The sequence below is a fragment of the Elaeis guineensis genome, chromosome 5 (genome assembly GCF_000442705.2).
Source record: "Elaeis guineensis isolate ETL-2024a chromosome 5, EG11, whole genome shotgun sequence".
NCBI lineage: Eukaryota > Viridiplantae > Streptophyta > Magnoliopsida > Arecales > Arecaceae > Elaeis > Elaeis guineensis.
Genome location: NC_025997.2, coordinates 539,822 through 604,328, shown reverse-complemented (window position 1 = coordinate 604,328; position 64,507 = coordinate 539,822). Strand labels below are relative to the sequence as shown.

General features: G+C 34.1%; 2 protein-coding genes across 2 annotated transcripts; both read left to right on the top strand.

The window, feature by feature from the left end:
- The first annotated feature begins 17,250 nt into the window (after positions 1-17,250).
- Positions 17,251-19,402, top strand: LOC105032584 (transcription factor DIVARICATA). Its single transcript, XM_010907060.3, has 2 exons — positions 17,251-18,224; positions 18,561-19,402. The coding sequence occupies exons 1-2, from the start codon at positions 17,788-17,790 to the stop codon at positions 19,003-19,005; spliced, it is 882 nt and encodes a 293-aa protein (XP_010905362.1). The 5' UTR covers positions 17,251-17,787; the 3' UTR covers positions 19,006-19,402.
- A 1,915-nt stretch (positions 19,403-21,317) lies between these two features.
- On the top strand, positions 21,318-60,742 carry LOC140857787 (uncharacterized). Its single transcript, XM_073256978.1, has 8 exons — positions 21,318-21,498; positions 21,627-21,710; positions 33,346-33,604; positions 33,782-34,244; positions 34,692-34,951; positions 35,522-35,575; positions 35,951-36,588; positions 60,570-60,742. Exons 1-8 carry the CDS (start codon positions 21,318-21,320, stop codon positions 60,740-60,742), a joined length of 2,112 nt encoding a protein of 703 aa, XP_073113079.1.
- The last annotated feature ends 3,765 nt before the right edge of the window (positions 60,743-64,507 follow it).

The window sequence follows — 64,507 nt, the reverse complement described above, 5'->3', positions numbered from 1 at the left end:
TCATAAATAATTAATAATTTTTGAATTTTTAAAATTTTTTATTTTTTTAAAATATTAGCTATAAAAAATTTTTATCTTAAATAATTGAATATTTATGATAAAAATACTTTTCATCATAAATACTTAGTTATTTATGATGCAATATTTTTATCATAAATAATTTATAATTTTTAAAGTTTTAAATTTTTTATTTTTTTTAAAATATTAGCAATAAAAATTTTTCATCATAAATAATTAAGTATTTATGATGAAAAATTTTTTTCAGCATAAATACTAATTTATTTATGATATAATATTTTTATCATAAATAATCTATAAATTTTAAATTTTTAAAAGTTTTTATTTTTTTAAATATTAGTCACAAAAATTTTTCATCATAAATAATTGAGTATTTATGATGGAAAAGGCTTTTCATCATAAATACTAAATTATTTATGATGAAATATTTTTATCATAAATAATTTATAATTTTTTATATTTTTAAAATTTTTAATTTTTTTATATATTAGCGATAAAAATTTTTCATCATAAATAATTGAGTATTTGTGATAGAAAAAATATATATTATCATTTTAAACTTTCATACATGTCAACTCAAGCATTTAAGCATATACTCAACACACCATCTCTCTCTCTTTTTGACAGTATCAAAAAGCATAAGAAAAAAATTTAAAATAAATCATCGAAATTAATTCAAATTAAATATACATGTATTCAATTTTTCAAATTTGATTTTAGTTCTCTTCTTTTCAAAACTTGGATTCAACTTTCAAATTCAAATTTTAATATTTTTTCTTAAAAATATAGATATAAAAATATTTTTGAATTTTAGTTAGAAAAATATCTTGAGCTTTAAAAATTTAATAGAAATAAAATTTTTCAAACAATATAGTCTTAGGAATACTTGTTTTGATACTAAAGTAGAGTACTCAGAAATATATTACAAAAATTTATCTCAAATGATGTAATAGCAAGAATATAATCATAAAAATTTAGATTTGATACATAGTATACTTTTCTTTTGTCAAAAAATAAAGGGATAAAATTTAAGGCAAGAATAAATTATTTGATATCAATTATGAGAATTTGATACCAATTATGATAATATTCTTGAGAAATTCTACTTGATACCAATTGAAAGAAGTTTGAGTTTATTTCTTTGAAAAATGATCAATAGAAAATAATCAATTTAATTTTTCTTGATACTAAATATTTTGAGATTCAATCTAAATAGCAACTATCTAAAAATAATTATCTTTTTTTTAATCAATATAGATTTGAAAACATGTCTCCCTCTTCAAATATTTTAATCAATATTTTTATCATAAATAATTTATAATTTTTAAATTTTTTTTAAAATATTAGTGATAAAATTTTTTTATCATAAATAATTTAGTATTTATGATGAAAAAAGCTTTTTATTACAAATACTCAGTTATTTATGATATAATATTTTCATCATAAATAATCTATAATTTTTAAATTTTTAAAATTTTTTATTTTTTAAAAATATAAGTAATAAATTTTTTTTATCATAAATAATTTAGTATTTATGATGAAAAAAATTTTTCATCATAAATACTCAGTTATTTATGATGTAATATTTTTATCACAAATAATCTATAATTTTTAAAATTTTTTTATTTTTTTATTTTTTTAAAATATTAATGATGAAAATTTTTCATCATAAATAATTTAGTATTTGTAAAAAAAACTATTTATTATAAATACTCATTTATTTATGATATAATATTTTTATCATAAATAATCTATAATTTTTAAATTTTTAAAATTTTTTTATTTTTTTAAAATATTAATGATAAAAAATTTTTATCATAAATAATTGACTATTTATGATGAAAAAAATTTTCATCATAAATACTAAATTATTTATGATGTAATATTTTTATCACAAATAATCTATAATTTTTAAATTTTTTTAATTTTTTTTCAAATATTAGTGATGGAATATTTTCATTGAAAATAATGTTATTTTTGATGAAAAAATATTTTTTTATCATAAATACTTAAATTATTTATGATCAAAATATTTTTATCATAAATATTTAAAAATTTAAAATTAAAATAAATATTTTATTATTTATGATGAAAATAATCATAATAAATAATAAGTATTTTTGATAATTTTTTTTTCTATCGCTAATATAAAACTATTTGCGATGAAAAATTATTTTCATCATGAATATTTTATTATTTATGATGAATTTAATTTTTTATCGTAAATACTCTTATTGCTGATGAAAATATTTTCATCGTAAATAATTTCATTATAAAAACTCTCTTTTCTTATAGTGAAAGGAGCTTGTTTCTTGAATGCAAGATTGTCCTTCAAGTCAGTAGGAGGGGATGATCAGGCATTGGAGGATCCAGGACTTCTAAGTTTAATTTATAACTTGTAAATTTTTTATTATACTGATAATTATATTTAGTTTTAACTTATATAATTTAAATACTTTTTAGGCTATATCTTATTAGAATCAAGAGAACCAGATTACTTAGGAGCATATGCACACTCTCGATCGTAAGTTTATGGCCAATTGTGTGCATAAAGAGGTAATGAATTCTAACCCTTTAGTTTATAAGTTATTGAGTTATTATTTTTTACATGTTTCTGACAAGCTGATTGATTGTTATAGCTGATGAGAGAGGGGGTGATGCCCGCCCGTAGCACTATCTTTCGATCGAGTCGTACGGATAAGAAGGACAGACCGATGAACGCCACAATCGAGAAGATTTTTATAAGTAATAACTGGAGTATGATTAGTATTATAGCATTTCTTATGATATTTTATTTAAATTTATAATTACATGAGCAATTAGACATGCTTGCGAGCGAGGGCCCAGACACGTCTGGCCTCCATGACCATCTTTCTCAAATCTTGAGACCTGAGCACTCTGGGAGGATTCATTGCAGGCCCGAACATATGTCGATGAGCTACTTGTCTGAGGTGAGCATCTCGTCACACACTTTCGAGGTCGTTAATCGAGAGTAGCTTGACGAGATCTTGGTGCAGGCAGCTCAGGCTCAAGAGTGTGCCGCTCAGGCTCAGAAGCATGCATGTCAGACCGAGAAGCCTAAATTTTAGCTGCAAAGCATCATGTCTGCTATGGTGAGTCAGCTCTTCACTCATTTTAGAGCTAATTTATCAAGCATTCAAGACATATTGACTAACATTTTAGCTCCAGCTCCAGCTTCTGCTCCAGACCCTCCCGATCTTGCTTCAGGCCCTCCTGATAATGATGAGACATTTGGAGAGGAGAATTTTGATTTAGAAGATTTTTACTATATTTTATTATTTTTTTTAAAATATTATAATATAATTTGATCAGTAATATAGTTTGAGTATTTGAGATATATTTCTGTATTATTATTGAGTTTTATGTAAAATTTTTTATTTTTGTAAGTTTTAGTTTAAATAATTATATATTGAATTATGTCTATCAGATAAAAAATAATAAATTTAAGTGGTTGGAAAGTTACTACCACAAGAAAAAAAGCTACGACAGTGGTTGTGAACTATTGCTGTAAGCTAAAAAATCACTGCCATAGCCTATGATAGTGGTTGCATAATCGCTGCTATACCTATACCAACCACTGCTATTGGTCTGTGTCAACCGCTACTATAGATCTATGGCAGCAATTAGACAATCGTTGTCGTAATCCATGGCAGTGATTCCATAACCGCTGCTATAGAATTTAATGTAGTGGTTATACAATCGCTGCTATCCACTCTATAGCAACGGTTAAATAACCGCCATAACAATCGCTGTTATAGATCTACGATGACGGTGATAGTGACAGCGGTTGTGGAACCACTATCGTAGATTATGGCAGTAATTTTTTTGGCTATAGCAATGATTGTCGATGCTGCCATAATTTTTTTTCTGTAATAGTGGTGGCTGTCTACGATCAACCTCATCAATCTTGATTTCAGAAGCCCGACACCACCACCAGCTGGATGGGATAGCATTATGAGACTTGCGGAGGTCACGGCTTGTTTTGGTGCCTTTTCCCTCGTGGATCCTAGTTGGAGAGAGATGGCGGACACCGTTCCATTGGGTAGGATGAAGCGGCGGTTCAGTCCTCAAGGCAAAAGATTGTCCTTCATTTGCGCCGCTAGCGGTGGTGAAGTGGCGATTGTAAGTGGTGGAGGAAAGGTTACAGTGGTACGCTGTGGCGGCTTCGCGGATGCTTAATGTTGAGATCCGCTCCATGAGGTGTACGAGGCCGGCATCGATTCTTCAAGCCAACTTTCGTCGGTAGCAGGATGAGGGGGTCGGACATACTTTCGTGGGTTGGTTGCAGAATCAAGCCTTTGATGGTGTTTGGCAGTTTCTAATGGCGCTACCCCAGAATACCATCCTTGTTTCCAAGGTATACCCTTTGTCCAAGGGGTGTGGCGTTAGCACCCGTCAGTGGGTTGTTTTGGTTCCTTGAGGATTAGAGTTTGGGAAGATCGGGAGGGTGGATTATGTGGTGCTGGATAGGGGAGGGATGAGTAAAAGGGTTGAAGGTGAAGTGAAGGTGTTTTCTGCCGCTTGAAGGGCCAGAGCTTCTCTCGCTAGAAATCTTCATCTCACTAGAATACGTCAATAGCAAAACATAACAAATTAAACACACACAAAGTCATAATGGAAGCTCTTGGATTCCATTATGATTTTATGCATGTTTTGGAGTTGGATTCCATTATCATTCCAACACAACAAAACACAAAGTCATCATGAAAGATCTTGGAGTTGGATTCCTGGAGTCCTAGTCATTTTTGTTAGTGATGTAGGTCAACATAACAACACACACGAAATCATAATGGAAGCTCTAGATGTTAGATGTATGTTCTGGAAGTCAATCTTGGCTGACGCATATCATATTTTTAAGACATAATTTTGTACCTAATCGACAGTTATATTACCATTCATATTTTATATGTTCATGAATCATCTAAGAAATTAACCAGATGATGATACATATTCTCAAAGAGTTGAGGATTTGAGGTATGAGTCATTGATGGTTAATTTCTAAATTGCTCCTAGTCAGAGGATCATCACAGAGAAGATGATTAATCCAGATAGATCGGTGCACAGATCGCTTTCTTTGGACAGATGAGTCTCAAGTCTGTAGTGTAGCGACACTATAACGAGAGTATAGGTGGTTGTTAGAGAACAACTAATACTGAATGTGATCAATACGAGAAGTCATATTGATGTCTGCTCACTCATTAGTAATTTTTTCATTGCTGCAGTAGTGTGACTAATCTTTTAACCTGCGGTGCCACAACTACTTGCTGTGAAGCTGCTGAAATTTGACTACACATAAATATTGACTTAATGAGTCATTATAGTGGATGTTGACGATAGTAGATCCATTGTAAAAGTAGAGTACGCACCTAGATAGAATCTATCGATTTTAGCAGAGGAGAGTAGTCCTATGAAATTTAAGAAGCTGAGTCCTTAAATCTATGACCATAGCAGTGTGATTGATAGAAAAGAGTTTTCATGAGAATCACACATGGACCCAAGCTAATTGAATCTATCATATAACCGATGTTGAGATTTGATGATTTATCCATGTCCTACCATCTGATCGGGACTCACAATAGAGGGACTATATCATACGTTAACTGCACCTAGATGTTCATCACCTTTTATTCTACTGGATTGTCACTACATACTGTTAGATGTCACTGATGGATTGTGAGACCCATGAGCATCATCTCGATGATCGATGATTTTTGATGGATAGAGTTGGAATGGTTTCAATCCATTGAAAGGAGTTTTAATGATATTGTGATAGAAATCACAATATATCTCACTATTAGATAGAATAAAATTTATGGGGTCACACACAAAGAGATTTTTAACTGATCAGATAGTTGAATTATGATTATGAATCATGATAGAATTTAATTATCAATATGATTGATGATTAATCTAATATAAAAGTTACAATTAAGAACTCGTTAAAGAGTTAGTGAGTTATAGGAAGATTAATTAGCAATTACATTGCTAATTGGCTCAATTTGATTGAGCAATGGAGCTTGGATCAAATTTAATTTAATTAGATTCAATTTGACTTGACATGGATTTGATTTGATCAAGTCTAATTGGGTTATGAGATAACTCAATTGCATGGGAGAATAATTCCTAATTTGATTAGAATTTCGGTGATATCTAATTTCTAATTGGATTAAATTTTAATCTAGATAGTTTAGACTCCTAATTAGATTAGAATTTTAATTTATTTGGATCTAATCAATTTTTAATTCGATTATGATTGATTAAAATTTTATTTGATTTAAATCAGCTACATAAATAGGAGTCCCAGGTGACTAGGACTCCATCTCTTCTTGCGCCATAAGGAGGCCCCACGCCCACTTATTTTTTTGCACCTATTTTCCTCCATGACTGAGAGGAAGATTAGCGTGAAAGGAGTACATGCTAATCCTTTCTTTCCATGAGATATATTGGCACAAAAATATAAGGATTGGGGGGCATAACTTAAGAGTCCAAAGATATGTGGACTCTTATCTTAAAACCCTAACTATCCTATTTAAATAGTGGATAATAGTGTGGTAGTATGGAACCTGATAGAAATCAATTTTGGATGCCAAACTAAAAGGGGGCGTGCATGAAAAATATTGGAGAAGAGAGGGCACGGCATCAAGGGCTAGGCATGAGGTTAGTTGGCCCTTATCCCTTCTTTCTTACAAATAACTAAAGGTTGGTTGTTAAGGTTTTCTTTCTCCCTCTTTTGTCCCAATTTTGGATATAGATTTTTCTCTCCCCTTCGTCTAAGAGTTGGACATATTTTCTTAGATCTCTAGCATAGAGATTTTGTGCATGAATTTTAGGAAGAAAGAGAAGAAAGTATTTTTCTCATGATCTCTAGCATAGAGATCTTCATCCTTCGATTTTTTTCTTTTTCTCTAAGAGGATCTTGAGAGAAATAAAAAATTTTCAACTATCAAAAAATGATCTCTGCAAGAAAGCTAGTATTCTGATAAGATCAAAAAGTTTCTGATCAGATCGAGACCTTATGTGGATAACCGTAGACGTCGGACATTTGTGCAGTTTTAAAAGACTTATGAAAGACATCCACGATCATCGATTTACGGTGTAGATCGACCCACACCAAGGTATGAAGATTAAATCTTCTATAAAGATTAGATGTTCTCTATTTATTCTTCTCTATTTGACTTCTGTATCTCAATTCTATCTCACATATGTAGATTTCATTTTATAATTTTAAGATTTGATCTTATGCTTGTTTAGATTAAATTAGATTTAATCTAAATTTTTAATTTTTGTTACATACTTGTTTTAAAATTTTTTTGCATATATGAAATCGTAAAATCTCAATAGTGATATTAGAGCCACATCATATGTATGAGATTAGGATTTAGATCTGAAATCTATAAAAAAAAATTTCAAATCTAAAAATTTTTGGTATCATTTTGATATAAGATTGCTCTGGCATAACTTATTATGCTGTATGGTTATCTTAGAACGATATTAAAAATTTTTAATTAAAATAAAATTTTAGATCTAATTTTTCATCATATATGTGGTATATGTTTTATTGTTTAGATTTAAAAAGAGTTTCAAAATCTATTTTGATTCGTATATATGATATATGAAAATATGTTTACGTTTGAAATCAGTTTCTATGATCTGAATTTTATTCATGTATATGATATATGATTGTATGTATGATCTAAAAAATTATTTTGAGATGAAAACTTATTTTTCATATAAAAAATTTAGATCTGAAAATTTAGATTTAAGATATGAAATTAATGTTTATGTATGAGAGATTGGTCATGGATAGATCAAATCAGGTCATGTAATTAGATTACATCTAAGATTTCTGATTTGATCATAATAGATCAAAGTTGATTTAGCAATTGATCAAATCAAGTCAAATATTGATTAGGATTAGATCAATAAAGTTTAAGATCATATAATTATTGTTGATCGAATCGATTGACATCCATATATATAATCGATTAATCTAAATACCTAATTCGGCTTTATGGCTCGAGCCTTATTTGCCTAAGCTAATCTATTTGGATCAATTGACTAATTAGTGTCTAAGATAAGTAATTAAAAGATAATTATTTAATTAGTTTCATTCACTGATCTAGCTAATTTATTAGTATCTAAAGAAAGCAATGGGAGGATCCCCATTGATCTCAATATATCTGATCAATTTGAAAGATTAAGTCTCAAATATGGTTGCTTGATGGTTTGGTTTAGCTCATATTAGTTAGATCAATCATGTGATGACTGATTAGATGAGACGTAAATCCAAATCTTCCCATAAATATTAAGTCCAATAGTCTTCCACCATTGTAGATGTACGAACGTGCTACCGATATTGATTGTTCACGATTGGTCACAGTGGTTCAGTTACATCGAAAGCACGCAACCACTCTATTAGCAAAAAATTACTCCAAGATAAAGATGAAATTATGCCTAATAACTATTAGGTGAGGGATCCAATGACAACTTTGCACTTACTTGTTAATTGTAGATCTGACTTAATTAAGGAGTGTAGACAATAACTATTAGGTGAGCCCACATAACTTAGAGATCAAATCACTGTAACATGCTTAGAGAAGCATCTGGACAAAGAGTTATCCATGCATCGATGTACGTATTATCAATAACTGTTAGGTGAGGTGCATGACATTAGTGAGACCATAGCACCTATTAGAAATCTAATTGTTGTATGTGTTAGAATTTTTGTTTCTCCATCTGGGGAGTGTGAAAGATATGAAAAAATAGTGAGAGCCTTTTTGTATCTAAAAATTTCTAAAGTAAATTATAAAATAAGTATAAACATCTAACTAAAATTTTTACTCTCTGTTATTTATTGTGTCAGCTTCTAACCCTCTAGCTCGAATCCTAGATATTAATCGTTTAACCAAAACTAATTATATAGACTGGTTAAGAAACCTAAGAATCGTTCGTAATTTTAAAAAATTAAGTCATATTTTTTATCAAGTAATTCTAAGGTTGACAGCCTATCCAACCCAAAGTCAACGAGCTATACTTGATAAGTGGATAAACAATGACAATAAAAGTAAGTGCTATATGTTGGCATGCATGTCAAATGAACTCCAACATATACATGAGCACATGTATACTGCCAACAACATGTTGATTTATCTACAAATATTGTGAGGTGATCAAAATCGCACAATGCATGAGATGCGTAATGGACGTTGTGCGATGGACAATCAATCAATGATCACTATTTGATAATGATCAAAGATACTAAGGAGCTTAAAAAGCTCGACATGACCATGCATAAGGAATTATTTGTGGATTTGATCTTACGATTTCTTTTTAGTTTGTACAGATAGTTTATGGTAAACTATCATATGAATGACCATCATGGCATCTTATTTGAATTGGTTAAAATATTGGTAACTAAGAAATCTTGAAAGGTTCAGAGGTACATACCTAGAGAGCCTAAAGAAATAAGGACACACCTTGAGTAGGCATATCGAAATTGCACGATACTATCCTTACAATTTTTTCTTCTCCCAGTTGAGTGTTAGACGTTAGTGCTTTTATGCACTTTAGTATAGAGTCTATGGGAAGAAAGAGGGCTGAGGGAGTAACTCTTAAAGTCGGCAATAGGGCAACAGTTGCTACTGTGGTTGTGGGCATCTATTCTTTGCGATTATCGTTTGAATTTAGTTCTTAGAGATAGTCTCTATCATTTGCATGGTGATACATCTATGAACTTAATTGAGCAAGCAGTGAATGCCATTGGATTTGAGAGATCCAGAGTTGAGATAAATTTGAAGTATATGTGGCATCTTAAGTTAGGTCGTATAAGAGAAAAAATGATTAACAGACTGAAGAGACATGGGCTTTTGGGCTCACTGACTGCTGAGTCATATCTAGTTTGTACATCATCTTTTTGAGAAAAAATGATCAAGCTACTCTTGTGGGATAAAAGAAAAAAAATCACTGAGATACTTATTTTGATACACATTTGATGTGTGCAGCCCATTTGATGTGCTAACCAAAAAAAAATATCTCTACTTCATTATTTTTATCGATGATCGGTTATGATATGGATAAGTATAAGAGATATAAATCTGAAACTTTTGAAAGATTCAAAAAATTCAAATGTAAAGTAGAGAAGCAAATAGAAAAAAAATTTAAAAGTACTTCGATCAGATCGAGGATGTAATAACAAAGTAAAAATTTTTTCGATTGTCTCATAAAATGATATAGTTTCATATTGGACCCCTCTTAGTATATCTCAGCTTAACGAAATAATTAAAAAGAGTCATAGGACTGTATGAGATTTGATCCGATCCATGATGGACTTCACTGATTTATTTTTATTTTTTTAGAGATATACTTTATTTTTAAAATTTACCTATAAAATTAGATTTTTTCTAAATATATTTCTACTATACCGTATGAGATATGGCATGGTTAGAATTGAATCTTGATTATTTTAAGATTCAAGGATGTCCAGCCTGTGTCAAAGACAGCAGACGGATATATTAGAGATTAGGTCTATAAAACTCATTTCAAAGAATACCTTAAAAGAGTTTGGGATACTACTTTTTCTTCTGAAAGGATCATACTGTGATTGTGACCCATCATGCTATCTTTTTGAAAAATAGTTTATCTAAGATGAAGTAGTGAGAGAAAAGTTAAGCTCGAAGAGAGCGTCTTTGAAGAGCAATAAGTTATAAGACCTAAAGAACCTATTAATGATAAGCCAGTACATGTATGTCCTCCTCCACCTCGCAGATATAGTAGGATCTTCCATTCTTTTGAAAGGTACTTAGGTTTGCTTAACAAAGAATATAGAGAAAAATTATTTCTCATGGAAGATAGAGAACATAGAGATAATCTCAAAATCTACAACGAGATGATGTTAGACATTGACTCCAAAAAAAAGATGTTAAATAGCTTTCCTAACTGGATATCTTTGGAAGATATCTGGATGGAGTAGCCTATGGATTTCACTCCTTGTGATAAAGATCACAAAATCTGCAAGAATCTTGAAGTTGGAATATTCATTTCGATGATATGATCAAATTGTTTGATCAAAATGAGAAATTATGTATTTTCAAAAAGGTCAGTGAGAATGCTGTTACGTTCTTCGAAATGTACGTGAATGATATCCTCCTAATTGGGAGTGTCTTATACTAACATCGGTTAAAATATGATTGTATATAGAATTCTCCATAAAAGATCAGGGCAAGCATCCTATATTCTGAGAATATAAGGATCTATAGGGATAGATCCAACTGGATGTTTGTGTTTTTACAGAAAATTACAGAGAATAGATACTGAAAGGGTTCAGCATAGAAATCTTGGAGAGGGATCTGCTACCCTCTTGGGCATAGAAGTATGTTATGCTATATACTCAAACTGATATAGTCATTACTGTGAATGTCACGAGCAAATATCAGTCATATCCAGACTAGGAGCGTTGGATTGATGTGAAGTATTCTTAAGTACTTGAGAAGAACTAAAGATTTGTTCTTAAATTTTAGAGAAAGATTAAAGTTAGGAGTGGGAGGATACACCAATTCAGACTTTATGTCTGATGTTAATGGTAGAATGTCTACATCAAGAGATGTTTTCTTGTGTAATCATGATTCGATATCTTGGAAGGGTTCCAAGCAATCGATCGAAGGAAGCTGAGTATGCTGTAGATGTGTAGGATGCATTCTGATCCTAATATTAGTTGAAGAACTGGATGTTATACCATCAGATACCATGACACTATACTACAAAAATAATGACACCATAGCCCTCGCTAAGGAGCCAAATTCTCACCAGATTTTCAAGCATATAGAGCAACAGTATACGCGACTACCTCAAGTAGAAATATATAGAGGTGCAGAAAATAAACTCTACATGAGATGTGATAAACCCAATGATAAGTTACTTAGCTAGCCAAAAATTTAAGCCTGTCTTGAGAAGATGGGACTTGGTATATGGCAAATTGGCTTTAGTGTAAGTGGAAGATTGTTGGATGTATGCCTTGAAAGTCAATCTTGGCTGATGCATATCATATTTCTAGAACATGATTTTGTACTTAATAGATAGTTATATTATCATTCATATTTTATATGTCTATGAATCGTCCAAGGGATTAACAAGATGATGATATATATTCTCAAAGAGTTAAAAATTTAAGACATGAGTCATTGATAGTTAATTTCTAAATTATTTCTGATCATAAGATCATCATGGAGATAGTGATTAATTCAGATAGACCAATGCATGAATTACTTTCTTCAGATAGATGAGTCTCGAGTCTTCGGTGTAGTGTCACTGGAGCGAAAGTGTAGGTGATTGTTAGAGAATAACTAGTACTAAGTGTGATCAATACGAGAAGTCACATGGATGTCTGCTTATTCATTAGTAACTTTTCGTTGCTGCAGTAGTATGACTGATCTTTTGATCTGCGGTGCCACAGCTACTCACAGTGAGGCTGCTGGAGTTTGACTATATATAATATTGACTCAATGAGTCATTGTAATGGATGTTAGCGATAGTTGATCCACTGTAGGAGTAAGGTACATACCTGAATACAATCTATCGACCTTAACAGAGGAGAATAGTTTTGTGAGATTTAAGAAACTGAGTCCTTAAGTCTGTGGCCATAGTAGTGTGATTAATGAAAAATTTTTTTTATGAAAATCATATATGGACTCAAACTAATTGAATCTATCATATGATCGATATTGAGATTTGACGATTTATCCAAGACCTGTCATCTGATCGGAACTCACGATAGAAGAACTGTATCATACATTAACTACACCTAGAGATTTATCATCTTTTATTCTGCTGGATTGTTATTACATACTACTAGGTGTCACTAATGGATTGTGAGATCCACAAATATTATCTCGATGATCGATGATTTTTGATGGGTAGAGTTGGAATGGTTCTAACTCATTGAAAAGAGTTTTAATGATATTATCATAAGGATCACAATATATCTCATTGTCAAACAGAATAAAATCTATGGGGTCATACGCAAAGAGATTTTTGACTGATCAAATAGTTGAATTACGATTATGAATTATGATAGAATTTAATTATCAATATGATTGATAATTAATCAAATAAAAAAAATTATAATTAAGTAACTCACTAAAGAGTTAGTGAGTTATAGAAAGATTAATTAGCAATTAGATTGCTAATTGGCTCAATTTAATTGAGTAATGAAGCTTGGATCAAATTTAATTAAATTAGATTCAATTTGACTTGACATGGATTTGATTTGATCAAGCTTAATTGGATTATGAAATAATTCAATTACATAGGAGAATAATTTTTAATTTGATTAGAATTTGGGTGACATCTAATTCTTAATTGAATTAGATTTTAATCTAGATAGTTTGGGCTCCTAATCAAATTAAGATTTCGATCTATTTGGGTCTAATCAATTCCTAATTTGATTATGATTGATTAAAATTTTATTTGATTTAAATCAGTCACCTAAAGAGGAGTCTCAAGTGACTAGGACTCCATCTCTCCTTATGCAATGAGGAAGCCCCACGTCCACTTAATTTTTTGTGCTTATGTTTCTCCATGACTGAGAGGAAGATCAGTGTGAAAGGAGTTCATGCTCATCCCTTCTTTCTATGGGATATATTGGCGCAAAAATATAAGGGTTGAGTGGCATAACTTAAGAGTCCAAAGATATATGGACTCTTATCTTAAAGCCCTAACTATCCTATTTAAATAGGAGATAAGAGTGTGGTGGCATGGAACTTGATAGAGATCAGTTTTGGATGCCAAACTAAAAGGGGGTGTGTGTGAGAAATATTGGAGAAGAGAGGGCACGGCATCAAGGGCTAGGCATGAGGTTTGTTGGCTCTTATCTCTTCTTTCTTACAAACAACCAAAGGTTGGTTGTTAAGGTCTTCTCTCTCTCTTTTGTCTAAGTTTTGGATATAGATTTTTCTCTCTCCTTTATCCAAGAGTTGGATATATTTTTTTAGATCTCTAGCATAGAGATTTTGTGTATGGATTTTAGGAAAAAAGAAAAGACAGTGTTCTTCTCATGATCTCTAATATGGAGATCTTCATCCTCTGATTTTCTTCTTCTTCTCTAAGAAGATCTTGAGAGAAACAAAGAATTTTCAACAATTAAGATGCGATCTCTGCAAGAGAGCTAACACCTTGATGAGATTAAAAAGCTTCAGATAAGATCGAGACCTCATGTGGATATCCATATAGGTCGGATGCTTGTACAGTTTCTAGGGACCTACGGAAGATATCCACGATCATCGGTTCGCGGTGTAGATCGATCCGCATCAAGATATGAAGATTAGATGCTCTCTATTTATTCTTCTCTATTTGATTTCTATATTTGAATTCTATCTCACATATGTAGATTTTATTTTATGATTTTAAGATTTGATCTTATGCATGCTTAGATTAAATTAGATTTAAGTTGAATTTTTAATTTTTGTTACTACTTATTTTGAAAAATTTTTGCATGTATGAAATCATGAAATCCCAACACTGGATTCCACCCCATTTTGACTCCATGTGTACGAAATTTATTCTACTTTCAACATCCATTATGATATTTTCACTTTCCATTTTTTGCCTCCCTTGAACCTTTCATGGCCATATGCAAAATATATGCCCAATATTGGTACATATGTTTCTCATTCTTTCTCCTTTAATTATGAGTCAGGCAATTACTATGCATCTTGATAGCAATCAAGCCTCTACATAAGTCCGTACCATGTTGGTGAATGAACAAGGGTTTATAACTTGGTGCTATTATATGTCACGTTTCTTTTTCTAGCTATAGTGTCAAAAATAGTACTACTTAGCTAGCCTTCTGTATGGTCTGAATATTTAGTATGATTAAGTTGTATCTTTTGTGCAGAAAAAAGATTCACCTTCCTTCACACAAATCCACCATTATGAGAAAGTGGATGAAGCAATGTCAACCAGAAATGGTAGATGCCAATGCTAGAGATAGACAACTATTTATCGATTAAAAAAATATAAGTTATGAATGTTAAATTGTAATTCGGAGAATAAAACTTTTGCCGATCAATGACCAGTATTTTTTATTTTATCTTTCACTTACCTTCAGTTATCTTTATTTATATTTTAGTTCAAATTTTGAGTCCTAATAGCATAACACTATAGTTACCATATCCTTTGGTCGAGAAGGCTATGTTGAGTAGCAAAGTCCTTAAAGGTAGGGGTGGCAGTTGGGTCAAGATAGATTAGATGCAAGTGGGTTGGATACATGATAAGCCAAAGATCTATCAACCCAAATCCAATCTACTTATTAAAATGAGTCAAAATTCAAATTTAAACTTATCGTTTTATTAAATAAGTAACCTAACTTGCAATGGATTAAATCGAGTTCAACAAGTTAAGCATTATAGTCCCTATCTGAGGGTCAAAGTAATAGAAACCACTACTATATTTCCTTTTCAGTTTGGACACCGATGGCATAACCATGTATTTATCAAGTCCAACCATTGATTGTTTCCATTTTTACCACTGAAACATATATATATATATGCATTCATTCATAAATATCATTTTTTATTGATGTGAATGGGGTGAGTATGGTCTGGTTTGGACCGGTTTCATGCTCAAACCTAAGCCAAACCAGTCCTAAACAGTTTAGTGTTTCTAGAAACTAAATTGGATCAATAGAAGATTGAAATCAAACCAAATCAACATAATTTAAACGGTCTGATTTGGTTTGATTTATTGATTTATATTATTATTATTATTATTATTATTATTTTATGATTCATGAAGATTTATTTATTTTTCATATAAGAGTACCATCAAAAAAATTTATCAAGTAAAATGATTTAAATTGACATAAGATATTGTTATTCAACAAAATAAAATTCTTAAACAAATACCATCATTAAGGATTTAAGATAAAGATCTCCAACATATTATAAAAAAATAAATAATCCAGTAAGTAAGTCACTTAGGATTCAAGGCTAATCAACACAAAATCGAATTAATAAACTACATCATAAATTTAAAATTATTTTCTAATACATTAATACTTCAACATAAATAACACTCTAATCAAAATGACGTCGTTTGATTAAAGCCGGTCCGATTCGATTTGAGAAAGATTTTTTTTATTCACAAATCTAAACCAATCCAAATATATTTTTTATATGTCAAAAACCAACCAAACCAAACCAAATAAAATTTTAAACCAAATCAAACCTACTGTTTGGTTCGGTTTCACCGATTTGATTGATTCAGCTCCAGTTTTTTTGCTCACCTCTAGATGTGAACATCATAACAATTTGAAGATAAATAATTTATATCATTCAAGGCTATGTTATGCTTCAAATAGTAACTCAGATCCCTTTATATGTAATTAACTGTTTATGAATCTCTTTCTAGCAAAAAATAAAATTGCTCGCAATCTCATTGTTATTTTTGAATAGCACTCTTGAATCATAATTGAACACATGAATTATATCATAAAAACAAACTCTTTTTTTCTTGAAAGAACCTAAAAAAGGAAATTCAAATATATAACAAAATTTATCATACAATATATCACATAATGCTTTTTGTTTGGAGATTAACATAGCTTTCTAGAAACTCTAATAGTTAGTGGTATGTTTAACCAACAACTATTTACTTAAATATATTAATGTAACAATTAGAAATACCTCCAACTATTTAAATAGGTAACTAATTGGTTTTTCAAAATCAAAACTCAAACTAACTAGCTTAGGGGATTATGTACTAAATTTTATGTGATAAATAAATAGTAAACACAACAGTTCGCTTAGATATATTAATATAACAATGGGAGATACTGCCAACTATTTAAATAGGTAACTAATTAATTTTTCAAAATCAAAACTCAAAACTAACTAGCTTAGGGGGTTGTGTACTAAATTTTATGCGATAAATAAAGAGTAAACACAACTATTTACTTAAACATATTAATATAACAATTAGAGATGCCGCCAATTATTTAAATAGGGAACTAATTAATTTTTCAAAATCAAAATTCAAATTAACTAGTTTAGGGGGTTAGGTATCAAATTTTATGTGATAAATAAATTGGGAGATAAGTAGATAAATAGTGAAGGAGAGACGCGTTTTTATTGGTTGAGCGGCCACAAACTCCACTAACCAATCACAGCCCCCCTGGCTGCTTTCCCCTTCCACTTCCCTTTATGCATCTCCCACAGGAGAAGAAAATAATAAAATAGAGGCAGTGGGTGAGTGAGATCGGGATTTAGATCCCTTTCTTCTTCAAGCGCTCCGCCCTCTCCCGCCCTCCTTTTGTCCATCTTCTTTCTTCCCTTTATTCATCCACAGCCAAAAACTCAGAGCAAAGCGTAGAAAGATGTCATCTTTTGCCTCTTAATTCGCACCTTCTCTTCGAATTCATCCTTTCTCTCTGTAATCTTTGTTGTTTACTCTCGATCGATCGATCGAGCTTTCTCGGCGGCCAGGCAGGGCAGGGTTTTACAGTCTTCACGCGCTGCTCGGCTCATTTCATCTCGGATTGGTGATCGCCATGGGCAGCTTTAGATTCTGTTCGTCGGTCTCCATCTGATCTATTCTGCTGATGGACAGTCGGGTTGAAAAATACAGGTGTTGTTGAGTTTCTCCCTCGATTTCTCGTCAACGTCTCTGTTCGTCTTCGACCTATAAACTTAATTTCCATCGGCGGATTCGCCCTCTATCTCTACCGTTCTTCCATCTGGAAAGAAAGGAAGGGGGGAAATGTCGAGCAGTTCCTGGATGGAAGTTCTCCCTCCAACATCGCCTTGCTTTTCCAGCTCAAGTTGGTTTCTTGGCCAGAAGAGGAGCGGGGGTTGGACCCAAGAGGAGAACAAGCGCTTCGAGGATGCCCTGGCGCACATCGACGGCGACACCCCAAACCGGTGGGAGAAGGTGGCGGCCATGATCCCTGGGAAGTCGGTGTGGGACATCATGTCCCATTACAAGGATCTGGAGGACGACGTGAGCGAGATAGAAGCTGGGCGGATCCCATTCCCTGTCTATAGCTGCAGCCCTTCGTCGTTCACGCTGGACTGGGCCAACCACCACGGCTACGAGGGGTTGAGGCCCGCGTATTGCGTCGCCGGCGGGAGGAGGTCGGGAGGGAGACCGGATCAAGAGAGGAAGAAGGGAGTGCCTTGGAGCGAAGAGGAGCACAAGTAAGTTCCCCTTTTCGGCCCAGTCTAACCGACCAGTACTTCAGATTATTGCGTATATATGATGATAATCAGAAATCTCCGGTGCTATGCTATGCTTAAAATCACATGTAGAACATCTCGCCGATTAGATTCTTGGACACCAATTTAAGCGATCGATCCGTTAAGACTGTTCTTGTGCTTCCTTCTGGATATAAATCTTGATTGTTTTGATCGGACCTCGTACTTCCTCCTAGTAATAAAATAAGCTTAATGATATGTTCCTTAGTTATGGTTTACTTGTCTTGGATATATATATGTATTTGCTGACGATAAAATGTCTTGTCTCACCGGTTCCAGGCGATTTCTTCTTGGACTCCAAAAATACGGTAAAGGGGATTGGAGAAACATATCTCGGAATTTTGTCATCTCCAGGACACCTACACAGGTGGCTAGCCATGCGCAGAAGTATTTCATCAGGCTTAATTCGGGCGGCAAAGATAAGAGGAGGTCCAGCATCCATGACATCACCACCGTCGACTTTCCAAATAATACGCCTCCTTCACCATCTCGGCCATCTGTGCTTTCGATGCAATCGAGTTCAGCTGCTGCCACTGGACTACCCGACCTATTCTCGGAGATGGTCGATTCCAAGCAGCCAAATGAAGCCTTCAATTCATCAGCAAATGGTAATCAGTTCATGCACCCACCTTCGTATGGGATGAAACTGCAAGCTCAAAATACTCTCCAGGATCTGACTGTCGGCAGCTGCCGCATGCTATATCAAATGCACTCTCGTGGATGAGAACATGTACATGTGCTATATGAATCCAAAAGCTATTGTCTGTTGGCATTTGTTGGGGGGCCTTGGATTTGCTGAAATTATCAAATTTAGAAATCAATCCAAGGTTGAAATCAAACGATCCAGAATATTTGTTTTCGATGCGGTTGAGCGGTTGACATGATTCGTTGAAGATGCAATGAGGATCCTGTACTCAACGAGTCTATAGCCTTGGTCGATAGGCCCGAGTACTTATCTTCGAAGAAAATGTGATGAGGATCGTGAGAATTTCTTTCCATCATCAAGAGAGTTTCATGGATAGGCTTTCTCTACTATATAATCTTTTTTCCCTCCTTTCTGTAATATGCCATTCTATTGTATAGAACGATCAAAGAGAAATGGCAGCCAAAACTTGATGTCATTCAATAATCTTAGCTTACAAGGCTCTGTGCTTGTGCCGGTACCAACCATCATATCGCAGGCTTTTCTTGGTTTATCGCTTTGCTTCAAAGACGTGCATAGGAGGAACTGCATGTGATCGCTTTCCTGTTCGGCTGCTTGACAAAAAGAAGCTAGACTTGCAAACTTGTGGAGATTGTTCACACTACATGGTACTCTTACTGAAATAGGAGTTGAATACCTGAGCCATGTCTTTGTATGCTTCTCTTCAGATGTTTGAGATGGCATCTATAAGTATGGTAGTTTGCAACTTAGACAGGCTAGAAAGCCCGTGGCATGCATAATCATTTTGTACCGGTTGTTGTCTGTTCTGCTATGCTCATTTTAACTGCCAGCTGGAAACCAATATGCAAAAACTTTTTCACTTTACTGTTCACTAATTGCGATAGCTTGCAGCTGGCTAATTGACAGTTAATACAAGGCGTTCTGCAAGCTATGATGCTGAAAAGGTTCGTGCTATCCCTCCGCATATCCGAGGGACAGATCATATTTCCAATTTTGCTTCTGGTTGCTGTCTTTTAAATAAAACTCGTCTCATATCCAGAGATTTGTCTCCATAATCTATAGCTTTGTTGTTTTAAGCCTCCAATAGGACCTGGTTGACTGTAATTGACCACTTAAAAATAGTTGGTGCTGAGTCTGCATTCCACGTGTTAAGCATCTCATTCTTCAGTCCGCAGTCGATCTCCTTTTCCTGGTTCTGTTTTATCTTCTTCAGGAAGGTATCCTAGGATACAGAGTTACAGACCGATATCCCTTTGTGTACGTGTATCATGGTCGGATAAGCACATATCGGGTAAAACCAAGTCGTCAGTCATTTCCTTGTGGCTTCCACAGTTGCACATGCGATGTAAGTCAATGATGGTGGGCAAATTGTGGCAGTGGAGGATCTTCCAGGTCTAGGAAGGCATCATAAATATGTACGCGATAAACTAGTACAGCACATCGAAATAAAGAAAGTGATCCTATGGAATGAGGAAGTTCTTCTCCCATTAGTCTAATTCATTTGCCTTGGCAATCAATACCATAGCTATAGCACAAGTTTAGCTTTTGGGAAAGAAGAATCGATCAGGTCTCAATTTCAGAACTTCTTTTGGCCATATTCAATATTTTAACCGGTACCAAAGAACATTTGCTCAGGATTAATCCACAGCATGTGGCCTTCAAAGTTCTATCAGCTCTTTCTGAACAGGAAACTTCATCCGGTTATGCTTTCCTTGGGCAGATGGAAGAGGTATCTTACAAAATACTTGCAAGACATGAATTAATAAGCCAACTGTGCGTAGCGCGCTGCACTTCATGGTTGAGATCCTTGGATCTGTTTCCATATTTTTTTTATGGTCCTGTAGTCCTTTGTTTTTTTTTCCCTCCCCTTTTTTGAACTTTGAAGTTCCTCTCACCCTCTCTTTCCTCTCTCCCTCTCCACCACCGTTCGAAATCCTGACATGGGCGTAGTGGCACGCTTCGACTAACAAGGGGGGATGACGGGAAGTAGTGTGTGGTCGTGTAGTCGGGCTTAAGAATCTGAGAACCTTCACCCCTATCTCTTATTGCCGTGAATTGAATATGTCCAGACAATTTCTTGGCTTCGGGATGTATGCTACGGCTGAGTCAGTTCCTACTTGGTGCACCACTTAACATTGTGCTTCGTTGTGCTTATTTAATAAACTAATCACCTGTTCTATTGCCTTTGGATTTGCATGACTAAAGGGTCTCTCTCTCTCATGCTTGCCGTCCGATCTCTCCAATATTTGGTTCTACAGGATTTTGGATGAGCGAATCTTGAATTCACCATCATCCTTTGGAGCAGTTGCTTTCCAGTGCCGGCAATTCTTAATTGACTTGGATGTTCCACAGGTGAGAGCAAGGAATAAAGCATGGCCTATAGCTACTGTGGCTCTTGTAGTGGTGTGGTGGTTGGTGGTTCTTCGCTTCCGATCATTTTCCTTGTTTCCTTTGTTGTTGTTGTTGTTCTTTTTGTAGTTGCCACTGTTATTACTGCTGAAACTGCCATTGCTTCTGTAGCTGCAACTATCAGAAAGTGTGTTGCCCAGACAGGTCACCTGCAAATTATTTAGGCCCCACCCAATTCGAAATGAAAGGAAGATTCGATGCAACATGAGCAAAGTGGTCATCACTGTTAACTTTTCTGAGGTTAATGACAAAATTACCCCACTTTATTTCAGAAAGAGGCCGCATCCTTTGCTGCAAGTTGCCAGAGAAACGCCCTTGCTTCCACTTTATTCTGGCTGGCTATGTTCCGCCATTAGGTAGATTAAGACCACATCCATGGCCTAGCAACTTTATGCTTTTACAATCGTGATATTCTGATTCCGAGTCCTTCAAATAAGTCTCGCTCGTTGTACAGAATTGAAGATTTAGAGCTGGTGTAGAAAGAAACAAGGTTTATACCTTCTTCATTGGCCAAAAGAGGTGGAAACCACCAATAGGGGTGCAACATTCAATTCAAGGAACTAGGAGCCTTGGTAGGTTTTTTTTGTCAGAGATGCTTGAAATTGTTGGTAATAGCAGAAGCGCAATAGAATACTAAATCACTCAATTCTATATTTGAAATGGAATAAGAGGTGATAAAAGAAAGCACTTGCCAATGTTTTTCATTCAACACTTGGCCATACCAAAATGGTAGAGTATAAGAGTTTATATACACATGTATATGACCCTTCAAATACCCTTATATGAGTTACATATGACCTAGCAATATTTCTCCATTATTCCCTTCATAAAATATGAAGTTATGGCACTTTTACTCGGGGTCCAAAAATAAATCCGAGAATTAACTTCACCATATTTTCTTGGGACTTGACTCCATATATTTATTATATTTATTATGATATAATTCTCCTTAGTACACCAAAATATAACCAATGAAATTAAGTTTAAGTAGAGTCTTGAACTTGTAAAAGTGATCCACTTTGAGAGACTTGGTGAAAATATCAGCCACCTAATCTTGAGATTTGATATGCACAACTTCGATTTCTTTCTCCTTGATATGATTTTGTATAGAATAAAAATAAACATCGATGTGCTTGCTTCTTTTATGGTAGACTGGATTCTTAACCAAATTAATAGCGGACTTGTTATCAATATAAATCTTCTTTTATGGTAGACTGGATTTTTAACCAAATTAATAGCGGACTTGTTATCAATATAAATCTTCGTAGCTTAATATTGGGAAACTTGAATCTTCTTGAGTAGCCTTCTTAACCAAATAGCATGAGAAATACAAGATGATGCTATCACATATTCAGCTTTATAAAAAGCAATGTGAATGCCGTATCTCTCATGTAAAAATAAAATCTTGTAGTGCTCTTTCCATCATCCAAATCTCCTCCCCAATCACTATTTGAATAACCAACAAAATGAAAGTTATTCAAATATATATAAAATGAACCATGACTAATTGTACCTCAAATATAGCAGAGGATTCTTTTTATAGGCTTAGACTTTGGTTCTTGCATATAGGGGCTTACTATCCCTATTCTATAAAGAATATCTGATCTTGTGCATGTCAAGTATCTTAAGCTCCCAACCAAGCTCTGGAAGAGAGTGGAGTCAACCACTGTTTCTTAATCATACTTAAATAATTTGATGCCACAATTTGTTGGTGTACCAATCAACTTGCAATCTTTCATTTTAAAACTTTGGAGAACCTCCTTTGCATAAGCTTCTTGAGAGATGAAAATGCCTTCTTTGATTTGTTTCACTTCTAATCCAAGAAAGAAAGACATGAAGCCAATATTTGTCACTTCGAACTCCTGAGACATGGTATGCTTGAACTCTTCAAACATTTTAAGATTATTCTCTATAAAAATAAGATCATCCACATACAAACAAACAAGTAATATATCTCCCATTGTATTAGTTTTCACATAGAGAGCATGTTCAAAAGGATATTGAATATAGCCATTTTCTTTAAAATATGTATCAATCAGAATTCCATGCTTTAGGTGCCTCTTTTAGGCCATTTAGAGCCTTTTTCAACTTCAACATTTTATCTTCATCCCCTTTTTTTAGTATATCCCCTAGGTTGTTCAATGTATACCTCCTCATTAAGAAAGCCATTCAAAAATGCTGATTTGACATCTATTTAAAAAATTTGCCAACCATTTTGTACTGATAAAGAAATGATCAATCTAATGGTTTCCATTCTGACAACAAGAGCAAATATCTCATCATAATCAATTCTAGCTTTTTGCTTATAGCCTTTTGCTACCAATTTTGTTTTATACTTCTCCACTTCATCTTTTGCATTCTTTTTTACTTTGAAACCCACTTCACACCAATTGCTTCTGTGCCTTTTGGAAGAGTTGCTAATTCTCATGTATTGTTTTTCTTTATTATTTTGATTTCTACATCCATGCCAGTCCTCCATTCTTTATTGTGACATGCATGCTTCTTCAAACTCTAAAGGTTCACAATCAGAAAGAAGACAAACAAGTGTTAGCTCATCCATTACCTCATAAAATTCATTTAGTCTTCTTCTCTTTTGCAGCCTTGATTGGAGAACTATGATGAGAGGATGGTAATGGTGGTGGTGAAGACTCTTTAACCTCCAATCTTGCTTCTTCATCTTCTTTGATCTCTTTCATGTTTATGTTCCCATTCCAAGTGCCTTCTTCATCAAATTCTACATCTCTACTCATATATAATTTGAAAGTATTTGGATCAAACAACTTGTAGGCTTTAGATCTAGCATCATACCTGATAAAGATGTTCTTGGCACTTGTATCACCAAGCTTGGTTCTCCTTTGATCTGAAATATGTGCATAGGCTATACTTCTGAACACCTTCAAATGTGAGACATCTGGCTTTCTCCTAATACATGCTTCTTGTGGAGTCTTCTTTTCTAGACTTCTTATGGGATATCTATTCAATAGATAGACAACATAATCCACTGCCTCAGCACATAACTCTTTAGGTAAATCTTTGCTCTTCAACATACTTCGGATTATATCAAGAATAGTTCTATTCTTCCTTTCGGTGATACTATTTTGTTGGAGGGAATAAGGAGCTGTCAAAGGATGTTGAAGACCATGCTCTTCATAGAAATCTTCAAAGGCTTTGGATGTAAACTCACTGCCTTGATCAAATCTCATGGCTTTGATGGAGCAGCTGTTTGATTCTCAATATATATTTTAAATTATTTGAAAACACCAAACACCTCGAACTTTTCCTTTAAAAAATACACCCATGTCTTTCTAGTACAATCATCAATAAAGATAAGAAAATAGCGGTGCTTACCAAACAAAAAAGGCATAATAGGTCCACACACATCAGCATGGATAAGTTCAAGTGGCCTCTTTGCATGATATGATGCCTTCTTTGAAAAGCTCCTCCTTGGATGTTTGCCAAAAACACAGCCTTCACAAAACTGTTCCAGATGATCTATATATAGGGCAAGCCTTTCACCATCTTCTTACTTGATAACAACTTTAGACCACCAAAATTGAGATGTCCAAATCTCAAATGCCAAAGCCAACTAATATCTTTCATACATGCATTTAAACATATGGCAACATCGTGCTTGATGTTTAACATAAATATTCTATTTTTGCCATCTCGATACTTGCAATCAAATTATTTCTTTGATTTCTTATCAAAAGACTATGATTTTCATATGTATATCATTGACTTTTTTTAAGAGTTGTCCCATGCCCAACATATTATTCTTCATATCTAGCACATAATAGACATTAGAGATAAATTGGTGGTTTCCATTCTTCAAGCGAACTAGGATTTTATCTTTTTCTTTAATGAAAACTTTCGATGAGTCTCTGAAAGTAACTTGGCCACCCACTATTTCATCTAGCTCCACCAACATATTTCTTTTTTCACACATATGGTTATTTGCACCGGTGTCTAGGAACCATATATCTTGCTCGCTGGACTCATTCTCCTCATGTGCTAACAAAAGAAATAGCTCTTCTTCTTCATCCTTCTTCACAACCCAATTAGCTTCCTCTTTAACTTGATTAGAATCAATATACCAACATTTCGATGCAAAGTGACCAAATTTCTTACAATTTTAACAACGAACTTTAGATTTGTCATACCTTCTAAAAGAACCTCTTGTTCCTCATTCTCTTTTGGAGTCATCTTCATCATCATAGTGTATATGTCTGCCTTGTGCTCGGCTACATCCATGAGCTCCACCTTGACCTTGACCATGACCTCTACCATGGCCTCTATTGCTCCTTTCACCTTTTGTGACCTCCTGTCCTTCTTTCAAAGAGAGCTTGCTTTGAAGGACATGATCCACCTTATCTTACTTCTTCTTGTGAAGTCTTTGCTCATAAGCTTGGAGAGATCCCATAAGTTCATCTACGGTCATTGACTCTAGGTCCTTCGATTCTTCAATGGCCACTACTATATAATCAAACTTGGCAACTAAAGAGTATCGAATTTTCTCTATGACTCGGGCATCATTCATCGTCTCACTATTTTGTCCCAATTGATTTACAGTAGCTAACACCCTTGTGTAGTGCTTTGAGATGGACTCTAAGTCCTTCATTTGCAAGACTTCAAACTCACCTCGTAATATTTAGAGACAAACTTTCTTCACCTTCTCAATACTTTTATTGGTATTTTGGAGCATTTCCCATGCTTGCTTGGAGGTGGTGGCGGCAGCAATTTTCTCAAATACAGTTTCATCTAAGCCTTGATAAATAATATAAAGAACATTTTTGCCCTTTTTCCTGAATTCTCTTAATGCCTCCCTTTGATTCACCGTTAGAGTGATCAATCTTGAGGCTCCACCAAACCTCTATCAACTATCTCCCAAATATCTTATGAGCCCAGCAATACTTTCATTTGAATACTTCAATTTTCAAAGTTGTTGGTGAGATGAGGGATCGGAAGACTTTCACTTGCCATTGTCAAATTTTTTTAGAGCTCTGATACTACTCTTTAATTAAGTCAGACCCACCATTTACACGAAATAGAGCCATCATTGAGACTCTCACAGTATCTGAAATATTAAGCCCAACCTCATCTCCATCCCACAGCATCTCATGCCTAATAGTATGGTTACATCTTTTCAATGTAACTGAACCACTGTATCCAATCGAAAACAGTCAACCTCAGAAAGAGTCCGCACAACTACAATGACAAAAGTGGCTAGATGTAATATTTTATTAAAAAATTTTGATTGAGATCTCTTCCTTAATTAATCGTAATGGATATGACTAATCTAGTGACATGGATTAGCCCGAGTCAACAAGTAATCTAATGCAAAATATAATCTCTTAAAATGGTCAGATAAGTTAAAATAAGTGGGGGTCCCTCATTACTTTTCTTAGATACTAACAAATTGATCAAATCAGACAATAGAACCAATTAATGAACCACCATCTATGTACTTGCCTTAGACATCAAATTGGTTGATTAGAATTGATCAGATTAGCCTTTTGATCTGGGATCAAACTACTGAGCCAAATTAGGTCTTAAGTTAATCGATAACATGTGGCTATGAATCGATTTGATCAAATTACAACTACTTGAGTTGGTCATGAGCACATTTGATCCCATCCTAACCAACATTTGATGCGGTTTGATCAACTGCTTAAACTAGACCTAATCGAGCTATCCACACCTTGAACCCATATATTATGAAATTATTTTAGATCTTCAATTTTTAATTTTTAGATCTATTTAATTTCATATATTAATTCTTAATTAAGTTTATGGATTAATTCAGATGTCTAAATAATTTAGATCAACATTGCATTACATACAAAATTTTATTCATAGAACTGAGTCAACTCACCTTGGACTTGAGTCGACTCATCATAGTGAGTCAGCTCAGTTCAGAGACTGAGTCGACTAACCAATGATGAATAAAAATTCTATTAGCCATAGCCTGTACAACTGAGTTGGCTCATCTGCAAACTGAGCCGACTCATTAGGGTTTTGAGTCGACTCAATAAGGACTGAGTCGACTCAACAGACATACCAGCAGTAGATTTCAATGTTTCACAATTTTTCTGATGATCCATGTATAATAAAAAGTTTTAATTTAGAAATTAAAATAATTTAAAAGTCTAAACAACTTAATTATGCATCAAAATCTAAAAATTTTTAGATCTAAAATTTTATAAAAAAATTAAGTTTTTTCTTTCGCTATTCTTCTGCTGGGAAATATGTCCCAAAAGCCAAATGTCAATCTATTGATGGTTGAGCAATCTTGTATTGTAATTAATTTGTTAATAAATAAAATAAATTTTTGGTATTTTCATCATAAGTTTTCATCTTCTAATGAACTTCGTTGTTGTGATGAAGTCCTTAGGACTATTTAGGTTCGATAAAGAGAGGATTCATCGATTAGTCCTTAAAACTATTTACGATCAAATGATGGGCTGTTAATAAGCACGACAGCTTCTATCGAGCATAGATCGCTGTAGGTCATATGGGTTGGTTGTCCTCTTAACCAAGGAGTGTGGAGACACTGATATGACATACAGGTGAAATGTAAGGGTACATCATCATTGAACGTGACCAACTCCAGAGTATTCTGCTGTCAAGAATGTCTCTGATGGGATATAGGTATAAGTGTCCCTTAGACCTGAGATTGTCTCAGTGACTTGCAAACAACTCACTGTGCTTTGGTACTGGACTAACTGAATTTTTAATTCAGTGACGGAAGGCTTCTGGGCACAGTCAAGTACTTGCAAAGTCAGAATGTGATCAAGATGGGATTGACCACTCCAAGAGTTGGAGAAGAATGAGTCACAGTATTTTAATTTAGCAAAATCTTGATCAGGATAATCCATCAGATAGATTTGATATTTTAAAATATAATGTGGACAACTTGATCAGAGTTGATAGTTGTACTTTGAGGTGTCCTATGAGCATTTTGGTCAAGGGGATGAATTATATGAAAACTATATCCGCATGGGTTCTAAAGATGTTATTCTATACATTCGACCTATCCAGCCATCGGATATCATTGCTAGATGCTCACTTCGATTGGTACAGAAATTTATTTCTGTGCTGTCGATTTAGGTTCGGACCTATGAGGTCACACACATTAGAGTTCACAATCCGATCGGATGGTTGATCAACAATTAAGAATCATTTTAGGATTAAACGATCAATACGATTGACATTTAACCTAGTACAAGTGTTGCAAGAGGATCGATTAGCAATTCGATTGCTAATTGGCTTAATTTGATTAAGCCAATAGACTGAGATTAAGTCTAATAGAATATGATTTAATTAGATTTAGTTTGGACTTGATTGGATCAAGTCCAATTGGTTTATTGCATAAGCCAAGTGCAAAAAAAAACTAGTCCTAGTCCAATTAAAACTTGGGTCAACCTAATTTTTAATTCGATTAGAAAATTAAATCAGATTTAAATCTAATTTAATCTGATTAAATTATATTCTTAATTAGGTTAAGACCTATTTTAATTGGATTGATTTGGTTTTGGTTTGATTTGATTTGAGAAACCAAATTTGAACAAGTCATAGATTGAATCCTAGTAAGACTAGGATTCCACCTTGCGCCACCTTAGGCCCTGATTTATGTCACAAATTGACATAAAAAATATCAATTAATATCTAAATTATCTAACTTTATTAAGAAATTGATACTTATTATTATATTTTGCAGAAGAAGAGGTCATCAATAGAAAGAACAAGGAAAGAGAATTCCAACGGCATAAATTTTATGCAAAACAGAGTTAAATTGACCCAGAAATTGAAGAATGAAGAAAGAAGACTCAATTGGGTCAAATTCGAGTCAAATCAGATCAAAATTGATCAAAAATTAACTGATTTGGTGATCTGGTTAGCCGCCTAGTCCACAGCAACAGGCGCATGGATCATGGACCCATCGGCGCACCATAAACCAACCAATCAGCGAGTCTCGGCTCACCGCAATGCATCGCGAGCCCGATCCATGCGCGCGGTCCAGGGCTCATGAGGAGAGAGAAGAAGGTCCGAAGGGCAACCTAGTAACTTCACATCACTCAATGGTCCGATCTTCTCTGATCAAGATCCAATGCTTCATATTTTTGCACCATCGGACGGCCACCATCGCAGCCGGTCAAGATCCAACCATAATCAAGGCAATTGCAAGAAGCAATAAACACTAGGACAACACGGGATCCTTCTGTAGCGCGATCCAACAGACGAAATCTTCCAGCACCTTGATCGGATGGTCCGCAATGCATCCGACCTGATCCCATCTCTGCAGTGCGATCCAACGGCAGTGCTTCACCCAGATCTTGATCCGACGGCCAGAATCGTTTCTAGCTTGATTTATTAGATGAATTGGGTCCTTTAGATGAAGATCAGACGGCTGAAATAATTTTTAGGGTTTCTTGATGGATTTAAGTGCTTTTTGAGCGAGATTTGAGCCCCTAAACCTCCCTAACAGCCCTCTAAAACCTCTTAATCCCACATCTAAAGTTTTGAAAATCTTATAACCCCCAAATGCCTATAAAAAGCCCCCAAAGGCCCTTATTTTAGGGAGTCTGGTCTTTCGATCAAGCTTGTAACCCTAGATAGTGGGGTTTTTAGCTTTCTTCTCAAGCCTCAAGCTTTGAGATTTTTGTAATAATTTTTTTTTTTTATATAAAATCTTATTTTTATGCAATTTTATCTCTTTACATTATGCAATTTATTTTTCTTGCAATTAGGATAGTTTAATTTATGCAATTTAATTTTATGCAATTAGGTTAGTTTAAATTATGCAGTTTAAATTTATGCAATTAGGATAGTTTAATTTATGAAATTAGGGTAGTTTATTTTTCTGCATTTAAATTTTGCAAGTAGATTTAGATCATGTCTAGCTAAGCATACCTTCTAGGGTTTGCGATGAAGCTAGATCATGAGTAGGGATTTTACATAGGGTTCTTTCTTTTTCTTAGGGTTTTTTTTTCTTTCTCTTTTGCCAAGAATTTTTGATGAACTACAGTTGGGTCAGAGTCCCTTCATAGTTCATGCTTGATTCAGTGCATAGGAGGAGAAAACCCTAAGGGATCCTAGTTACTACTCCCCTGTAAAGAATCTTGATGGGTTATCATTGGACCTTAGTCCCTTCATAATCTTTGCTTGAGAAAGACAAGAGGAGTAGTCGTTAGGATCAATAAGAAAAATTCTAGATAGAATTTTCTAATCTAGATCTAGTGGATTCAAAAACTCTAGATCCTTAGTCTTATTGTCTTTAGCAAACAACTTTCGACTTTTGATTTTCGTTAAAGCTCGCTTGAGCATAGATTTAAAAATTATTTTTAAACCAAGTCTCTGTGGGATCGACCCGTACTCGCTGGTCGTGCTACTCTGCACACTGTACGCTTGCGGTTTTATTTACAAATTTTAAGATTTGCACATCAAGTTTTTAGCGCCGTTGCCGGGGATTTGGCATTTTAAATTATTTTCAAATATTTGTTCTTCGTGCTTTATAACTCTCTTTCTTTTTTCTTTAGGTTTCTATATTTAGTTGGTGATTGCTGAAAAACTCAGGTACGCTTCTAATTTCTCTTTTATTATTTTTAGTTAATTACTTTTGCTTTTAGACCTAATCATTTGAATTTACTTAATCATAAAAAAAAATATAAAACAAAACAAAAGATATTTCATAATCGTGAAGTAAAATATCAAAATAAAAAAAATTCTAAATTAAAATCTTTTACATTTTTGGTCATCTTGTTTATTTGCATTTGCATTTTCATAATTAATCTAAGGGCATCAACCCATTAACAAGATAAGGTGGGGATTTCATTACCCTTCCTTAGCCCAAAAACCATCTCCATCATATTGCATTACCTAGACCTTTAATCTTAAAATCAATTAGACGTCAACTTTAAGGAATTCGAGCTTAATAGGACAAGGAACCCTAAGAGTTCTACCAAGTTTGAGTTGTTTGATTAGTTGGTGTCTAGGCAAGTCCCTGAGGGTGGTTTGTTAAATTGGTTCAGTTGCTGGCCTGGCCAACTCGTTTGATGTCTAGAAAGGCAACGATGAGTGAACCTCCCACCTCTTATACTTATCTGGCTAACTAGTTGATCAATCTCCACTTGGAAGGTTTGAAGGGTCATCTTGAAAAAGTTAGGAGCTGTCTAGATTTAGGTTAACCCTAGGATAGATTGAGTTTAATTTATTGTTTCACTTGTTTGAAAAAAAAAAATTATTAAAATTTAAATTAATTTGGTTACTTTTCTTTAGATTTAGGACTCCTTAGGATCTTCTCTTTAGAACTTTTTCTCTTTTTTTTTCTTATACATAAAAATTTTATAAAAAAAAATTGTATAAACATTGAGAACCGTACACCTCGTGTATGGAGAAGAGTGTCGGGTCGTCTAGTTAGAATTGAGTCAATTCCTGTTGTTCCAATGGCTGAACCAATCCAACCCATGACCCTTAAGGATTTGTGTTATCCAGTTGGCTCCATCCAACCATCTTGTATCAGGTTGCCACAACCCACAGCTAACAATTTTGAAATCAAACCTCAAATCATAAATATGCTTCCAAAATTCACAGGATTAGAGGATGCTTATATATTTATTAGAGAATTTGAGGAGGTATGTGCAACCATGAAACTGCAATTAACAGAGGATGAGGTCAAACTTAGATTAATCAACTTTGCCCTTAAGGACAATGCTAAGAAGTGGCTTTATAGTCTGCCAAACTATTCTGTCACTACCTGGGAGGGCTTTGTGAGAATATTTTTAAAAAAGTATTTCCCCCATCATAAAACAGCTAGGATTAGGAATGAAATAAATCAATTTTACCAACTAGCTGGTGAATCATTTTAGAAGTACTTTGATCATTTCAAGAATCTTTTGACCCAATGCCTACACCATGGAATAGAAACTTGAAGACTATGCCAGATCATCTATGAGGGGTTAGATTCAAACTCAATAACCATGCTAGAGTCCATGTGCCAAGGCCAATTTATGGACAAAGAAACTACTGAAGCTTGGCAATTCTTAGAAGACCTAGCCGAGAAAAATTTACAGTGAGAAACAACTAGGGAACCTGATAAAGCTACACCTTCAAGAGGAGGAATGCATCAAATTCAACCAACCCTAGCATCAGAGGCCAAGATTGCAACCTTAACACGTAGATTGGAAGCCTTAGAATTACAGAGACCAGCCAATGTAAATCAAATATCTGCACCCATGTGTAAAGGGTGCAATGCACCAGACCATGTCTTAGAAGAATATTCCTACTCGAATGAGTGTGCACAGGTGAATGCCACCTATCAAGGATCATTGAACAATCCTTATGCACCCACATATAACCCAGGTTGGAGGAATCACCCGAATTTCTCATGGTCCCAGAATCCTAATGTAGGTAATCCAAATTTCAATCAGCAAAATCTAAGGTCCAACCCAGTGATGAACAACCCGCCAGGCTTCCATGATAATGACAAGAAAATTATCTCTTTAGAGAAAAGCCTAAAAGCCATGATGAAAACACATACCAGCTTTATGCAAACCACGGGTCAACTCATAAATAATAACACCCAAGCTATAGCCCGTCTGGAAATGCAAGTAAGTCAGCTGGCTTCGACCATTAGTGAACGAGAACATGGTAGGTTACCTAGCCAACCTGAGCCAAATCCTAGGAACCAAAATGGTCCACGACCCCAACAAGAAAACCAAGTTAATGGTGTAAATGCCATTCATACCTTAAGATCAAAAAAATAAATAGACAATAAGGTAGTTGCACTTGATGATATAGAGGACTCATCTGCCGAGTCACCTTCTAAAACTACTACCTTTCAACCTCAAGCACCAGAAACTGAAAATTCACCTAGTCCAGTACTTAAAAGTTCTAGAGCTCCTTTTCCAAACAGACTGAAATCCAATAAATCTGAACATTTAGATAAAATTTTAGAGGTATTTAAACAAGTCCAAGTTAATATTCCTCTTTTAGATATAATCCATCAGGTTCCAACTTATGCCAAATTTTTAAAAGATCTTTGCACTAGGAAAAGGACCACTAATATACCAAAGAAAGCATTTTTGGATGCAAGTGTCAGTTCATACCTATCTAGCCATGTGCCAATTAAATATAAGGACCCTGGAGCTCCAATAATTTCTTGTGTTATTGGAGAAACCAATATAAAAAAGGCCTTGCTAGATTTAGGAGCTAGTGTGAATATCCTTCCATATTTGGTGTATGAACAACTAGGATTAGAAAAACTTCAACCTACTGGGATCACATTACAGTTAGCCGATAGATCTCTCAGGATCCCTAAGGGAATGGTCGAGGATGTTCTGATAAAGGTTGAAAATTTTATTTTCCCTGTAGATTTTATTGTTTTAGAGATTGAGCCAGTTGCGAATCCTAAAGGACATATACCTGTCATTTTAGGAAGACCATTCTTAGCTACGGCCAATGCTGAAATCAATTGTCGAAATGGTCTAATGAAGTTATCCTTTGGGAATATGACCATTGAGCTTAATGTTTTTAACTTAGAACAGGAATCCTCTTCTCATGCTGATGTCAATGTAGTCCAAGATGGTATTTATGAATCCATTGACATTAGTGATGATGAAGTCGACCTAGAGTCTAACCCTTGGTTAATCCATGAGTCTGAGGATGTCAATGAAATACTTAAAGAAAATCAGATTAATCAGGAATCGACACTTCCTACTGAACTTCCTACTGAACCAATCATTGAGATGGTGAAATCATCACCTAAACCATCGATAAAGGAAGCACCCATTTTAGAACTGAAACCCCTCCCAGAACATCTCAAGTATGCATATCTAGAACCCAAAGAAACTTTGCCTGTAATTATTGCATCAGACCTAGATCCCAAGCAAGAGGAGGAGTTATTGTCAGTTCTAAAAGCAAATCAAGAGGCAATAGGTTGGACCATAGCAGATATCAAAGGAATAAGCCCTTCTATAGTTCAACATAGAATATACTTAGAGGAAGAGGCTAAACCAACAAGAGAAGCCCAAAGAAGGCTTAATCCAGCTATGAAGGATGTAGTTAAAAAGGAGATTCTGAAACTCCTAGATAGTGGAATAATTTATCCTATTTCTGATAGCTCTTGGGTAAGCCCAATTCAAGTAGTACCCAAGAAATCTGGGGTAACAGTGGTCCAAAATGATGCAAACGAACTTATCCCAACTAGGACCCAAATGGGATGGAGGGTCTGTATAGACTATAGAAAGTTGAATGCTGCGATAAGGAAAGATCACTTTCCTTTGCCATTTATTGATCAAATATTGGAAAGACTAGCCGGACAAGAGTTTTACTGTTTTCTTGATGGATACTCCGGTTACAACCAGATCCCCATAGCCGCTGAAGATCAAGAAAAGACTACATTCACCTGTCCATTTGGTACTTTTGCCTATAGACGAATGCCCTTTGGACTATGTAATGCACCGGCAACCTTCCAAAGATGCATGATCAGCATGTTTTCAGATATGATAGAACGATTTCTAAAAATTTTTATGGATGACTTTTCTGTTTTTGGCCTAACCTTCTCCGAGTGTCTGAATCATCTGCAATTAGTTCTAGAACGATGTAAGGAGAAGCACTTAGTTCTCAACTGGGAAAAATATCAGTTTATGGTCAAACAGGGAATAGTTCTTGGCCATATCATTTCTAAAAAGGAGATTGAAGTGGACAAGGCCAAAATAGATCTAATTGCAAGTCTTCCACCACCTAAATCTGTGAAAGAAATACGTTCATTTTTAGGTCATGCTGGATTCTATAGAAGGTTTATTGCCAACTTTAGCAAAGTAGCACGTCCACTGACTAATCTTTTGGCAAAGGATATCAAATTTGAATTTACTCATGAGTGCTTGGAATCTTTTGAATTTTTAAAAAAAGCACTTGTATCAGCTCCAATCATTCATCCTCCTGTCTGGTCTGAACCATTTGAATTAATGTGTGATGCGTCCAATCATGTGGTGGGCACAATCTTAGGTCAACGGATAAATAAGCTGCCTAGAGTGATATATTATGCAAGTAAAACCTTAAATGATGCGCAGCTTAACTACATCACAACTAAGAAGGAGTTCCTTGCCGTTGTCTTTGCTTTAGAGAAATTTAGATCTTATTTGGTTGGGACCCACACCATTGTTTACACCGATCACTTAGCCATTAGACATCTCCTAGCAAAGAAGGATGCCAAGGCACGCTTAATCAGATGGATTTTGCTCCTTCAAGAATTTGACCTAGAAATTAGGGACAAGAAAGGCACTGAGAACATTGTAGCAGATCATTTGTCCCGAATTCCAGTCGCACCATCTAGTGAACCACCCATCAATGAATCTTTCCCAGATGAGCGACTCATGTCTGTGTCTACTGAACCTTGGTTTGCTGATATTGTAAATTATTTAGCCATAGGCAAGATACCTTCTCATTGGACTAAGCAGGATAAATATAAATTCTTTGCCCAAGTAAAGTATTTCATTTGGGATGATCCTTATCTTTTTAAACAATGTCATGATCAAATTATTAGAAGATGTATCCCAGATAACGAAGTCATGAATATTTTATCTTTTTGTCATGATCAAGCATGTGGGGGTCACTTCGCGTCTAAGAAAACTGCTGCTAAGGTTCTCCAATGTGATTTTTATTGGCCCAATTTGTTTAAGGATGCTCATGAATATTGTAAAAGTTGTGCTCAATGTCAGAAAATGGGCCGAATCACCAAGCGACACATGATGCCACTCAACCCAATCTTGGTAGTTGAAGTTTTTGATGTTTGGGGGATCGATTTCATGGGACCATTTCCAAACTCCTTTGGAAATGAATACATTCTAGTAGCAGTTGATTATGTTTCAAAATGGGGAGAAGCAATTGTATGTAGAACACCCGATAGTAAAATGGTCATTAAGTTTCTTAAAGAAAATATTCTCTCCCGTTTCGGTATTCCTAGGGCAATCATTAGTGATCGGGGAACCCATTTTTGTAATCGACCTTTTGCAACATTGATGAAAAAGTATAATGTCACCCACAAATTGGCCACACCATATCATCCTCAAACTAGTGGGCAAGTTGAAGTGTCAAACCGACAAATCAAACAGATCCTGAAAAAAACTGTTAGTGCCAATAGAAAGGATTGGTCTTTGAAATTAATTGATGCACTTTGGGCATACCGAACCGCTTTCAAAACCAATCTAGGAATGTCTCCTTATAGAATTGTGTTTGGTAAACCATGTCACTTGCCTATTGAGATAGAACACAAAGCCATGTGGGCCATCAAACAACTAAATACAAATTTGAACGACGTTGGAAACCATAGGAAGCTTCAGTTAAATGAATTAGAAGAACTTAGAAATGAAGCCTATGAACATGCAAGGATATATAAGGAACGAACCAAAGTATTTCATGATCAATCAATTATGAGAAAAACTTTCAATATCGGACAAAAGGTGCTCTTATATAACTCTAGATTACATCTGTTTCTAGGAAAGCTTAGGTCTAGATGGACAGGACCATTTTTAGTAAAGGAAGTCTTTTCACACGGAGCTGTTGAGATAGAAAATCCAAGTAATGGTGTTATCTTTAAAGTTAATGGTCAACGATTAAAACCATTCTTGAAATTATCTATCGAGACTGTTGAAGATGCCATGGTTCTTTATGAACCAACTTATTCTGATTAAATTACTTCGAGGTTTGGTCTGACTGAAGACATAAAACTTAACGCTTCTGGGAGGCAACCCAACTTATTTAATTTCTAATGCTTTCTTTGTTTTCAGTTTGCTTAGGACAAATAAATTAGATAAACTCCATTGGGGACAATGTCGGTCAAGTTGGGGGGAGAGCTTGAACAAAATCAGGTGTTATCATTTCCTTTTCCTTCCACTATGAGTTAATTCTTGCATTTAATATATTAAATTTTTTTTTATAAAATCTTATTTTTATGCAAAAAAAAATTGAAATAAATTAATATAGAAAAGAAATAAGAGTAAGTTAGAAAGTATTTGCTAATAAATATAGTGAGTCACGAAGAAGATTAGCTGGTTAAACTCTTGGTGGCCTAGGTCATTTAAAGACTATTAGCACTTCCAATTGCACATGCACACTAACAAGGTAAAGTAGGTGTTAATTGTAAGGCCAATTAAGGATTTGAGTATTATTTAAATTAGATAATTTTTTCTACACCCCAATTGAAAAAATTTGAATTTAAAAAAAGAGCTACCTGCCTGAAATAAAATGCAAAACACAGAGTAAATGTGGATTGCCCTAAGCCTAGTAACCGGGTCTCTTCACCTAAGTCAAGTGTTGAGATTCGCATCAAACGGTGGTGGGAAGGCCAGGATGCTCAAAAAAAAAAAAAAAAAAAAAAACAGTGTGAAAGCTACCTTAGTTCTTTGTTTAATCTGGGGTGTATAGAAAATTAATCGAACTAAGTTATGAAAAATGATACAATTGGCCTGTACAAGTTAATATTGAAATACTAAGTTAGTTATCACTCACATAAGTGCTATAAAACTTTAAGTGTACTCTAAAAAAGCTTCTAAGTAGACTGACTACCGATTCTAATTCGAAGCTCATTACTTAGTAATACTAGAAAACTTTTTGAATTTTGATCTTAAATTAATTTGCAAAGGAAGGATCTTTTTGGAATATGATCTTATTTTGGTACATTGCTAAGGGACTAGCAATGATTAAGTTGGGGGGTGTGATTTATGTCACAAATTGACATAAAAAGTATCAATTAATATCTAAATTATCTAATTTTATTAAGAAATTGATATTTGTTATTATATTTTGCAGAAGAAAAGGTCATCAATAGAAAGAACAAGGAAAGAGGATTCCAACGGCATAAATTTTATGCAAAACGGAGTTAAATTGACCCAGGAATTGAAGAATGAAGAAAGAAGACTCAATTGGGTCAAACCCGAGTCAAATCAGATCAAAATTGATCAAAAATTAACTGATTTGGTGATCTGGTTAGCCACCTGGTCCACAGCAACAGGCGCATGGACCATGGACCCATCGGCGCACCATAAACCAACCAATCAGTGAGTCTCGGCTCACCGCAATGCATCACGAGCCCGATCCATGCGCGCGGTCCAGGGCTCATGAGGAGAGAGAAGAAGGTCCGAAGGGCAACCTGGTAACTTCACATCACTCAATGGTCCGATCTTCTCTGATCAAGATCCAACGCTCCATATTTTTGTGCCATCGGACGGCCACCATCGCAGCCGGTCAAGATCCAACCGTAATCAAGGCAATTGCAAGAAGCAATAAACACTAGGACAACACGGGATCCTTCTGCAGCGCGATCCAACGGACGAAATTTTCCAGCGCCTTGATCAGACGGTCCGCAACGCATCCGACCTGATCCCATCTCTGCAGCACGATCCAACGACAGCGCTTCACCCAGGTCTTGATCCGACGGCCAGAATCGTTTCCAGCTTGATTTATTAGATGAATTGGGTCCTTTAGATTAAGATCGGACGGCTGAAACAATTTCTAGAGTTTCTTGATGGATTTAAGTGCTTTTTGAGCGAGATTTGAGCCCCTAAACCCCCCTAACAGCCCTCTAAAATCTCTTAGTCCCACATCTAAAGTTTTGAAAATCTTATAACCCCCAAATGCCTATAAAAAGCCCCCAAAGGCCCTTGTTTTAGGGAGTCTGGTCTTCCGATCAAGCTTGTAACCCTAGATAGTGGGGTTTTTAGCTTTCTTCTCAAGCCTCAAGTTTTGAGATTTTTGTAATAAATTTTTTTTATATAAAATCTTATTTTTATGCAATTTTATCTCTTTACATTATGCAATTTATTTTTCTTGCAATTAGGATAGTTTAATTTATGCAATTTAATTTTATGCAATTAGGTTAGTTTAAATTTATGCAATTAGGATAGTTTAATTTATGAAATTAGGATAGTTTATTTTTCTGCATTTAAATTTTGCAAGTAGATTTAGATCATGTCTAGCTAAGCATACCTTCTAGGGTTTGCGATGAAGCTAGATCATGAGTAGGGATTTTACATAGGGTTCTTTCTTTTTCTTAGGGTTTCTTTTTCTTTCTCTTTTGTCAAGAATTTTTGATGAACTACAGTTGGGTCAGAGTCCCTTCATAGTTCATGCCTGATTCAGTGCATAGGAGGAGAAAACCCTAAGGGATCCTAGTTACTACTCCCCTGTAAAGAATCTTGATGGTTTATCATTGGGCCTTAGTCCCTTCATAATCTATGCTTGAGAAAGATAAGAGGAGTAGTCGTTATGCTCAATAAGAAAAATTCTAGGTAGAATTTCCTAATCTAGATCTAGTGGATTCAAAAATCCTAGATCCTTAGTCTTATTGTCTTTAGCAAACAACTTTCGACTTTTGATTTTCGTTAAAGCTCGCTTGAGCATAGATTTGAAAATTATTTTTAAACCAAGTCTCTGTGGGATCGACCCGTACTCGCTGGTTGTGCTACTCTGCACACTGTGCGCTTGCGGTTTTATTTACAAATTTTAAGATTTGCACATCAGGCCCCCACGCCCACTCTCTCTTATTTTGTGCGATAAAACCTTCTCTTTCAGGCCTTCACGCATGTCCAAAGTTTTTTACTCTTTCTCTCTTACATGGAATGTGGTTGTGGACCAAGTCAAAGTAGGAATTAGTTTGGATTTCAAATTCTATGTGATAGAATTTTAGGAAACCAAAACTCTTTCCTTATGGCACTGATTTTGTCCAGATTTTTTTTGAGATTTTTGTGACTTTTATGGCACATATTGTGCACCCTTTGCTGGTGGTCCATGGCAGAAAAAGAAGGAGGGGGCACCCAAGAGTTGGGCACCACTTGTCTTTTTCTGTTTGGATTTTTCTTGACTAGGTATTTGACCTAGACAAGAATTCTTCATATCTCATTATTTAAGATGAATTTTTTTTAAAAAATTTTATAAATTATAGAGCATTGAGAGACCTTTGGGGCATGTGAAAATCAGAGAGAAAGAGTGTTGAGGCGTGGAGATATAATAGACACAAAACTAAGTGTCTGGGTTAAAGCAAAGAGAAGAAGAAGAGGGTCTTCTTCTAGGGTTGCTGAGTTCACCTCTTTTCTTCCTCCATCTGTGAGTTTTCTGAGAGTGTCTCATATCTAAAACTCTTTCTCCTACTTCTCATCTTTGAAAGAGTCCAAATCAAGAAGAAGGAGGTATCTGATCGATCATCGAAGAAGAATCAGCATAATACTAGCATACTATGCTGATTTCCTAGATCAGGACTTCTGATCGTGATTCGTGGGCTCGTGTAGATAACTCCTAGAGGTTGGATGCATGTGCAGCTTGCAACATCATCCTCAAGTCCAGATCAGCAAAGTTAGAACGTCTAACTTGCAAGGTAATAGATATGATCTATTATATTTTACATACATTAGATGTAGTATAGAAACATGTTGATGTGATCAACATATAGTTCTTGCTCTTTATATTTAAATTTTTAATTTAATTCTATGTAATAATCATGTAATAGAATCTTAGATCTAGAGATTCTCTAGTTTTATAAGATAAATTTTAATTTATTTTAGTCTTTCGCTGATCTAACCCTGAAACCCTAGATCTGGTTCCTTCATCTTCTTCATGGGATGTAATCACATGGTACCCCTACACATCATAAGAGAACCCCTTGATTGGATAAAAGAGAGTTTTTAATCTCTGCTTCCTCTTATGATTGATGATAGGGTCACGATGTTGTCGTTAGGACATCATGCTTATTAAATTAATTTTGACTTTAATAAAAATTAAAAATACATAGAAAGTAGTGAGTTGGGTTGAATTTATAGAGAAAGCAGTATTTTGATTCAAAATTTTTGATTTTATAAAAATAAAAAAAAATTAAAAAAAAATAATTTAATTTAAAAATAAAAATTAAAAGTATAAAAAATAAATCTAGTACTAAGATCTACTATTTAGATCCTAGCTTCTACTTGCAATATAAATAAATAATAAAAATTTAAAATATATAAAATTAATTGATACTAAGATCTACTAAATAGATCCTAACATCTACTTGCAAACAAATAAAAGATAAGAATTTAAAGTGTAAGAAAATAAATTTTATATTAATTAAAATTAAAATTCAAGTATAAAAAATTAAAAAAAATAATAAAATAAAATAAAACTATAATAAGGATCTAAAGTTGATCGACACAGTCTCGTTAGAAAGATGGTTGATGATCTCTCCTTCTTCCTTCGTACTCCATGGAGCGAACTGACTTTTCTTCTTCTTCCCCTTGAATCCCTAAACCTCTCTAATTTTTGTTTCTCTTTTTTTTATATATTTTTACTTATTTTTTTCTCTTATTCTCAGACTCTCTATTTATAGGTAATTTTTTTTTTTTGATAGCAAAAGGAGTCCTAAAACTCTTAGAATTCATAGTATACCCGTATCATTAATTTCTGACAGTCGGATCTTTATTGGACCACCCAAAACTAATAAAAAAATTAGCATTTAACTCTTTCTCTCAATTGAGAATGATAACAACTATTCGATTGCATATTTGATTGAATTTTGACCATCAGATGGTGCAAAAGACTTCCTATTCTCAGTCGGGATGAATACCAGCCGTTGGATCGAACTCTAGATTGATTTCTATCATTGGATCATGCTCAGATTTCTTTCTTTGTTCAATTTTCAATCGACAATGAATGTGGACCATTGGATCTCATTTAGAATCGATTTGAACCATTGGATCGCATATTGAGAGTGGGCCACCATCGCTGGATATGGTAATACGTGATATCAGTTGTCCGATCATGTATTTGGAGCAATATCAACTGTTGGATCGTGTGAATTTCTTCTGCCCGCCTGTGAACCATGCCAAACACTGTGAATCAATCATGTGGACCATGCCATCGAATCTGTGGACTAAGCGATCGATCCACCGTGCATCGAAGACTATTTTAAAAGTTTTTTAGGATATTTTGGCTTGATTTTTGCTCCAATTTGTGCTTGAAAAATTTAAAAAATATGTATTAAATTACTCAATAATTTTTCATCATTTTAGTACTCAAATTTTTTAATTAAATTAATATTTATTTTTTATAAATATGCTCTAATTTATATTTTTTCAAAATTATCTATTTTTATAAAAAAATCTAATTTATTTATAAAATTAGATTTTTTGGAAGATGTTAGCATCATAAAATATCAAAAATATCTACAATAAATATAAAAATATATGACTTATCACACCCCTCAACTTGAACTTTGCTCGTCTTCGAGTAAAGAAAGAATTTAGAATTAAGTATCATTTAATTTAGAGTTTCAAATTTTATCAAATAATTTTAAAAAGAACCACTGATGTTCAGTAGCGCGTGAATGAAGTATATCATTGGAGTATTAATACTAATCAATATGAGAGTTAAACTAAGAACACTAAATTTTTTTAAACTTTTTTTAAATTACTCCTATCTTTATCTGTAAATTATTAATTTTTGTATGGAGAAGTATATTGTTACTTTCATCTTTCAGTTATTATTTTTTTTTAATATTATACTGTTATTGAGTGTCTTAACCCCTTAAGTATTTTGTTTGATCCATATAATGAGTTTTCAATTAATGACTCTCGAACCAGATGGCTTTAGGATACTAGGTATAGAATATCCCTCGGACTTACTTGCTCGAATCAAACAGGCTATGAGTTAAAACTAGCTTTATAATAAAGATTCTTTGTCTTTCATATTTTTTGATGTAAAACTCAATGCTTGCTTTGGCCAAAAGGTCGGATTACTCAGCATGAAGTACTTAAATTTTTTTTTTTTTAATATTTGAAGAAATATATAGTTATCCTATACAAGCTCATGGGAAGTAAACTCTTCTTTGATACTAGTAGAAAAATTTAGAAATACTCAAGAAAAAGTATTTTTATTCTAAACTTAACTCTTTATTGGATTTTTTTAATACTAATCCCTCGATATCTCACAAACTCTCTGGTCTATACATCAATTTTTTTAAAAAAAATACTTGGTTTAACATGATTTTTAAGTATAAATAGATGCTTAAATACTAAATACTAACTTATTTGAGAATTTAAATTTATTATTATTTTTTTTTAATTTAATCAATATTGTTCTCAATGGAGTAAGAAAAATAAAAGGTGCATACAAAGAGAAAGAAAAAAAAGAGATGTCATCTAATCTAGAAGTCTTTTCAAAATTTATTTTTCCCCCAACTTAACTAATATTATCTTTAAATCCCTACAAAAAATATTAAGCAAGACTCAATTAACCTAAACAAAATACAAAAAAAAGCAAAAGCAAAAGTAAAAGCTGGGTTGCCTCACAGAAAGTGCTAAGTTTACCGTCTTCAATTAGATCATGCCAATTCTCTCACCTACCCTGTGTCAAATATTGGATTGATAAATTTTAATGATTTTAGATTGTCAATCTCAGAAAGATGATCTATAATAAATTTTAATATTTTATTATCAATCTCCAGAAAGAAGTTCACGTCTCTGTTCTTAATTTTAGAAGATAATTCATAAATCAATTCATAGACCTTTATTTGTTGAGAATTTCTCCTATTTGTTCTTCTAAAATGCTCATGAATTGAGTTTTTGAGTTAGGAGTTGAGTTTGATGCAATAGGTGCTGAAAAGGTATTACTTGATTATAAACATGCATGCTCCGATGTGATCAAGGGTAATTTTTGTTCTAGAGGAGGTGATGATTCTAAAAAAGAAGAACCGACTTCTAGGACTGAAGAAAATGAGACTCTTGATTTATATATTTTGGATAACTCATTCGCTCTCTTCTTTTCTTTATCTTTCTCACTTAAATTGGAACCAATTTCGAGCACAGATTCTTCTATTGGGTTAGTCTCAGTACTAACTTCTTCTTTCAAAATTTTTTTTTGGCTAGCATCAGTACTAGCCTCACTTATCTGGTCTTAGTATGCATCCTTAAGAATCTTATTACTTTTAAGCTTAGAGATTACTTTGTCATTTTCAAATTAAGGATTCTTAGGTGAGACATTGGATTGATGACTAGGTTCAGGTGGTTGATGGATGGATGGGTTATCTTTATAATTCAGTATTGGTTGGTTTGGTAATTGACCTAGTTTTCTCCTAATAGAAGACTCAGTTAACTGATCTATTTGTGCTTCTAGCTTGGTGAGGGATTGCTGTTGGATTATAATTATTTGTTGAAGTTGGCTAAACCTATCGTCGGCTAGAGAAGTTTATTAAGGAGGTGGGTATGAAGGCTAATTATAATAGGATGGCTGGATAGGCTGACTAGACTGAGCTCCATTATAGGCATAGTTATGGTATTGGGACCTATTTTGAAAGTTTTGCATAAAAGAAATTTAGATCTGAGCTTGAGTCTGTTGGGATCTCCAAAAAAAATTGAGGTGGTTCCTCCAATCTGGATTATATGTGTTTGAGAATGGATCGTTGATAGGCTTGAAGTAACCTTGGACAGCTTGAATTTATTCTTGGATGAAAGGTGAAAACTGTGCAGCCATGGGACATTCACTCATATGATGGACTGGGCTAGCACAGATAGAACAACTCTCCTGATAATTGGGAGATGATGTGCATTGCGCAAGAGATTATTGATCTAGGGCTAAAAATTTATCTATAAGAAGGTCAATTTTATCTAATTTTTGGGCTATCAGGTTCAAATCGAACTTAGGACTGGAGTCAGAATGTTTGATCCCATAGAATGATGAAAATATTGATGGGTTATAGGTGGAAGGAATAAAATATTCCTTCATCTGCCTAGGTGCTTTTAAGATTTCCAGCCATTTGATCATCAGATTTAACATGGATCAGCCGTTCAATTTTAGAATTAGGTTAAATTAGGTTAGGATAAAGAGATCTCCTACTGTGCATGCACCAATGCAAATCTCAATATGTGTGGTTTAATTTTTTTTTTTTTTAAGAAGAGGGAGAAAGGAAAGAGAAGAGAAAGAAAGAGAAAGATTTTAAATGTGAGAACCTAAAAAAAGCCCAACACCTAAAGATGATAAATGAGAAGAATTAGTTGTGGTTAAGTATTAATTATAATAAAGTTAGCAAACAATTAAACCTAGATACCTATGAGTTTTTTAGACCTAACAGATCGATGTAGAGTGGCTTAGCCTAAATGTAAATTGGGTTTGTCCTCACTTCTTTTAACTAGCCAGGTAAGAGGTGGGGTCGTGGGGGTCCTCCCATTGCTTACCTTAGACACCAACTGGATTGGCTAGGTAAGTTAACAAAATTAATTAAATAACTGCGAGTTTACTTAGGCTTAGCCTTTATAACCTCTTATCTTAGACACCAGTTTCAAGGGTGAGTTCAAACTTGCTTTGCACTTGACTTCACTACAATACTCAAACTGAACTCAATTGATCCTAGGGGCGAACATCTACTTAATTTTAATTGGGCTTGGGTTAATATGGGATGCTGGTTGGTTATTTTTGGACTAAGAAAGGGTGATAAAATTTTTACTTTATCTTATTATAGGTGTTGCCATTAAATTGATTTGAGATGAATATGTACAATCAATTTCAAATAAGAGGTTCTATGCAACTAAATTAGATGCATGAAATTAATCAAACTTGAAAGCTTATCTTGTCTCCAACGATTGTCAAAAGTAAATCTAATATGATGAATGCTTCTCAAAAATTTAAGTTTCTACACTTGTCATGTGATTTTTGTTAAGTTTATGTGGGTGAATTTTAGGTTAATTTAGAAAATAATAATTAATATTAAAAATAATAATTAAGGTTATGGTTAGGATTGATCTCACCAAATTGAAAGCTTTCTATCTCTTTTTTCTTTTAAATTATTTTTTCTAAAATAATCATAAAAGTTAGTAAGCTATATTCATAAAAAAATCAAAAAAATCAAACATTAAAATTGATGCCTTCTCCAGTAACAAAGTCAAAAATTTGATATGCTCACGATGTTGTTGTTAGGACATCGTACTTATCAAATTAATCCCAACTTCAATAAAAATTAAAAATACATAGAAAGTAGTAAGTTGGGTTGAATCTATAGAGAAGACAATATTTTGATTTGAAATCTTAGATTTTATAAAAAAATAAAATTTTGAAGAAAATAATTTAAATCAAAAAATAAAAATTAAAAATATAAAAAATAAATTCAATACTAAGATCTACTATTTAGATCCTAGCTTCTACTTATAATAAAAATAAATAATAAAAATTTAAAATATATAAAATAAATTGGTACTAAGATCTACTAAATAGATCCTAGCATCCTTATAAAAAAAATAAAAGATAAGAATTTAAAATATAAAAAAAATAAATTTTATATTAATTAAAATTGAAATTCAAGTATAAAAATTTAAAAAATAATAAAATAAAATAAAATTATAATAAAGATCTGAAGTTGATCGGTATAGTCTCATCAAAAAGATGGTTGATGATCTCTCCTTCTTTCTTTGTACTCCGTGGAGCAAACTGACTTTTCTTCTTCTTTTCTTTGGATCCCTAAATCTCTTTAATTTTTTTTTATATTTTTACTAAATTTTTTTCTCTTATTCTCAGACTTCTTATTTATAGGTGAATTTTTCATCTTTTTTTGGTAGCAAAAGGAGTCCTAAAATCTTTAGAATTCGTAGTATGTCTGTATCATTAATTTCTAACCGTCAGATCTTTATTGGACCACCCAGATCTGATCAAAAATCAGCATTTAACTCCTCTCAATCAAAAATGATAACAGCCATTCGATCGCATATTTGATTGAATTCTGGCCGTCGGATGGCGCAAAATACTTTCTATTCTTAGTCGGGATGAAGACCAGCAGTCGGATCAGACTCCAGATAGAATTCTGTAGTTGGATCGTGCTCAGATTTCTTTCTTTGCTTAGTTTTCAACCAATAATGAATGTGGACTATTTGATCTCATTCAGAATCGATTTGGACTGTCGGATCGTGCACTGAGAGTAGGCCACCACTGCTGGATATGGTAACACGTGATATCAGCCGTCCGATCGAGTATTCGAAGCGATATTAGCCGTTGGATCATGCAAATTTCTTCTGCCCACCTGTGAACCCCGCCAAACACCATGAATCATTTCTGTGGATCACGCCATCGAATCTATGGACTGAGCGGCCGGTCCACCATGCACCGAAGGCTATTTTAAAAAATTTTTAGGATATTTTGGCTTGATTTTTGCTCCGATTTATATCTAAAAATCTTTAAAAATATATATTAAATTACTCAATAATTTTTTATCATTTTGATACTTAAATTACTTAATTAAATTAATATCTATTTTTCATAAATATGCTCTAATTTTATATTTTTTAAAATTATCTATTTTTGTAAGAAAATTTAATTTATTTATGAAATTAAGTTTTTTAGAAGATGTTAGCACCATAAAATATCAAAAATATCTACAATAAATATAAAAATATATGACTTATCAATCGGATGGCCTGATGATAAATTCATTCTGAGTACCTGACTATCCAGATTTTAAACTAGATCTACACATATATCTCATATATCAAAATAGATCTAGTCTAAAAGCATGCTTGCGATCAAATCTAAACTACTTTTAGATCTATCTAGTCATACTGAAAATTAGATCTAATCTAATATTTTTAGATCTGATCACTACTTTAAATCACATCCGAATCAAATTTGATTTGATTTAGATCTATGATCTGTACAATCTGGCTCTGATACTAGTTGAAGGATTGGATTGTGCACCAGATCGATTCAAATCAGAGGCAACAGATTTCAAAAAATTTTCATCAATCCAGCTTGCTACACATAAATCTAAATCAGATATTAAGCAGCAAATAAATTAGCATGCAATAATTAGAGAGTAGTGATCACATCACCTTGCGCTGGTAGACAATCTCCGCAATTCGATGATCGTGATTTTGTCGAAATCCACTGTTGAGCCGTGAACGTATCCGACCTCTACAGGTATCCACTCAAATCTTCGTCTAGGACTCTTTCTCTAGATCTAATCCACCTTCTCCAAGGTGGATCTAATGGCTCTTGATCAGCAAAAAATTGATCTCCAGAATGGCTGTCGGATCAACCTTTGATGCAACCTTTCTCCTTTCTTCAGTTGGACGGTGTCGGAACCCCTTCAAGCATATGGAGGATCAGCCCAACACCTTTGGACATGAAGCAAGGGAGCAGCCTAACACTTTTAGGTGTGTGGATATGAGAGAGAGGTGGAGGTGGAAAAGCAGCAGGATTTTGGGTCTAATGAATGGATAAGCTACGAACCCTTTGAAAGGGGTCCTTTTATAGACCCAAACCCTAATCCAACCCAACCAACTAGGGGCGGCACCCATTTGAAATCAAATTTCAAAATGGGGCATTCCCTTCTCTCCACCGAATCCTCCTATCCAAAAGAAGCGATGCCCTTTGTATCCTTTCTCAATTCTTCATGCAACATTTGCATAAGAGAACCGAAGAAAGCATGGATAGGTTTTCCCATTTAAATTTTAAGCGGATCTCATACTTATTCAAATTTGAACCATTTCAAATTCAAGCTTTAAATTTAAATGGCAATCACCTAAACTACTCATCCTTATCCACATGGAGCACACGCCTCTGGATCTTATCCAGAAGGGGTGTGCATCCCTTCTCTCTCGAGAACATACGGAGAAAATAGAAAAAAGGGGGGAGGGTGGCAACACTTGGTGCCCCTTCTTTTTCATCCCATCCAACTACTCAAAAAAATTTGAATCAAATTCAAATTCAACCAAATGAAGTTAATTACAACCAACAATTGGTGCTTAATTAAGAGTCCAACTAGATTAGGCTGAACTCTATCTGATAGAGAACAAAATCTAAGAGAAATCTGGATCTAATCTGTACTAGCATGATTGTCTTATACCCAATTAGACCAATTGAGTCTAATTAAATAATCCTAGATCAAAGTCTTTTGTTATGTGATCCCGTAGGTTTAATTCTACATGATAATGAAATATATTGTGATCTCTATCAGCAACATCATCAAAAAAATTTTCAATGGATCGAAACTCTTTTTAAGATGGGTGAATAATTTGACCTTCAATTAAAATTATCGATCATCAAAATAATTTTAATTGATCCCACAATCCACTAATATCATCTAACAGTATGTAGTGGCAACCCATCAGAACTAAAAAAGAACCTATTGTTGGAGTTTCATAGTTTTATGTATGTAAAATTTTTTAAAATAAGTATGCAGTGAAATTTAAAATTTTCAGATTAAATCTAATTTAATCTAAGCATGCATAAAATCAAATCTTCAAACCATAAACAAGATCATCATATGTGAGATAAGATTTAGATACAGAAATCAAATAGAAAAAAATAAATAAAGAACATACCTTTGCATGGATCGATCTTCATCATAAACTGATGATCATGGATATCTTTCGAAGATCTTTTGGAGCCGCACAAGTGTCCGACCTCTATGGGTATCCATACGAGACTCTGATCTGATCAGAAGCTTTTTGATCTTATCGGAGTGTAGCTCTCTTGCAAAAATCGCATCTTGATGGTTGAATTTTTTTTTTCTCTCAAGATACTCTTAAAGAAGAAGAAGAATATAGGAGGATCTTGATCTCTACGCTAGAGATCATGAGAAGGACCCTTTCTTCTCTTTTCTTTCAAAAATTCATACATCAAATCTCTACAATAGAGATATAAAAATTTTATCCAATATTTGGATAAAGAGAAGAGGAGACATCCATGTCCAAACATGGATAAAAGAGAAAGAAGAGATGGTCCAAACAACCAACTCTTGATTGTTGTAAGAAAGAAGGGATATGGAGATTCATACCTCACGCCAACATCTTCATGCAGTCCCTCTTTTTCTCCCTTGATTTTTCACGCACACATACCTCTCTTTTTGGGTGTCAAACTTGATCCATATCAGGTCATCTAACCATCCCATAAGTCCTTGGTTTAAATAGGCAAAAGGGAGTTAGATATTGATTAGGAGATAAGAGTCCAAAGATACTAGAACTCTTGCAATTTTGATGCCATCCACCCCACATCCTTTTTGCCTAGGCTTCTCACAGGAATTAAGGGGATTTCCTAAGGCTCTTACATGCTAAAAAGAAGTGGAGAGATGGCATCCAAACTGGTTTAACGTGGGACCTCCTTTGTGGTGCATACATGGAAGAATTTAAACAACATGGGACTCTCCTTTAGGTGGCTGTTTTAAACCCACTAAAACTCTAATCAATCCTAATCATATTAGAACCAGATTAGATCCAAATAGATGAAAAATCAAATATAATTTGGAGCTCAAACTATTTAGATTAGATGTTACCTAATTAGAGAAGGAATCCTAGTCCTTTTGGACTCTCTCTTGGTGCTTGAGTCAAACTCAATTTAATTCTAATTCAATTAAGATTTGGTACATCCATAAAAATAAGAATTTTTAGTTCAAATAGAAACTCATACATCCTAGTCTAATTAAAAATAGAGTCAAATCCAAATCCTAATTCAAACAAGAATGATTCTTCCATGCAATTTAGGTTATCTCATAACCCAATCAGGTTTGATCAAATCAAACCCATGTCAAGTCAAATTAAATCTAATTTAATTACACTTGATACAAACCCCATAGCTCAATCAAATTGAGCCACTTAGCAATTCAATTACTAATTAATCCTCTTTTAACTTACTAACTCTTTAGCGAGTTATTTGATTGCAACTTTTGCATCGGATCAATCATCAATCAAATTGATAATCAAATCCTGTTATGATTAATAATCGTAATTCAACCATCTGATCAGTCAAAAGATTCTTTTGTGTGTGATCCCATAGATTCTATTCTATCTGATAGTGAGATATATTATGATCTCTATCATAGTATCATTGAAACTCTTTTCAATGGATTGAAATAGTTCCAACTCTGCCCACCAAGGATCATCGATCATCAAGATGATGCTTATGAGTCTCACAATCCATCAGTGATACCTAGCAGTATGTAGTGACAATCCAGTAGAATAAAAGATGATGAATCTCTAGATGCAGTTAACATATGATACAGTCCCTCTATCATGAGTTTCGACCAGATGGCAAGTCATGGATGAATTGTCAAACCTCATCATCGATCATATGATAGATTCAATTAGCTCGAGTCCATATGTGATTCTATAAAAAAAAAATTTCATCAATCACACTGCTATGACCATAGACTTAAGGACTCAGTCTCTTAAATCTTATAGAACTACTTCTTTCTGTTAGGATTAATAGATCCCATCTTAATGCACACTCTACTCCTACAGTAGATCAACTATCGTCAACATCCACTACAAAGGCTCATTGAGATCCATGTTGATATGTCAGTCAAACTCGAGCAGTCTCACTGCGAGCAGTAGTGCCATCTCAGGTCGAAAGATCAGTTATATAACTACAGTATCGAGAAAGTCACTAACGGTGAGTTGACATCCATGTGACTTCTTATGTTGGTCATGCTCAGTACTAGTTGTTCTTTGACAACCATCTGCACTCTCGCTCTAGTGTCATTACACCGCAGACTCGAGATCCATTTATCCGAAGGAGGCGATCTGCGCACTGGTCTTTTCGGAACAATCATCATCTCCATGATGATCCTATGATCAGAGCAATTTAGAAATCAACTATCAATAACACATATTTCAAATTCTTAATTTTTTGAGAATATGTGCCATCATTTTGTTAATCCTTTGAATGATTCATGGACACATAAATATGAATGATAATATAAATACTCATAAAGTACAAAATCATATTCTAGAGATATGATATGCGTCAACCAAAATTGACTTCTAGGGCATACATTCAACACCTCTATGTGCAGTTATCGTGTGATCCAATTCTTCTATCGTGAGTCCCGACAGGATCGAGATCATGATTAACTCATCAACCTTCATTCCTGTCATATGATAAAATCAATCAATTTGAGTCCGATGTGAAATCCAATAGAAATACTTTTCTATCTTTCACACTGCTATGGCCATAGACTTTAGGACTCAATCTCATGATCTTCATAGGACTACTCCTCCTCTACCGAGGTCGATAGATCCCATCATGGTACAATTCAATTTCTACAATGAATATTCTATAGCAAATATATACCTCAAGGCTTTGTATGGCTAGGAGATCGAGTTATGGCATAGTTAAACTACAGCACCCTCAAGATGAATGATCGATGCATCTCAGATCAGAGAACTAAATATACAACCATAGCAAGGAACATGTCACTGACAAAAAGATAGATATCCTTGTGATTATTTGCGATTGATCATGCTCACTATCCTTATTTTTAACAAACATATGTACTTTTGCTCTGGTGTCTCCACACTATAGATTCAACAATTATCTATCCAAAAAAAGTGATTATACACCAATCTTTTGGATTGATCATCATCCCCATGATGATCTTACGATCGAAAGTAATTTATGAGTTAACTAAAATTAGTACATGTCTCAAATTTTTAACTCTTGAGAATATGTGTAATCATATCTATTAACTCAATGGATGATTCACAGACACTATAAACACAATGTGAATAGAAATAATTTAATTTTATTACTATTAAAATTAATTTTATAAATTATGCTCTAAGAATATTTTACAAATATCGGCCACTCTAGCTTGTAGGGCATTTATCCAACAAACTTCTACTTGTACTAAAGCCAATTGGCTACAAATCTAAGTCCTTCTTCTTAAGGTGGGCTTCAGTCTTTTACTGACCTAATTATTTTGTCAGTGGATCAGCCACATTGACCATGGTATTGACTCTCTTCACCTTGACATATTTTTTCTCGAGATAATCACGGATGAGGTGGAACTGCTGCTCAATGTGCTTGAATTTCTGATGAGACCTCAGCTCCTTAGCAAGGACTATGACGCCGTTGTTATTATAATAGAGTGGGATAGCATCTGATGGCATCACATCTAGCTCTATGATAAATTTTTTGAACCAAAATGCCTCTTTCGCAGTTTTTGACGTGGTGATGTATTCTGCTTCTATTGTGGAGTCTACAATTACAGTCTGCTTGAAACTCTTTCAGCTGACAGCATCATCATTATACAAAAAAATACTCCTAATATCAACTTTCGATCATTAGTATCAAACATGAAGTTTGAATCTGTATATCCCTACACTTTAAGTTCTCCATTCCCAAAGATTAGAAATATATCCTTAGTCCTTTTCAAGTACTTAAGGATTGATCGTTGTCGTAAGTGGTCAAGAATAAAAACCAACTCAAACTATATAGATAGGGTAAGTAGAGATCGTTTCCATAGGGATCTAGGGCGATTATTTCTTTTTTTTTTAAGAAGAAATAAAAGAGAATTGATTGTAGAAGGATTAAAAAAAATAAAATAGTAAGAATTCAATTAAAAGTATAAATTAAATTATGAAAAAAAATAATTCAGAGAAATAATATAAAAATTTTGAATTCATCATGTAAATTAGATTTATTTATTTTTTTATGTTATAATATTAATTCTTGTGATTAAGGTATTAGTATAGCTTATCTCTAAGAGATACGGATTGTATCAGTAGATCACAGCTCATCCTGTTGGAGTATAAACTATCTAAATTTAATTACAAGATCTAAAATTTAATCTAACATATTACGATCTATCTCTCCAAAGCACGTACTGTATCCAGAGATCACGGCACGTCAATAGAGGGTATAGGCCGTGTAGGATGGATCAATACCTCAAAAAAATAAAAAGATATAAAATATAAGTATAATTTTATTGCATAAAAATTAAATACAAAAAGAAAAAAATAAAAATTCATTTACAGGCTTCATCATATTCCTGGATTGAAGGGATTTAGCCACGCATCAAGTTCTCTAGCTCCATAATCTTCCAATAATTAATCCCTAAAGCTCTTTGAATTTTTTTCTATTTTTTCCTTGCTTTTTCTCTGATTTTTTCTCCTCTTTTTCGGATGATCTTCTCTTGTAGCCTAGGGCCCATTTTATAGGCTTTAGGAGGGGAAGAATTTTTGTTGTTTACCGATGTGGGACTGCAGGCCGTCACATGCTGTGAAGAGTTTGAATTCCACTCGATTTCGATCTCTGAATCCCGTTAAAATCTTTAATATTTGTACCAAAGTTCTACACTCACTGGTCTCGCTCTCTGTTTCGTTGCGTCTGTGCATCAGCCGGCATCCTAATCTGCAGGCCTTTTGAAATGCTACCAAGTGATCGCACTTGAACAGGCTCCATTCCACTCCCTCATTCATTTATGCACCAAGCCTCCAAGAAACATGTGGAGGTGATCGTCATGCCGTATGACATGCCAGCGTCCATTTTGCTTCAAACTCCCTTGGTTCCACGTGAAGCTCCAGCAACCTTTTTCTCCATGGATCTCATATGTTTCTCCTTTTTTTTTTTTTACTTTATTCATTGAATTTCTATCAGGCACTCATGAATTATTGTATGTCGTACATCTAACAGACCTGAATTTGGATATGAGCTTCATCTGCATATGTTGAAGGGCCATTTATTTATTAATTTATGATTAAATCTCATAATCAATCATTTTTTGAAAAAAATATAAAAAGTATCAAATATAAAATAATATGACTTAAATATAAGATATTTTAATACTTTTTATGTTACATTTGATGCACTGATCACACCCCCAACTTAAACTTTGTTCGTCCTTGAGTAAAGAAAGAATTTAAAATTAAATACCGTTTAACTTAAAGTTTTGAATTTCATCAAATAATTTTTAAAAGAGCCACTGATGTTCAGTAGAGCGTGAATGAGATATATCATTGGAGTATTAATACTAATCAATATAAGAGTTAAACTAAGAATACTGAACTTTTTTTGAACTTTTTTTCTAAATTATTTCTACCTTTATCTCTAAATCATTAACTTTCTTATGGACAAGTACATTGTTACTTCCATCCTTCATTTATTAAACTCTTTTTTTTTTTAACGTTGTACTGCTATTGAGTGTCTTAACCCCTTAAACTTTCTGTTTGACCCATGTAGCGAGTTTTCAGCCAATGACTTCCAAACCAAATGGCTTTAGGGTACTAAATATAGAATACCCCTCGAACCTACTTGCTCGAATCAAACAGGCTATGAGTTAAAACTAGCTTTACAATAAAGCTTCTTTGCCCTTCATACCTTTTGACGCAAAACTCAATGCTTGCTTAGGCAAAGAGGCCCGATTATTCAGCATGAAGTACTTGAAAACTTTTTTTTTAAATATATGAAGAAATGTATAGTTATCCTACACAAGTCCATAAGAAGTAAACTCTTCTTTGATGCTGGTAGAAAATTTTAGAAATGCTCAAAGAAATCTATTTAAGTTCTAAACTTAACTCCTTATTGAGTTTTCTTAATACTTGATCTCTCGATATCTCACAAACTCTCCAGTCTGTACATCAATTTTTTTAAAAAAAAAATACTTGGTTTAACTCGATTCTTAAGTGTAATCAAGTGCTTAAATACTAAATACTAACTTACTTCAAGACTTTTGATTTTTTTATTTTATTTAATATTTTTTTATTTTTTTCCAACTTAATCGATATTGTCCTCAATGGAGTAAGAAAAATGAAGGGTGCATAAAAAGAGAAAGAAAAAGAAGAGATGTCACCAGATCCAAAAGCTTTTTTTAAAATTGGTGCTTCTTCTATCTTAGCCAATATTGCCTTCAAATCTTTACAAAGCAAGCCTTGATTAACCTGAACATAATGTAAAAGAAAGTAAAAGCAAAAACTAAAAACTGGATTGCCTCCCAGAAAGTGCTAAGTTTTAAGTCTTCAGTCAGACCATACTAATTCTGCCTCACTTATCCCGTATCAAATATTGGATTGACAAATTCAAGTAGATAAGGTAGGTGAGGTGAATCAAGTAGGGCATTAACCTCTTGGACTTGAATTTCATCAATTGGTTCATTCAGAAAATTCATCTTTACAAGTGATTCATCAGGTGATTACCATTGTGGATGAACTCTGTAATCACTAGATGAAGAAATTTCATAAACTATTTCAAATTCTTGGTTTGACCAGATATTACAGTCAAAATCTTCTTCCCCTAGGTCAATGGTCTCATAGATCTCATCCTGAATCAGATTTACATCAACGAATTGGTCCCCTTTTTTTTCAAGATTGAAAATATTAAGATCAATGGTCATATTTTCAAATGAGAGTTTCATGAGTCCATTGCGATAATTGATTAGGGCATTGGTGGTCGCTAAAAATGATCTTCCTAAAATTACTGAAATATGACCTTTTGGATTAATCACTGGTTCAGTCTCGAGGATCACAAAATCCACAGGATAAATGAAATTACTTATCTTGATTAACACATCTTTCACAACTCCTTTCGGGACCTTCACTGATCGATCTATCAATTGCAATGTAATTTCTGTAGGCTTTAATTATCCTATCCTCAATTTTTCATAGACCGAATAAGGTAGGATATTCACACTAGCCCCTAAGTCTAATAAGGCCCTGTCAATAATGGTTTCCCCAATAACACAAGAGATTGTAGGAGATCCTAGATCTTTATCCTTGACAGGCATGTGGCTTGATAGATATGAGCTTACACTAGCCACCAAGAAGGCTTTCTTGGAAACATTGATGGTCTTCTTCTTTGTGCATAGGTCTTTGAAAAATTTGACATATGTGGAAACTTGTTGGATCATATCTAATAGAGGGATATTCACTTTCACTTATTTAAACATCTCTAAGATTTGATCCATATGGACTGAGTATTTGTTGGACCTAAGTCTATTTGGAAAATGAGCTACAGAATTGGTGGGTGATGTCTCGAATTGCTTAATCCCTGATGTGAATTCTTCAAGTAGCTTGGGTAGTTTGTTAATCTCTGTTGACTCCTTAGACTTATCTGGATCCTCAAACTCGGTCTGATCGATCACTTGCTCATTAGGTAGTTTAGACAATGGTTCATCTTGATCTTCAAATATACCGACATGGTTGTCTACTTATTTTTCAGACTTTAAAGTATAAATTGCATTTAATTGGTTTATCTGGGCTCCTAGTTGTGGTCCTTGATTGTTCTGAGTCCTAAGATTAGCCTCGGATTGACTCGGTAGTTTACTTTTTTCTCTTTCACTTACAACCATGGCTAATTGACCTAATTGCATCTCTAAACGAGTAATAGCCTGGGTGTTGGAAGTTAAAAGCTGGCCTGTGGTTTGCATGAAGTTGTTCAATATAGTGTTGGTGCTAGCAGATGATTTTGCTAGGATTTTCAGATTCTTTTCTAGCGAGTTAAGCCTTTGATCATAGCTGAAACCTGATGGGGTATTTGATGATTGAGTGGGTCTGGGGTTGGGTTGAGTGAAAGCAGGTTTAATTGAGTTGGACCCTTATGATCAAAAAAAATTGGGGTGGTTCCTCCATCCTGGTTTGTATGTTAGTGCATAGAGATCATTTATGGGTCTTTGATAGACTACGTTCACCTGTGCTACTTCGTTCTCGACTGGATCCATCAAGAAAGGACATCCTTCCATCGTGTGGTCTATGGCATTACACCCATTGCAAGTTGTTGTTGCAACTTGATTCACTTGGGTGTGTTCCTTGAGTTCTAGAGCCTCTATCCTACGGATCAAAGATGCAAATTTAGCCTCTTCAGCTAGGAAAGATTGAACTTGATATACACTCCCTCTTGAAGGTGTGTGTCTGTCGGGTTCTCTAGTAATCTCCCATTGTAGGCTCTTTTCTGCTAGATCCTCTAGAAATTGCTAGGCTTCTATGGGTTCTTTATTCATGAATTGACCCTGACACATTGATTCTAACATGGTTTTTGAGTTTGGATCTAATCCTTTATAAATGATTTGGCACAGCCTCCAAGTTTTTATTCCATAATGTGGGCATTGACTCAAAATATTCTTAAAACGATCAAAGTACTTCCAAAAAGACTCACCTGGTAATTGATAAAATTGATTAATTTCATTCCTAAATTTGGCAGTCTTATGGTGTGGAAAAAAATTTTTCAAGAACACTCTAACAAAACCCTCCCATGATGCGATGGATTGATTAGGAAGACTGTATAACCATTTTTTGGTACTATCTTTGAGGGTAAAGTTGATCAACCTAAGTTTTACAACATCCTCAATGAGCTGTTGAAGCCGCATCGTGGCGCATACTTCCTCAAATTCCTTCATAAAAATGCATGCATCCTCGATTCTGGTGAATTTGAGAAGCATGTTTATGATCTGAGGTTTAATTTCAAAATTGACATCAGTTTGTGGCAGTCGGATACATGAGGGTTGGGCTGTCTCAACTGGATAGCAAAGATCTTTCAAGATCCTAGGTTCATGTTCGGGTTCACCCATGGTGGGCTTAAGGTCTACTGGACTCGATATAAAGTTTGGATCTATTCTCACTAATCGACCAGATAACCTTGTCCACGAAGAAATTTAAGAATTTTTAGTTATTTTTGTAATTTTTTTATTTTATTATTATTTTATATTTTTTTTAAAAAAGAAGAGAAAATAGATGAGAAAAGAATTCTAAAGATGGGGGCCTAAGGAGTCCTAAATCTAGAGACGATAGAGAAGAGCATTTTAATTAAGGTTAATGTTTGTAGGTTAGTAGTCACGTTATACAATCAATCCTAGCTAAGGGTAACCTTAGATCTAGACAGCTCCTAATTTGTCAAGGTTGCCTTTGAGCACTCCAGGTAAAAGACTAGCCACTCAACTGGCCAGGTAAGTGTAAGGTCGGTGGAGGTCCCCCGTTGCTTTTCTTAGAAACCAACTGAGTTGGTCAGGTAAGCAAACGGAACTAATTAACTAACCACCTTCCTTCAGGACGTAGTCTTTGAACCACTTTCCTAGACACCAGTCAAACTGACTAACCCTAACTCAATCTTACTCTTAGGATCCCTTGTCCTATTGAGCTCGAAAGTCCTTAGGGGCCAACGTCTAATTGATTTTAAATTAAGATTTAGGTCAATGCAATATGCAGGATGGTGATTTGTGGGCCAAAGAAGAGTGATAAAATCTTCACCTTATCTTGTTTAGGATTTGTGCCCTTAAGATGTTTTATGAAACTATGTAATGCAAGAAGAAAAGATGATCAGATTTGGTAATTAGTCAAGAGTAAATTGATTTATTTCACTTTTTAGGTTTTGTGATTAAGTATTTAATTTTCTAAGTAGATTATGAGGTGTCAATGTAGAGATTTTTTTTTTGAAAAGAAAGTAAGTTTGACTAAGAAACTAGGTAAGTTAGAAAGCAATTAAAAAAGAATTAATTTTTTTTTTAAATAATCATGCCTAGATCCCCAGCAATGGCACCAAAATTTGATTGCTATCATAGGCGCTCAAAAATAAAAATCAACTCAAACTATAAAGATAGGGTGAGTAAGGATCGTTTCCATAGGGATCTAGGATGATTACCTCTTTTTTTTTAAGAAGAAATAAAAGAAAATTGATTGTAGAAGGATTAAAAGAAATAAAATAGCAAGAATTTAATTAAAAATATAAATTAAATTATGAAAGAAAATAATTCAGAGAAATAACCCAGGAATTTTGAATCCACCATGTAAATTAGATTTTTTTTTTTATGTTGCAATATTAATTCTTGTGATTAAGGTATTAGTATAGCTTATCTCTAAGGGATACGGACTGTATCAGTAGATCACAGCTCATCCTGTTAGAGTATAAACTATCTAAATTCAATTACAAGATCTAAGATTCAATCTAACATACTACGATCTATCTCTCCAAAGCACATACCGTATCCAGGGATCATGGCACGTCAATAGAGGGTATAGGCCATGTAGGATAGATCAATACCTCAAAAAAAATAAAAAGATATGAAATAAAAGCATAATTTTATTGTATAAAAATTAAATACAAAAAATAAAAAATAAAAATCCATTTACAAGCTTCATCATATTCTTGGATTGAAGGGATTTAGCCTCGCATCAAGCTCTCTAGCTCCATAATCTTCCAATAATTGATCCCTAAAGTTCTTTGAATTTTTTCTCTATTTTTTGCTTGCTTTTTTTCTGATTTTTTCTCCTCCATTTCAGATGATCTTCTCTTGTAGCCTAGGGCCCTTTTTATGGGCTTTAGGAGGGGAGGAATATTTGTTGTTTACCGATGTGGGACTACAGGCCGTCACATGCTGTGAAGAGTTTGAATTGCACTCAATTTCGGTCTCTGAATCCCGTTAAAATCTTTATATTTGTACCAAAGTTCTGCACTCGCTGATCTCGCTCTCTGTTTCGTTGCGTCTATGCATCAGCCGGCATCCAAATCTGCAGGCCTTTTGAAATGCTACCAAGTGATCGCACTTGAACAGGCTCCATTCCACTCCCTCATTCGTTTATGCACCAAGCCTCCAAGAAACGTGTGGAGGTCACTTGCACTTGAACAGGCTCCATTCCACTCCCTCATTCGTTTATGCACCAAGCCTCCAAGAAACGTGTGGAGGTGATCATCATTCCGTATGACATGCCAGCATCCATTTTGCTTCAAACTCCCTTGGCTCCACGTGAAGCTCCAGCAACTTTTTTTTTTTTAAAAAAAATAAAAGAAAATTGATTGTAGAAGGATTAAAAGAAATAAAATAGCTAGAATTTAATTAAAAGTATAAATTAAATTATGAAAGAAAATAATTCAGAGAAATAATCCAAGAATTCTGAATCCATCATGTAAAGAGATTTATTTTCTTCTCTTTTTTATATTATAATATTTAATTCTTATAATTATGATATTAGTATAGTTTATCTCTAAGGGATATGGACTGTATCAGTAGACCACAGCTCGTTCTGTTGGAGTATAAACTATCTAAATTTAATTACAAAATCTAAGATTCAATCTAACATACTACGATCTACCTCTCCAAAGCACGTACCGTATCTAGAGATCACAGCACGTCAATAGAGGATATAGACTGTGTAGGATGGATCAATACCTCAAAAAAATAAATAAAAAAATATAAAATAAAAATATAATTTTATTGCATAAAAATTAAATACAAAAAGAAGAAAATAAAAACCCATTTACAGGCTTCATCATATTCAAAATTCTGGATTGAAGGGATTACGCATCAAGCTCTCTAGCTCTATAATCTTTCAATAATTGATCCCTAAAGTTCTTTGAATTTTTTTCTATTTTTTCCTTGCTTTTTCTCTGATTTTTTTCTCCTCCTTTCCGGATGATCTTCTCTTGTAGCCGAGGGGCCTTTTTATAGGCTTTAGGAGGGGAGGAATTTTTGTTGTTTATCGATGTGGGACTACAGGCCGTCACATGCTGTGAAGAGTTTGAATTCCACTCGGTTTCGGTCTCTGAATCCCGTTAAAATCTTTAATATTTGTACCAAAGTTCTGCACTCCCTGGTCTCGCTCTCTGTTTCGTTGCGTCTGTGCATCAGCCGGCATCCAAATCTGCAGGCCTTTTGAAATGCTACCAAGTGATCGCACTTGAACAAGCTCCGTTCCACTCCCTCATTCGTTTATGCACCAAGCCTCCAAGAAACGTGTGGAGGTGATCATCATGCCGTATGACATGCCAGCGTCCATTTTGCTTCAAACTCCCTTGGCTCCACGTGAAGCTCCAGCAACCTTTTTCTCCATGGGTCTCATATGTTTCTCCTTTTTTTTTTTACTTTATTCATTGAGTCTCTATCAGGCACTCATGAATTATTGTATGACGTACATCTAACCGACCTGAATTTGGATATGAGCTTCATCTGCATGTGTTGAAGGGCCGTTTGTTTATTTATTTACAATTAAATCTCATAATCAATCATTTTCTGAAAAAAAAATAAAAAGTATCAAATATAAAATAATATGACTTAAATATAAGATATTTTAATACTTTTTATATTACATTTGATGCACTGATCAAAAATACATTTCATAGAAGTCTAGTACTTTTCATTTGGATTCGAATGATATTTGCTTGTGACACTCACAACATAGATGATATCAAATCGCATACAAAGCATGACATATATGAGGCTCCCTATGGCCGAAGCATAAGAGATCTTGCTCATGCGTTCAATCTTTTCCAGTGTGTTGGGGTATTTTTTTGGAGAGATATATGTCATGTTTGAAGGGTACCAGATCCCTCTTGAAGTTCTCTATGCTGAACTTCTTCAGCATCTCCTCAATGTATATTTTTTGTAACAATCCTAGCATCCTCTTAGATCTATCTCTATAGACCTTAATCTTCAAAATGAAGGATGCCTCTCTTAGGTCTTTCATGAAAAATTTCTTAGACAACTAAACTTTGGCTGAGGTTAATATAAGAATATCATTCCTAATCAGGAGGATGTCATATACGTACAATATGAGGAACGTGACAGTACTCCCATTAATTTTTTTAAAGATACAGATTCTTCTTCATTCTTAATGAAATCAAATGATTTGATTATATCGTTGAAACGAGCATTCCAACTCCGAGATGCTTGCTTGAGTCCATAAATGGATCTTTGTAGTTTGCAAACCCTATGATCCCTATCACTGGAAGTAAAATCAAGCGGTTGTTCCATATAGTTATCTTCCTCAAAATATCCATTTAAGAACACCATTTTCACATCCATTTGCTATATTTCGTAGTCAAAATATGCTGCAATGGCAAGCAATGTACGGATGGACTTCAGCATGGCCACAGGTGAGAAAGTATTCTATCAATGCCATCGCACTAACTATACCTTTTTGCCGCCCAGCTTTAAAGGTTTTTACCTTTCCATCTGCACCTATTTTTCTCTTGAAGATCTATTTACATCCAATAGGTACAATACCTTCAGGTGGATCTATCAAGGTCTAAACTTAGTTAGAGTGCATCGAGTCAATTTCTGACTTCATTGCCTCTAATTATTTTTTGAAGTCAATATCTAATATCATCTCGTTATAGATTTTGGAGTCATCTCCATGTATCTTATTTTCTGTGAGAAATATTTTTTCTACATCCTCTGAGATAATACCTAAGTATCTCTCAGGAGGATGAAAAACTCTACTAGACTTACGTGGAGGAAGAAGTATATGGATCGGCTCAGGCTAAATTGATTCCTCAGGTTCCAAAACTCGCTGCTCTTCAGAGACTTTTCCCAAAGCTTAATCTGTCTTCCCATGCATTTATCTTGAATAAATTATTTTTCAAGAAAGATTGTATGTCGACTCACAATCACATTATGGTCTTTCGAAAGATAGAAATAATATTCTAAAGACTCCTTAGGATATCTAATAAAATAAGCTCTAAGGGACCTAGTTTCTAACTTGTCTGTCTGTTGTCATTTGACATGGATCGAAAAATCTCAAATCTTGAGATGACTCAAACACGATTTCTTACCATGCCATATCTCATATGGTGTGATAGGAACGGTTTTAGATAGAATCTTATTCAATATAGAGATGGCAGTCAAAAGGTTATATCCCCAAAGAAAAATAAAAAGATCTGTGAAGCTCATCATGAAATAGACCATATATAATAAGGTCCAACTTCTTCATTCTAAAATTTTGTTGAGTTGAAGCATTGTAAATAGAGTCCACTGAGATTATGTTATGTTCCTTGAAATAATCCAGAAATTCTTCACAAAGATATTTACCTCCTCGATCCGATCGAAAAATCTTAAGAGATTTTTTGATTTATTTGTCTACTTCATATCTGAATTCTTTGAACTTTTCAAAAGTCTCAGAATTATGACACATAAGGTACACATACCCATATCATGAAAAATCATCAGTAAAGATAATAAAGTAAAGAAAATCTTGAATGGGTCACAGATATCAGAATGCATCAAAGAAAGTATCTCTATGATCCTTTCTTCATGTCTTATAAAGGACAGCTTGATCATTTTTTTCTGAAGGCATAATTCATAGACTGAATATGACTCAAAAGTCAATGGATCCGACAGTTCAATTTTCTTCAATTTGTTAATCCTATCTTCTCCAATGTGACCTAGCCTTAGGTGCCACAAATACTTTCGTTTATGTTATCTCTAGGACGTTTAGAACCTACGGCATTCATATTTTGCTCGACATAATTTATAGAAATATCTACATGTAACTGAAAGACACCATCGATAAGAAAATTACTACCAACTTTACTATTTTCAAAATAAATATTATAGTGATCCTTAAAGAAACTAATCACATATTTTTTTTGCATTAAGCAAGAGATAGAAATTAGATTTCTACTCATGGTAGGTATAAAGTAATAGTCTCTTAATAATAAAATATTCTTTGATGGTAGT

Bases quoted from the DNA above. Each gene is read 5' to 3' on its own strand.
- LOC140857787 (XM_073256978.1), top strand. From the start codon at position 21,318: ATGGCCTATAGCTACTGTGGCTCTTGTAGTGGTGTGGTGGTTGGTGGT. The intron at 33,605-33,781 runs ATTAGAAAAACT...TATACCTGTCAT, and splicing joins TTGGTGTATGAACAACTAGG to TTTAGGAAGACCATTCTTAG. The intron at 34,245-34,691 runs GAGGAGTTATTG...TACTGTTTTCTT, and splicing joins ACCTAGATCCCAAGCAAGAG to GATGGATACTCCGGTTACAA.
- LOC105032584 (XM_010907060.3), top strand. From the start codon at position 17,788: ATGTCGAGCAGTTCCTGGATGGAAGTTCTCCCTCCAACATCGCCTTGC. The intron at 18,225-18,560 runs GTAAGTTCCCCT...CACCGGTTCCAG, and splicing joins TGGAGCGAAGAGGAGCACAA to GCGATTTCTTCTTGGACTCC.